The sequence below is a fragment of the Lepisosteus oculatus genome, chromosome 16, assembly GCF_040954835.1.
Source record: "Lepisosteus oculatus isolate fLepOcu1 chromosome 16, fLepOcu1.hap2, whole genome shotgun sequence".
In the NCBI taxonomy this organism is placed as follows: Eukaryota; Metazoa; Chordata; class Actinopteri; order Semionotiformes; family Lepisosteidae; genus Lepisosteus; species Lepisosteus oculatus.
The window spans coordinates 17,256,578-17,319,820 of record NC_090711.1 but is presented as its reverse complement, the minus strand read 5'-3'; the positions used below and the strand labels follow the sequence as shown (position 1 = coordinate 17,319,820).

The window sequence follows — 63,243 nt, the reverse complement described above, 5'->3', positions numbered from 1 at the left end:
GGAGAGTAACGGTCTTGCTATTGCATTAACGCCAGGCGCAGAAAAGAATAGTAATTGCAGTAAGCTGTGTTCTTTATCGTCAACTGCCATAACACCAGAAGAGTGCAACCTGGTGCGCAGGGGTAACACCACCAAGGGGGTGTAACTCAGTATCAGTGTTGTATTAAAGCCAGGACTGGAGACCTGGTACGTGTATTGCAGAAGACGCCTGTTTAGGTTACCTGATACACGTGGAAGGATTGTGGAAAGTAGCAAGATGGGTTGGTGTAAGAAAAAGTTAGTGGAAGTGTCTGACTGGGTGTCAGAAAGAAAAAAACTTGGTGAGTGTGAGGACAAGTTGAAAAATAAATATGAGTTGTCAGATGGTATATGGTCTGAACAGGAATGCAGGAAAGTGAATGAACAGTGGAGTAAGAATAAACAGACCGAAAATGGACCGGTGTTAGGGAAACATTTGAGGGTACGACAAAATACTATTGAGAAGACCGAATGGGATGAGACACAAAAGTCCCTCACTGAAAAGCTTAAAGCATTGGCGGAGAGAAATGAAATGCTTGTTCGTGACATAGTAGACAAAACGGTTAAGGAATATAAAGAAGAAATTGACAATTTAAAGAAAGAATTGGAGAAATGTCACAATTGTAGTGCAACCCCAAAATTATATCCAGATTTAAGACCCCTACAAGGGAAAAATTAGGATTAGGATAAATATCCTGATTGGCCATACCCAAATGGAGGGTCGGATTGAGACAATACCTGGTATCGCTCCTGGCCACCTCCTCATGGCAATTATATATTCGTAGGTAAACGACCGAAGGATTATAATCAACAGAAGGGTAAACAGCCTGGGGAAGAAGAGGAAGGGGGTGATGAAGCAGGAGGTACAATACCACGTCACAACCCTAAGCCTGAGGATAGACAGATGGGCAAAAGAAGTACCCCACCCGAAACCAGGCATGCAACAAACATGGAACGCCTTACAAGAGTTAAAGGATATGTACAGAATTAGTCCCATAGAAGCGGCCATGATTCTTAGAAGGGTGGGAATAAAATGGGCAGGCAAATCAAGAACATATTTTAGCAAAAAATGAGTGTGAGGGTGAGGGATGGCCAACAATGTGCCGGTGGCTAAAAGAGCATTATCCGCCTTAGACTGACTGGAAAAAGATCTCATCCTCTCAGCAGAAAGAGAGTGAGGATGTATCACTTTACTGAACGATTTGTCACTGTGTGGCTTGAGTGCTCAGGGTTAGTAACAAATGATAATGAGGTTTACTGTGATACTTCATCAGTGATAAAACAAATTTATTTGAGTGGGCTCGCGCCAGACATTGCCAAAACTATACAGTTGCATTCCCCAGACATAGCAGGGGACTATCAGTCCAGGTTTGACCATCTTATTAATGAAGCCCAGAAAGTAGAAAGGAATACAGAAACAGCCATTCAAAATGCGCGGGCGATACCGCATTATTTTCCGGTACGCTGTACGCAGTCTACCGCGAGTTACCGGTAAATACCGCTAGTTACCGTAAATTCTCCTATAATACGGCAAGCAAAATAATAGTATCCGGAATTTCCGCAAGGTGGAGCTAATAAAGCTCAACCTCTCATGTTTGAGCTGTCGCCACCAAAGTCTTTAACGAAGATATTACTAATAGTATTAATAATGAATGACCTTGGACAAGCTGTAAGTGTAAACTCAAAGTATTGCCCTGGTCCACATTCTTTTTTTCATTGACCCTCTCTGTAAAAGTAACACCACAGCATTTCGCAATTACGCATTTGTTTCCAATCATGCAAAGTACAGTAATTTTTGAGAATCGATTCACCATGCCTTCCACATGCTCATAAAAGAGATTGATTTAGGAACATAAACATATTACCGTATGCAAACTGTACTGTATACAGTATGTATATATATATATTTAATGTCTTAACTGTGCCCGTTTAAGTATTGAATATTTATATGGAATTTTACCACTGAAGGGAAATCTTAGTGCCTGAGCATAAAAAGAATAGGAGCATACTGCAACGCGTGTGAAGGCCATAAACGATATTAATTTTGGAACTTAAACATACAGTATATGGCTGGTCTCGGTACTTTAAAGAAAACATACACACCAGTATTCCATCTCTCCCTAAACATTTTAAGCATCGAAGTCTTCCTTTGTAGCCCACTGGTCTACGTGCCTGATTACCAACTCACGGGTTGTGTGTTCAAATCCAGCTGGTGCTGGACATTTCTTTGAAAAATAGAATAGCAATACTATGGACAATCAATTGACTTTTATATTTCAAAATATCACAACATGATCGATTCTAAGTCATTTTTGATAACAATGAATAGTCACCTTCTTCCCTTCTGACAACGGTCCCTGTGGAAGGATTAGATTGTAATCGTTTTTATTTTTCAAATACGTTTTAGAAAAGTGTAATCTATACCTGCCCAGACTGTACGCCTTCCTAAACCCCGCCTTGACCACTTTCACTCCTGTCCTGCTCTTCCCTGCGCACCCCAGCCGGGCGCTCTTCGGCCTCTGCCCGGGACGAATGTATATTTTGATATTTACACCCGGCGCGGCACAGAGGGAGCGTCTGCATTTATAACTTAGTTTTTCAAATTAGTCAAGCAATATGAAGCATCTCCTTTTACTTTTAAGTCCCTTAAATACATTGAGCACAGCTTTCTCACCACTTAAGATTACTTTTTGATACCATCCTTACACAAAGCAGAAACTTTCCGAGGACATACAGTACAAGTGGAAAGATTACAGATGTTAATCGTCTTTAATTTTGTTACGTTATACGTTTTAGGAACGTTTCATCTAAACAAACAACACAAAACTATTCTCGATTGTATTTCTGAATGTTATGTTACACCTACAGTAGTTCACTGCTTTAAATACATCGAATTAAGAAAGTTAGGTATAGCACTTTAGATCTTTTTTTCTGAACCAGGGAAAATCTGATCATGTTTCTCTATAACAATAATAAAAAACTTTATTTTACATATCACCTTTAAAAGTGGCATCTCAAAGCAATACAGTTAAAAGGGACCAAAGTAAATACCAGACAAACGCAAACGCGTTTTTAATAAAATGCTTTTATTCATTCAGCAGAGAGTGAGAGGGACATCCAGCAGAGAGAGACACACATACCGGTTTCCATTGACAAAAGTAATTGTTTTTTTTCAATTCCTCTTGTCTAACAGGAATGTTTTGTTTGTGGACAGACTGTTAGACTAGAGGAAAAGAGCGCCTCCTTCTACGAAGCATTTCGTTGATCCGATCACAAATTATTTTCCAGTCGCACAAAGTAAGGGTTGAGAATCTCCGATTCACCATGCTACTAATGGTTTCCCGGAGACGTGGTCCACCCCCAGTAAATTTCAAAAGTCACAAGATTTCGAAACACGAGGGCGGCGTAGCGGTCGGCTCTTGCTTTCCCGTCTGCAAGTACATCATCTCCTGAGTGATGGGTAACAGTTGGATAACTGGGAGAATTATTAGTCCCACTGGCGTTTGTGAATTCCGCTCTGTAAACGGTGCTTCCTGGGGGGAGATAGACGGCAGGGACAGCATCAACAAATTCCTGCGTGTTGGTGAGCGGAGAGGCCGGGATGGAGTGTCCTGAGGCGGTGTGTGCTCTGTGGGGAGCAGAGCTTCCGCCAGGCATTGCAACCTGCGGGGCGGGGAGAGGCACTTTTCGGGAGACAGCTGCTCAACTGTTTGACTGCTGGAACATACTGTCTCCTTCCTCTGCATTTTCAGGAGTGTCTCTAGCCTCCCAATCCTCCCCAGTAATGCGTCGTACTGCTCCTGCTGCTGCTGAAAAGTCTCCACACAGGTGCTGCTTCTACAGGTTGGCACCCTGGCCAGTGGCCGATTGCAGAGACCCACGGCCTGTGGCAAAATAACATAATTCATGTAAGAAATAAAGTCACACAGTAGTATTCATCAGTCGCGGAACAGACGTCAAAATAAACTTTTCTTTTTTTTCCATCTTACCGCTTTCTTTTTTACCGTCCTGGTGGTAGATTTCGAAGATCGTTTCGCCCATGCAGTGTTTTCTTGAAGGACAGGCTACGAAGACATAATTATAATTGAATTTAAAATTCAAAACGGCAATAATACCTTGTAATATGCGCTGTAATCACGTATTTCAGATGAAGTCTGCTGTATTTGCTTACCCTTCTCTCTTTGGAAGCTGGGGCGGCAGAAACACCCCGTCTCTTCCCGTAAAAGGTCTTGGTCTCCATACTGTACTGTGGTCGCTGTAGTGCAGGTTCGCAGTTTTTTTTGTGATGGGAGCCCACCCAATCCCTTGGTGTATTTATGCTATATTCACATGTACGGCTAGAATGTTCATTGTCTTCCAATGAAAGGCGGGTGCCTTTTGCCGAAGTCGGGGGAGATTAGAGGCTTGCCACACCCGGACTGTTAAACCAACGCATTATCACGTCAAAGTCCATTGAGGACCCGGGCGCAATAGTTGTTTTGTCCCTTGATTTACTGATCTGCATTAATTATGGAAATCGAGTTCCTGCTCTTTGCAGACGACCTGGTCCCGCTGTCGCCCACAGAACAGAGGCTGCGCCAGAACCTGGTACTGCTGGAGCAGCACTATCAGACCTGGGCGCCGACAGTCAATCTGGACAAGACCAGAGTTATGGTTTTCCAGAAAAAAAGCCAGACCTCAGGGAAACAGGTACAAATTCACACTTAACAACACATTAACACCTAACAACGGGAGCAGGGACGAATTAGGCCAGTACCCACTATTGTTAAACATACAGGAAAGAATATTAAAGTATTGGCTTTAATATTAGCCATACAGAACATTAAAGTGCCCCTTTTCCATTCAGCGGGTGCCTGAGCCGCTGTGTCCTATCTTCTGACAGTCGCCGTTGTGAATGTCTGTAGAGTGTATCTTATTTTTAGTACTATATTTTTGAATTATATTCCCTATTAACCAAACTCTAAGAGTATGTATCGGCTTGTCCCCTCCTCCCGCCCCTCTCTGTGTACAGTAGAGCCTCCTGTCCAGCCAGCACATGTCCACAAACATTCACAACAGCGACATATCATAAAACGTTTGCACATAGAGTTAAATTATTAGTTGTTTTTCAGCAAGTTAAAAAAAACACTTGAATTACTTATCCAGTCTCTCAAAATAAAGTTATTTTTCAAGCAATGCAACAAACGTCGGGCAATGTGTTTTTTTTTAATCCAACATTGACAGCCACATATTAAATCTTGTCAGTCAGCTCTTTTTTCTCTATTTGAATTGTGGCTTACACATCACACGACTTTAAAAGCTAGAAAGACAGGTTTCGATTCACATTAGCTGGCGAGCCTTGTTAATAAAAAAACAGACAATACACAGGGAGGGGGAGGTCAAGCGAGAGAGAGAGTTTTTTACCCTCTGTCTAAAAACCCAAATAACCCGGAGCAGAGACTCTGGGGGGGATCATTGCGTGGTACAGAGCGGAGCTCAGTCAATTCTTATGAAATGTGTTTTCTTTCTTCTTTTTTTCAGCATGGAATAAACCTGTTACTTGATTCGTATGGATGCCCGGTTCCGCCGGGAATTCAAAACATTTTTTATTTTTTTTAATCAGGTATCAAAGGGAATAGCAGTATAACCCTGTTCATGCACAAACAGTGGCATGTTACATTATTGATTTGGGTGTCTCCTCTTGCCAGAAAGCTCTAAATTGCATTTTGAGCGCGGTTTTTGACTTTTTTTAAATTGCATTATGAGCGTGGACAGCACATACAAGGGTTAATTGCTCAATGAACTGCGCCAAGAAATTTAAAATAGTCTTCTTTAGCTGTGATACAGTCTTTTAAATAGTCTTTGCTGTGTTCTTGAGGGTCCTTGTGATATTTCGAGCTCTGGTTGAATGATAAGTGTCGCAGTTTAAAGTGTCACAGTTTATTTATGGGTTGCAATTTAGAAAAAGTAAAAAATCGCACTCAAAATGCAATTAAGAGCTTTCTGGCAAGAGGAGACACCCAAATTAATAATGTAACATGCCACTGTTTGTGAATGAACAAAGTTATACTGAGATTTCCTTAGATACGCGATTAAAAAAAAACTAAAAAAAATGTTGAATCCCCGGCGGGACACATTCCATAAGAATCAGCGCTTTTACAGTATATATCACCTTTAAAGGTGGCTTCTCAAAACGCTTTACAGGATAAAAACAACAAGAACAGCAACAACAAGAATATTGTATTTCATTGCACTTTGAAAGCCAAGTAATAACTTAACTATATGTGCAAACGTTTCATATATCGCTGTTGTGAATGTCTGTGGAGTGTATCTTATTTGCCTTACGTCCTGGTTATCTCGCTCGCCCTCCCCCCCTCTCTCCCTCAATTCAATTCAATTCAAGGTGTTTTATTAGCATGACAGATAGATACAATCAGTGTTGGGTATTTACTTTGCTTTGAGATTCCACCTTTAAAGGTGATATATAAAATTTTAACTAAAAAAATCAATGAAATCGCTTTAACATGCTAATGCGTTGGTGTAACAGTCCGGGCATGGCAAGCTTCCAATGTCAACTCGACTCGATTGGAAGACAATGAATGTATTCTAGCCCTAAATGAATTAATAGCAAACATGGTTTACATAAAATACATTTTTCCAAGAAAGTTTATAATAATACGATCTATAGTTGAAATCTGAGCCTAAATATAAAGAAAAAGTATTTTCAGAGAGCAATCACGCTGTGTTTATGTAGAAAAAGCTATTAGGTTTATGAGCAATCTAATTACCTATTTGCTTAAAACGCTATATAAAATTAAGTTTATTTGAAGATGAATGATAAGTGTCGCAGCTTAAATAATTTTCGTAGTAGGGCTTGGACAGATTCCAAGTGCATTTTTGCAATTTACGTTGCATTGTCCAATGTGCTGCTGTAATACAGTTTAGAATACAGTAAGTCTAAACTGTATCAGCTTTATTTATGGGTTGCATTTTAGAAAAAGTCAAAAACCACACTCAAAATGCAATTTAGAGCTTTCTGGCAAGAGGAGACACCCAAATTAATAATGTAACATGCCACTGTTTGTGCATGAACAAAGTTATACTGCAATTTTCCTTAGATACGCGATTAAAAAAAATAAATTTTTTGAATCCCCGGTGGAACACATTGAATAAGAATCAGCGCTTTTATACAGTATATCACCTTTAAACACATATATTTAAACACGCGTTTACAATTTAAATCAAAACGCGATTCAAATCAATATAAATGTTTATTTTGTAACGCATAGGTGACAATTCATTGTTATTAAAAAGACTTAAATTCGATCATGTTGTGATATTTAGAAATATAAATTTGTTTGGTGCGAGTGAGGTTTTATTTAATCTCTGACAAAGGGAAACGTTTCATTTTTTCAAAGAAATGTTTGTTAAAAAATAAAATCATAGTTACATGGGATCCGATCACAGACCGTGTGACATAGGAGTCAGGAACCTAATCCACAGCGCCACCAGCACAGTCACATGCTGAGTGCTGAAAAAGCACTACAGAAACATTATCGACAGACAATGTACAGATTTGATAAAGCTATAAAATAATGTAATTAGGCACAGAACAAGTTTACAGCACAGTACAATAATAAATGCTGACCATGACTTTAGAAGCATAAATTACCTTACACTCAATTTAAACACAAGCTGTCTTTAGCCCTCTAAGCTGGTTCATACAGAAATGTAGAGAACCAGGCTCAGAACACACAGCTTCATTACCGAATACATATGCAGGACAAGTGGAGAAGACGTTTTACAGTGGATGGATTTTTAGAAACATCCCATCAGTGACATCACTGAAGTCAACTCCTAGGTAACTGTCGTGTGGATAGTTTCACAAGATTCAGACAAAGGTTTAAGCATCGCTTGTTCTAGATAAAACTGCAAAAAAAAAACAACAACCCATAATGTACTTCTTTGCTGCTCTGTTTGCCCAAATCAGATATTCACAACGTGAAATTAGAAAATAGTATTACGTAACCAAAATCCGCAATATGGAAACAGAACCTGTGTAATTGTTGACAGATGATGTACTCGTAACATTTTTACAAGACGAACTACAACATTTACGCCCTTGGCATACCGTTTCGCGCTTCTTATCAGTTGCTCAAAAGTCATTTGACCGTATGAAATGCATAATATAAACCTAGAAACATATACGTGAGCAGTATTTACGTAGTATCGGTGTCAAGACATACCTCTCAAATACTGTAAATCAAGTTAAAAATATCTCAAGACCGATTCTGGTCATAATGAAACCATGTTTCGTGTATGTTTTCTTTAAAGTACCGAGACCAGTCATATACTGTATGTTTATGTTCCAAAATTAATATCGTTTATGGCCTTCACATGCGTTGCAGTATGCTCCTATTCTTTTTATGCTCAGCTACTAAGATTTCCCTTCAGTGGTAAAATTCCATATGAATATTCAATATCTACAACGGGCACAGTAAAGACGTTTACAGTAAATCTTTCTACGACAGACCAACGGACCACGAGTGCCCCTGTCGGTCAACCAATCACGTACCGCTGTACCCCGCGTCATCTTGCGTCATCTTGCGTCAAAATGCGCGACGCGGTAGCCAATTACCTCCGGTACGTGTCTGCACCACGCACTTTTAATGGCTGCATCTGTGTTTTTGTACACAGGGTAGTGTATTAGCAATGCATTCTATACATAAGTTGCTATCAAACTGCTTAAGAAATACTGTCATGAGCATTTTGACTGTCACACATACAGAAATATGTGTGCCATTCTTGCTCTTTGTTTAGTAGCTTAACGGAGCTTGGATCCTCCACCCTCGCAGTCTTTCTGCACATCTGGAGAGACACACCAGTGCACTGACACAAGCAGGCCTGCAAATGAGCAACAGGCCACTGCACTAATTTCAACTGAAGTGAGTCCAGACCATAATGTACGAATCCAATTGTTTAGGTATGTGGATCCTATGTATATGAGGGAGAACGTAGATACTAAAGCAGGCATCCAATCCAAAACATTAGTCGGTTTGTGGTCAAAAAGCAAAAGGTAGTTCGAAATCCGAGAGATACTGAAATGTAAAGCAAGTCCGAGGTTGAAAGAAAGTTCAGAAGCCAAAAGAGGTATCGCTAGAGGGTTTCAAACAAGGCGAGGTAAGAGCTCTCTATGAGAGGAAACAATACTGAGCAGCGAGAAGCAGTGTGCTGCATGGCACACGGTAGAGCATGTGCTGATGGATTAACATGTGATTAAAATGCTGTTAGGGAATGAATGCTTTTGCTACACATTTCTGGAAGAAATTATCAAAAACATTTACTCAGAGCCAGAATGCTCCCCACACAGCAGCTATCAGTGGGGAGGAGAGCAGAGTGATGAAGCCAGTTCAGAGATAGGGGTTATTAGGAGACCATGATTGGTAAGGGCCAATGGGAAATTTGGCCAGGAGGGTCAGGACCTTGGTTTCACGTCTTATCCGAAGGACGGCGCCTGTTTACAGTATAGTGTCCCTGTCACTATACTGGGGCATTAGGACCCACATGGACTGCAGGGTGAGGGCCTCCTGTTGGCCCCACTAACACCTCTTCCAGCAGCAAACTTAGTTTTTCCCAGGAGGTCTCCCATCCAGGTATTTTCCTTTTTGTTTTTTTCCCCCATTTTCGCTAGCCTCACACCAGTGCCCAAGCCCCCTCAGATGGGTTATCAACTCTTTAAATGCTCCTATCTACCTTTCTTTTTATGATTCTTTCAGTGTACATTTCCTTTTTATATATTTTCCCGATGACTCATTGTATATATGGGCTGGATTTCCCACTAGAGTTACTAATGAACAATTCACCACTACCACAACATTATATAGCCCTCAGGAAATCAGAACTGACGGTTTTTAGGGTTACCTGGTACAGGCAAGACAATCCTGAGCTCAGCAACAGAGGAGGCAATATAATTGTACAGATCTCCAACACCAAGTAAATTAAATGGTCCATTTTATTGTTACAAATAATTAATTTTGAAACAATTATTTCGACTTACTAGAGTATTCATCATTTGTAAATAACATTACCTTACATAAGTAATGAATATTATCTTGAATTTTCGTGACTGGAATATATTAGAATGATTCCATAAATTATTGGGTGTGGACAGGTTATGTGAGGTGTTTAGAAAGTTCGAGACGTGGCTCGTGTTTATAAAGGGCGACCAACCGAGTTGAGAAGGGTGGATTAAATGGTCTTTAAGGACACTTTGCGTATGGACAGGATTTGTGTCTGGATTTGCTGTTTATCGAGTGATATTGAACTTTGCCACTTCTATCTATTTTGGTGGATATACAAATTTAAAGGAAAATCCTGGGAACAACATAAGCTACAGAAAAGTGATGGAAGTGCATTTATGGACAAGGACTCTTAGATAAGTGAACTTTTGTTTGTTCTTTTCACTTGTTATCAATCATTTTTTTGTTATTGTAAATCAACTTGTAATACAAAATAAAAAAAATGCTGACTGCTTTTATCTTTCTGTATCGTAACATTATGACTATTCTAATAAAAGTTTACAGGGAAGAATCCTGCAAACATAGATTAGTTTGAGTGCACATTCAGAAGAACCAAGGTGAATCACCTCAAACATCAAGGCTGATGCGTCAGATCCCAACTTTTAATAACCACATCTTATGTGTCACTTCCATAAATACAAGCAGTTATAAGCAACCAGAAGCTCTGTATTTAAAAAAAATACATCTTTACACTAAATTTTTGAAAGATTCTTCTGTGCTGTCGTGCTAAGACTGAACTAAACCAGTTGGTTTCATGGCCACCTTGATTTGGGTAACAGATTCTTTTGTTCCCAGGGTTAGAATCCAAACCAGGAATCAGAACACTTGAGGGAGAGATAGTTCACCTTATTTGTGTCACAAAGCTGTTTGTTTTACAAAAAGCTATTCCTTATCTAAGAGCTGTCTTTATTATTCATTTTCATATTTTAGAAACCCAGTCAAACATATTCCGTTCTCTACCACCTCCCGATTAAACTCATCTTATTTTTCTGTTCCTGCGTATCTTGTGCTTCATGGTTTTCCCGTGCTTGTTAGTGTGCTAGGCTTCTGCGAGCTCATGGATAGCTGTTCAGACTGCACAGCCTGAGCCTTTCAACAAAAACTGTGATAACAGGCTGGAATTTGAGAACTACAGTTCAGCTGATAAACCAGTTGATAGCATCTACCAGATGCTAGGGACTTCAATACATTTAGTAGTGTACATTTGTACATTTAGTACAGTGGAGTTTTATCTGCATGAATTCATTTAGGGCAGCATCTTTTTTAATGAATGTAAGATGAGCTTACGGTGAAGAAAACTAATTACAAACAAAAACCTTAAGAGAAAATTTTGAGAACACTGAAAAGGTGTAAGATTAGAAAACTGAATGATACAATGGAATACAGGATCTATACAACATAGTTTTACTTAGAGGCTTACAACATAAAATTACTGCAATTACACCCCCCACAATAAAATATATGCCATCAGTATCCAGCATAAAACTGAAGCACAAAGCTTAGAGGCGCACACACAAAAAAGCTTAGTTTGTTCCCATAACTTATATTTAAGCTATAGATAAGAATAAAAAAAATAACCAGATTAAACTAAGGGTCTGAGTAGTCTATGCAGGCAGAAATACTGAAAATCTGATGTTAGTCTGAAAAAGATATGGAAAAGCATTTGTAATATTCCTTTGAAAAAGTATACACAACCCTGTTTCAAGTCCTCTCTGCACTTGGGAGCCATCACTATTCAATATAGACCAAAATACCTTTATTGCATTTCTTTAAAAAAAATCAATGATTTTTACAACAATATTTTAAAATCTTTGAAATGCAGCTGATAGTAGAAATTATGATTTAACAAAAACAAAAACAAAATGCACATCTTTCCACAGAACTGAAAATATTTTCAATTACATTTTAATACATGTTGATGTATTATTCCCGAGTGAAATATTTTAATCAGTACCTGAAACAACTGATTAAAAACAACCCAAAAAAATCAAATTAAAGCCAACAGCCACGTGTTTAAATTGTTTTGATGTTACATCACTTTATATTTACTAAAACAGGAGCATTCCCACAGTATATAATTAAAAAATGACTATTAATTGTAAAAACATAAGTTTAATCAAATTAACTACATACAGATGCAGCCATTCAAAACAAGCAGCCAATACCGCATTATTTTGCGGTGCGCTTGACGCAGTCTACCGTGAGTTACCGAAAATTATCGTATCGTACCTCATGATACCGCGTGGTACCGCAAGTAAAATAATAGTATCCAGAATTTCCGCAAGGTGGAGCTAATAAAGCTCAACCTCTCATATTTGAGCTGTCACCATCAAAGTCTTTAACGATGATATTACTAATAGTATTAATAATGAATGACCTTGGACAAGCTGTAAGTGTAAACTCAAAGTATTGCCCTGGTCCACATTCTTCTTTTCATTGACCGTCTTTATAAAAGTAACACCACAGCATTTCGCAATCACGCATTTGTTTCCAATCATGCAAAGTACAGTAATTTTTGAGAATCTCTGATTCTCTGAGATTGATTTATAAACATATCTCTGAGATTGATTTATAAACATATAAATAACATAAACATAAACATATTAGTGTATGAAAACTGTACTGTATACAGTATGTATATGTATATTTAATGTCTTTACTGCCGTTTAAGTATTGAATATTTATATGGAATTTTACCACTGAAGGGAAATCTTAGTGGCTGAGCATAAAAAGAATAGGAGCATACTGTAACGCGTGTGAAGGCCATAAACGATATTAATTTTGGAACATAAACATACAGAATATGGCTGGTCTTGGTACTTTAAAGAAAAAATACACACCAGTATTCCATTTCTCCCTAAACATTTTAAGCATCGAAGTCTTTAATTAACATATGAAATAGCGTGTATAAAAAGTGGTAGTTTTAAGCTTTTCTGGTAATATAATATGGAATCGCGTATCTAAAGAAATTAATAACGATATCATTATATTCATATACTGCAACACAGTAGTACACGCTGTACAATGTCTGTTGATTCTGTATGTGTAGGGCTGTTTCACCACTCCTCATGTGACCTTGCCGGTGGTACTGTGGTCTATGTTCCTGAGTTGTAAACCAGAGGTTGTGTGTTCAAATCCAGCTGGTGCCGTGACTTTTCTTTTAACAAACATTTCTCTGAAAAAATAGAATATCAATAATATGGACAATTAATCAACAATAAATATAGAAAAGCACATATTAAATTTGGGAAATACTTTTAATATGTAAATAGTTCCCTGGTTCTGCACCCCTGCCCTGGGTGTTTCTCTCTCTCTCTCGCTCGTTCACTCGCTCGCCTCCCCCCCTATCTCTCTCAATTAAATTCAATTCAAGGTGCTTTATTAGCAGGGCTCGTCGTGTGTCTCTCTCTGGTCGGGGCGTGGGAGAGCTCGCTGGCATGTGGTGATGGAGAAGAAAATAAAGGCAGCTTTTAACTCTGCAGGTCACACACCAATACACACCAATACTCCATTTCTCCCTAAACATTTTAAGCACCAAAGTCTTTCATGTGGTTTTCATCACTCTCTGCAGGAGTGCTGGCTGTGACGAATTAAACTGGTTTCACAGGTATTTTCAAGTGGTCGAGTCTTCAGCGGGAGGGGGGAACAAGCTGCCCAGCCGTGTGGAATGCCACAGAACCCTAAACAGACAATACACCCTAGCTGAATATCTGACCAAGATATCCAGACACAGCTGTATGAGCTCCACCAGTAAAACTCAAAGTATTACGCTGGCCACATTTGCAACTGTCATTTTAAATGAAAAGACTTTATTTTTTCATCAACAAAAAGTAACACCCACCACAGCATTTCATTGATCTAACTAACAAGGATAGGACATTAGCTAGCCAATATGCTAAAGGAATAATTTACTTTTTTGTTTATTTCTTTAGCACATTTATTTGAACATTTCCAAAGATTGTACAAGCAGTGAAAAACTGTTCAATCCCTAGTTCGTCGGGCATTTTCTTTTACTATAACAGATATAAAAACTCCCTTGCTCTTAACAGAGCGTTTCATAATTTCTAACAACGAAAATAATTTAAACTTCCGGGATGTGCCTATATTAGTACACTGGGCAAACTTCAAATTCTTCCAGCACGGGGGTACCTTTAAAGTGGAGACGACGGCACCGAAATTTTTTGGCATGCATAAAAAACAGCAATTCTGTTTTTGAGCCCTAAATGAATTAATAGCAAACATGGTTTACATAAAAGACATTTTTCCAAGAAAGTTTAGCCTTTGTCACTAATGAAACCGCTAAATAAAGACATAAATATAGAAATCTTAAGATTTTTTTTCAATGTTGGTAGCAGGATGAACTGTCAGGTTGAGCTAAGTGTATATTTTGTCGCAGAGTTGCTGCAAGATATTAACAGTGAAAAAAAGGTATTTAGAAATGAGTTATTTCAAGAAGAAAATGTTCAGAATAATTGCAAATCTAGCAGGATAGAGAAAGCACAGAAAACAGGCAGTTATATTGATCAGATTAGTATGAAAAGCCATTTAGCAAAGAGGGAATGAGAAGAGTGACAAACTAGTATACTTTAGATCTTTTTTTCTGAACCAGGGAAAATCTGATCATGTTTCTCTATAACAATAAAAAAAACTTTATTTTATATATCACCTTTAAAAGTGGCATCTCAAAGCAATACAGTAGATGTAAAAACAGTTAAAAGGACCACAGATTACAAAGTAAATACATATAGAAAGACAAGGAGTTAGAGGTGCTACCAAAATTAGAAAATGAAGCAGATACAGACACTTAGTCTTCTGAAAAGAAAGGTTTTGAGGTTAGATTTAAATGCACTCAGGGTACGTGACTGATATCACTGGGGATACAAATCGAGAGCTCTGGGGTGCAGCTAGAGAAAGTCCTGTCACTCACAGAATGTAGATGTTCTTGAGGACAGCTAGAAGACCAGAGTCAGACGGACAAAGGTGGGGAGTAGACAGATAATAAGCCATATACAGTAGGTACTGAATGAGGATGAGGATTTTGAAGTTAACTCGAAACCTGATAGGAAGCCAGTGCAAGGACCTGTAGACAGGTGTAATACATTCCTGTTAGGATTTTCACTGTCATATTCTGAACATATTGAAGATTGCTCAGTGTGGATTTAATTTCCCCAGTGAACAGGATGTGCAAACCAGAAGAAACCAGCTGGATTTGAACTCACAACCTCTGGTTTACAAGTCTGGAATGTAGACAACAGTACTACCAGCAACATCAGTACTATGTACTAAGTAACAGCAACATGATGAGTGGTGAAACAGCCCTACGCATACAGAATCAACAGACATTGTACAGCGTGTACTACTGTGTTGCAGTATATGAATATAATTATATCGCTATATTTTATAATTATATATGCTATTTCACATGTTAGTTGAAGACTTTGATGCTTAAAATGTTTAGGGAGAAATGGAATACTGGTGTGTATTTGTTCTTTAAAGTACCGAGACCAGCCATATTCTGTATGTTTATATTCCAAAATTAATATTGTTTATGGCCTTCACACGCATTATGCTCCTATTCTTTTTATGCTCAGCTACTAAGATTTCCCTTCAGTGGTAAAATTCTATATAAATATTCAATACTAAAACGGGCACAGTAAAGACATTTAAATCTTTCTACGACCGACCAAAGCACCACAAGTGCCCCTGTCGGTTAACCAATCACGTACCGTGGTATTGCGCATCATCGCGTGTCACGATGCGCGAGGACGTAGCCCATTACCTGCAGTACGTGTCTGTTCCGCGCACTTTGAATGGCTGCATCTGTACCTATAAATTCTTACCATTAGTAACAGTAATACAGTTCAAGCCTGTATTTATTTCGACAAAGAATGAACAGCTCTGAAAAGTCCTTTAGTTCTTTCAGTATCGGTTCTGGAACCGGAAGTATATTATAAAATTTGTTTGTGTTTGAAAGCTGCAGTTTTTAAAGAAAAATGTTCACTTTGGATGTTAATGCTTTTAAAAACGTCTTTTAAAATCTCGTTTAACTGCAGGGTACTTTTTGAAAACGTGTTTTGCAAAAGAACTGTAAAAAAGACAACCATCACGTATTTAGAGAAGAGACAATTCATTTCTGAGGCAAGGAAAAACTTTCCACAAATAAAATTGAGAAACCTTCGAAAAAAATGTACAGTAATTGATTGGTTAACATTTAATTACCATGAAACAGAGCTTTTCCATTTGCTATTGACCTGTCCAGGAGGAACAGTTAGTAGGAAAATTGTGTAGATGCTTTTTGTAAGCAACTTGGCTGCCCAGTTATAGAGAGATCTGGACTCAGAGAAGAGGTATAGCCAAAGAGCTCAGACTGTGATCGAAAGCATTTTCTCCTTATGGCTATACTTTGTGGGATATATGTTGTACCTAAAAATACTCTTTTTATCATTTGTAACCTAGTGACCATGAGTAAAAACCTTTATTCTGTTTCAAAAGAAATTTCATTGTGCGTAACATTGAATTCTTCACATTCAATGTTGTTTACATTTACAATAAATTATATTTAGAAAAAGCATCTCTGTAAAGTCACATAAAGTGTATTACAAATCTGTTTTGCTTAGAATTTGGTATTCAGGAAACATACAGATTTCTTTCTGTTTTCCTGAATGGCAAATGTCACACCTTAAATCCTTTGAGTAAGCATCTTAGGAATGCTGTTGTGATGGAACCCTGATAAGCAGGATGTGCTGGTTCTCTGTAAAAACAAGGGACACAATAAACTGCATCTATTTTACAGTTTTCACATTTCGATGAAATCTTGTTGTCAAGATGTAGCAAAACAAATAGTCACAACTAAGTCCCCACATTGAAAGCAGGAAATAAAAAGAAGCAGCAACAAGGTATATTATTTAACTAATAATTGCCTTTTTAAGGATTTATAAAACTATTTCTATTGCATTGAGCAGACAGTAAACCTAGCAGCTCAGGCTCCTGAGTAACACACTAAGACTTCATGTCCTGAGTTTTTAATATGCCAGCAGCCATATCATCCTGCAGCTCACAACTGGCAACCCACTGAAGCTCAGCAGGTGTGAGTCTGGCCAGTACCTAACCCTAACCCTCAAAGAAAAAACAAGGTTTCAGCTGGAAGAGGTGTTAATGGGGGGTAGTAGGGGGCACTCACTCTGACAGGCACACTATACCGTAAAAAGGCATTCTTCAGATGAGACATAAAACCAAGGTCCTGACTGACTGTGGTCATTAAAAATCCCAGGGTGTTTCTGAAAACGAGCAGGGGTATTCTATAATCCCCATCTATTAATTGGCTTCATCACTCTGTTCTCATCCCCACTGAGAGCTAATGCGTGGTGAGCGTACTTGCACACTATAGCTGCCATTGCACCATCCAGGTGGAATATACCTACAGACAAAAACACTATACCTACTAAGGTCATCAGCAACAATGATTTTCTGGTTTAGAATGTACTGGAGGGAACACTTGTACATTTTCTCTCTTTCCGTTGAAACTATCTCACAACATTACCAATCATGTGAACCATTGCCATCTGTGTCCTGACTGTAAGTTCGAGAAGCCAGGCCAGTAAGCGGAGTGAGTCTGTATGTAACACAATTCTTCCCAAGTTTGTCTCTGCACCAGAAGAAAGTTTGTACCCTGTAAACCACTTGATCCTTGAAATGAATACAGTTGGACCATTGTCTTGACATCTTGAATATCAGAGCATACTCCAAGTGTGCATCCGAGTTGTCCCATCCTGTCTCAAGTTCAGCACCACCCTAACTTCCTTAAGGACCTGTCTTCAGCAGCCAGCTAAGTGAAGAACTCTCTACTATTTCAAATTCCTATGCCATCTGGGACCTACAGTAATTGCACCATTTTTTACAGACCTGTGCATCCTAGGCCTTACCAACCTCTGAATTCTGATGTCTGGGCCTTTGGCAGCAAGGTGAGATACAGCCCCCAGAAACCACTGTGCATGACCAGAGCTGACATGGGGAACTATTCCAAGAGCTTAAGAGTAGAGCAAGGGGTGGACTTCAAGCTTTTCTGGAGGAAGATGAGCAGGCTTGTTTGTAATCTTTCTTATGATTTTTGTCTTGTATATGAGATGAGGCCCTCTGTACAGCAACATTTTCAACAAATTAGGATATTGTAAATTGGGTTCATCGTGTCACATCTTGATTGATAGCCAAACTGTGGCTGTAGTGATGTTTTTCTTGTCTTAAAACAAAACAACCCACCTTCACCCTGTCTTTAAGAAGGTGGGCTATCATTCATTGTTTCTTATACTTGTTATACTTGGTATATTCTGTTCTGTTTTGTTCTGGAAGCGACACAAGCTTTCCTGAAAGAGCTGAACTTGTTCTGTTGAGTTTATGCAGCTGCATTTTGTCCAGGAGCCACTAGTTAAGACATTGAGTGCAGCTTGGCAAAGAGGACAGGTCATAGTGATCTAATAAAGTTGAATCCCCACCTGCTGATACTCATCTGTGTTAAGGCTTTAACAAATCATCTAGCTGTAAGTTTTATTATCTTAATACATTTTACATTCTTGAGAAAAATTAAAAAAAAAAAACATTAGACAGTAAAAGGTTTGTTTCTAGAAAAAATGTTTAGCAAACTTTCACAAGCTTTTCATTCATTGTGATAAAAATCACAAGAGTTCTAACTTTTGTTGTTAAAAGCACTCTTTCCTGTAAATGGCGCAAAACTGAAAGACATTCTTACCTGCTGGGATAAGACAACATGATGCCCTTAAGTGATTAAGTGTTGAAGTATGCAGGATGTAGGATAGGGTAAATACAGATGCAGCCATTCAAAACGGGCGAGGTATGCTGTGGTAAAACACGGTGGGCGTGTCGCATCACAAGGCGTAAGGCATTACAAACATGTATGGCGTACAGTATGTCAGTAACAAGAAGCTTAAAGTTTAAACTTTGTCACTAATGTAACCACTAAATAATGACATAAATATAGAAATCCCAACATTACAAACTGTATATGGCTGGTATTGGTAGTTTAAAGAAAAAATATACACCAGTATTCCACTTTCTTCCTAAACATTTTAAGCATCAAACTCTTACAGGTGGTTATTTCGGAAACGTTTTTAAGTGCTCCTTCTGAGCGTGTTACTGTTTACTGTTACTGACCATATTAAGTTAATATACTTTGTATTAAGTCAATATACTTTGTGAAAGGTCCTAATGTTTTAACCTTTTCTGCGAATATGCTCGTTATCGGAGTAAACAAAAGCATACTTTTAGAATCTGATAATTCTTATAATATTTTTTAATATGGAATTGCGTATCTAAAGAAATTATAACTATATTAATTTAAGGATCTAAATACTGTATATGTATTTATATAGCTGGTAGTATTACTGTATTCCACTTTTTTTGTAAACATGTTTTATTAACACCCGAATTATTAATAATATCTTTAGTGTCGCATTAACATTGGAATGTTCTTCCAAGTGTAAAAAGATGCGATACACAACATGACTTTTCTATAAATTTTCTGTTTACAGACCTTCCAAGATTATTATGAATAATGTCTTCCGTATTGCATTAAAATTGGAACCCTTTTCACAGGCATAAATCCACCTATTTTCTAACCGCTTTATCCAGGACAGGTAACAGTTTCACCCCTCCCCTTCCCTCTGCCTGTCTAATCTCTTTTTAACCCTTCTGTGCCCAAATCGCTTACAGCTTATAGCCCGAAAACTTACAGCTTACACAAATACTCAAACTACAGTATGGAAAAACGAGTGTTACAAAGTTGTGGTGCTCTAGCAGTGCTGTCCTGAGGCTAGCCTTACCTGTGAATACGCTCGTTATTGGAGTAAACAAAAGCATACTTTTAAAATTTGATTAAAAGGGAATATAATATGGAATCACGAATCTAAAGAAATTAATAACAATATTAATTTAACGATCTAAATATATGTATTTACAGATGCAGCCATTCAAGATGCGCGGTACAAACCCGCGATACGGTAAACTACCCACAAGCCACCGCGGGGCTCAGGAGGGCACCGCGGTAAGTGATTGGCTGGCCAAAATGACCGACAGGGGCACTCGTTGGTTGGTAGTGAAAAGATTTAATCATTTTATGTCTTTACTGTGCACATTTTAATCCTCTTAGTTTTGAATATTTATATGGAATTTTACCACTAAAGGGAAATTTTAGTAGCTGAGCATAAAAAGAAGAGGAGCATAACGCATCTGAAGGTCATACACGATATTAATTTAGGAACATAAACATTACTGTATGTACGTAAACTGTACTGTGTATGGCTGGTCTTGGTAGTTTAAAGAAAAAATACACACCAGTCTTCCATTTCTCCCTAAACATTTTAAGCATGAAGGTTTTATGAAACGGCACCCAAATATGTGATTGCCGTATAGAATGAATTTTAATTTAAAAAAATTATTTAACACGAAAATTAAGCTGTTTACATCTTCCGCCTGAGAACAGTCACCTGTTGCTACCCAACACAGAAACACAGCCACTAACTAGCAAAGAGAGGACATTAGCTAGCCAATATGATAAAGAAATAAATGATTATTTTGTTTATTTCTTTTGCACATTTATTTGAACATTTCCATCGATTGTACAAGCACTTGGAAACTGTCCAATCCCTATTTCATCAGGCATTTTCTTTTACGCTGCGGGCATTCTCCCGGTCTGGCACCGGTCTGTGTCTTCTAGGATATAATGCCAGCGAGCTCTTCTTTTATGTCCACTATAACAGACAATCTCCTTTGCTTTTAACCGAGCGTTTAATAATTTCCTAAAATGAAAATGATTTACTTTATTTCCCTCACGGGATCAATAAAAGTATCTATCATCTACATAAACTATCGGACAGAATTCTGGGGTCTCCCCATACCAGAGATTATGGTAGGGCTTCAAAATGGTGATTGGCTGACACCATCTGACACCCCTCTGATTGGAGAAAAAAGACGTGCTGGTTTGCTATACATACAGTACTGTACCAGGAAGAGGATTTCTTTCTATTCGAAACGTGTATTTTAAAAGTTTAAGAAGTAAAAACCTTACAGTGTACACAGATTTCTAAACTGATCAGGATCGTTATCTTTGTCTTATGCATAATAATGTTCACCTATCTGTTCAGCAAATTAATAATAAACTTTATTTTATATAGCGTTTTAAACGAATAAGTAATTTGATTGCTCATAAACCTAATCACTTATTCTACATAAACAGCGTAATTGCTCTCTGAAAATGCTTTTTCTTTTTATTTAGGCTCAGATTTCAACTATAGATCATATTATTATAAACTTTCTTGGAAAAATGTATTTTATGTAAACTATGTTTGCTATTAATTCATTTAGGGCTAGAATATGTTCATGGTCTCCCAATCAAGTCGAGTTGACATTGGAAGCTTGCCACGACCGGACTGTTACACCAACACATTAGCATGTTAAAGCGATTTCATTGAGGAGCCTAGCTTTCTTAACTAGTAAGTACTGTACTTCCTTGGTTTTGGAGGGGGGAGGTGTCTTTCGCTGGAAATCTCGTCCCCTTCTACTTTGAAAATACCTGTGAAATTCACACAGGTTAAATTCAAGTTGCTGCAGGAGACTATGTACATGACTGTGGGAATAATTGATCGCTTTCTTCAGGCTAATCCAGTTCCCAAAAAACAGCTGCAGCTTGTGGGTGTGACAGCAATGTTTCTTGCCTCAAAGTATGAAGAGATGTATCCTCCAGAGATCTCTGACTTTGCCTCTGTTACGGATTCCACCTACACCACAGCTCAGATCCGTAATATGGAGATGAAGATTCTGAAAGTGCTTAAGTTTACTTAACTTAATCAAAACATTATTTAAATCAATATAAATGTTTATATTGTAACGCCTAGTTGACTATTCATTGTTATTAAAATGACTTAAATTTGATCATGTTGTGATATTTAGAAATATACATTTGTTTGGTGCGAGTGAAGTTTTATTTAATCTCTGAGCCATACTGATTCTTCTGGAAGCCAGTTTCCGCTAGGGAGTAAAAAAAAAACACACTATGGTATTCTCTCCGATGCAGTGCAGTTAAAAACATATCTCTGATGCTGTTCCTAAATCAATATGGTTTATGACCAACAGACGCTTTATGCTCCTTTTCTTTTTTCCAGTGGATTGAACAGGGAGAGGCATTTCATGATGTACTTTTCACTCATGAAACAACAGTGGCTCTGGAACAGTTTTCAACCATGTCGTTTTATAAAAAGGGGAGATATGTATGCGTTACTGAAGCTAAAAGTTTAGCCTTTGTCACTAATGTAACCACTAAATAAAGACATATAGAAATCCCTACATTACAGACTGTATATGGCTGGTATTGGTAGTTCAAAGAAAAAATCCTCACCAGTATTCCACTTTCTCCCTAAACATTTTAAGCATCAGAGTCTTACCTGTGGTTATTTCGTTTGTACGTGCTTCTTCTGACCATGTTACTGTTTACTGTTACTGACCATATTAAGTTTAAGTCCCTGTGGGCACTTTTCCTGTCCGTGGGGGGTGGACCGTCTTTCATCAGAAGGTTAGTCTGTTCTACTCTGAGAATGTAGAGGGGGTGGAAAGTAATTCCGTGTCGCATTAACTAACCTCTTCAGTTTATTCCGCCAGACAGTACTGGGTTTAAATATATGTGTTTTTTGATTCACAATCAGACAAATGCAACATATTATTAGTTTTTAATAAAATGCTTTTATTCATTCAGCAGAGAGTGAGAGGGACATCCAGCAGAGAGAGACACACATACCGGTTTTCATTGACAAAAAGTAATTGTTTTTTACATTCCTCTTGTCTAACAGGAATGTTTTGTTTGTGGACAGACTGTTAGACTAGAGGAAAAGAGCGCCTCCTTCTACGAAGCATTAGGTTGATCCGATCACAAATTCTTTTCTAGTCGCACGAAGGTAGGGTTGAGAATCTCCGATTCACCATGCTACTAATGGTTTCCCGGAGATTGCAAGGCAAGGCACTTTTGCCTCTGGACCCCTCGAAACATAAATTGATATCTTTGTCTTCTAAGTATCTTAATAAACTTTCAGCATAGCTTTCTCCCCATTTAGATTTATTTTTCTTGGGATCTTGGGATCAAACGTGGAAAGATTAGATTGTAATCGTTTTTATTTTTTAAATACATTTTAGAAAAGTTTAATCTATACTAAAAAGCTGTACACCACCTGGTATAAAGATACATATTGTGATACTTTCGGGTTTGGATAGGACAGACGCAAGAACTCAGACTTGCATAGTTAAAGCTAGTTAAAGCCTTGATTTTATATATCACCTTTAAAAGTGGCATCTCAAAGCAAAGTAAATACCCAACACTGATTGTACCCATCTGTCATGCTAATAAAGCACCTTGAATTGAATTGAGAGAGAGAGATTTAAACTATGACACTTATCATTCAACCAGAGCTCGAAATATCACAAGGATCTCAAGAGCACAGCAAAGACTGTATTAAAAGTATACTAGTGTCAAACTAGTATACTTTAGATCTTTTTTTCTGAACCGGGGAAAATCTGATCATGTTTTTCTATAACAATAATAAAAAACATTATTTTACAAATCACCTTTATGTGATATCACCTTAAGGGCAGCACATACGCAGAAGGCATAATCGGCAAATTAGGAAAACAAAGAACAGGACAGGCGAGACGTTTATCCAGAGAGCGAGTGATCAGAAAAAGGAACAGCTGTTATGCCCAGGTTTTACGCTCTCTCTCTGCTGAATGAATAAAAGCATTTAATTAAAAACGCGTTTGTAATGAATACAGCGAAAATCCTAACAGGAACGTATTACACCTGTCTACAAGTCCTTGCACTGGCTTCCTATCAGGTTTCGAGTTAACTTCAAAATCCTCATCCTCATTCAGTACCTACTGTATATGGCTTATTATCTGTCTACTCCCCACCTTTGTCCGTCTGACTCTGGTCTTCTAGCTGTCCTCAAGAACATCTACATTCTATGAGTGACAGGACCTTCTCTAGCTGCACCCCAGAGCTCTCGATTTGTATCCCCACTGATATCAGTCACGTACCCTGAGTGCATTTAAATCTAACCTCAAAACCTTTCTTTTCAGAAGACTTAGTGTCTGTATCTGCTTCATTTTCTAATTTTGGTAGCACCTCTAACTCCTTGTCTTTCTATATGTATTTACTTTGTAATCTGTGGTCCTTTTAACTGTTTTTATGTCTACTGTATTGCTTTGAGATGCCACTTTTAAAGGTGATATGTAAAATAATGTTTTTTATTATTGTTATAGAGAAACATGATCAGATTTTCCCCGGTTCAGAAAAAAAGATCTAAAGTATACTAGTTTGTCACTCTTCTCATCCCCTCTTTGCTAAATGGCTTTTGAAAAGAGTCACATGAAGAGAGAGGTGAAACAGCCCTACACAGCCCTGTCGCAGTACATGGATATAATTATATCTTATTAATTTCTTTAGATACGCGATTCTTTTAATACAGTCTTTGCTGTGCTCTAGAGGATCCTTGTGACATTTCGAGCTCTGGTTGAATGATAAGTGTCGCAAATAATTTTCGCAGTTAGAAATTATGAAACGCTCTGTTAAAAGCAAGGGACTTTTTATGTCCGTTGCAGTAAAAGAAAATGCCTGACAAAGTAGGGCTTGGACAGATTCCAAGTGCATTTTTGCAATTTACGTTGCAAAAGACAATGTACAGCGTGTACTATTCTTGTGTTGCGGTACATAAATATAATTATATCGTTATTAATTTCTTTAGATACGCGATTCCATATTATATTCCCTTTTAATCAAATTCTAAAAGTATGCTTGTTGACTCCGGTATCACGTTAGTTGAAGACTTTGATGCTTAAAATGTTTAGGGAGAAATGGAATACTGGTGTGTATGTTTTCTTTAAAGTACCGAGACCAGCTATATACTGTATGTCTAAGTTCCAAAATTAATATCGTTTATGGCCTTCACACGCGTTACAGTATGCTCCTATTCTTTTTATGCTCAGGTACTAAGATTTCCCTTCAGTGGTAAAATTCCATATAAATATTCAATACTTAAACGGGCACAGTTAAGACATTAAATATGCATATACATACTGTATACAGTACAGTTTGCATACGGTAATATGTTTATGTTCCTAAATCAATCTCTTTTATGAGCATGTGAAAGGCATGGTGAATCGATTCTCAAAAATTACTGTACTTTGCATGATTGGAAACAAATGCGTGATTGCGAGATGCTGTGGTGATACTTTTACAAAGACGGTCAATGAAAAAAAGAATGTGGACCAGGGCAATACTTTGAGTTTACAGCTTGTCCAAGGTCATTCATTATTAATACTATAAGTAATATCTTCGTTAAAGACTTTGATGGCGACAGCTCAAACATGAGAGGTTGAGCTTTATTAGCTCCACCTTGTGGAAATTCCGGATACTATTATTTTAATTGCGGTATTATAGGAGAATATACGGTAACTCGCGGTAGACCACGTAAAGCGCACCGCAAAATAATGCGGTATCGCCCACGCATTTTGAATGGCTGCATCTGTATGTAGAACATAATTTCAAAAGAGCCAAAAGAGCACTCAGACATCCTTCCTATTAGTTAAGCTTTAAAATATTGTCCTGAAGTGTCTTTAAGAATCTAGGGCAACACCTGACAAGTGTCAACGTTTCCACCTTCAAAACAAAGGGATGTTTGCTGAGATGTAGGGGGTCCAGATTCAGTGATCAAAGCAATTGTACAGTATACCTTAGTTTACCTTAGATAAAGATGATTGTTGTAAATCAAGAGTCCAGAAACACAGCATAAAAACAAGCAGATACAAACAAGAAAAAAGAAAAACAAGATGAGACAGTATGAGACAGGAGAGGAAGATGGGTGGCAAGAGCTCCTTGTCCTTATCACCCAGAAAGACCAGATTGGAGTCTGGTTATTTGAACCTTGTTAAGAGAGCTTGCTATTCTGTTTTTGTTACAAAGACGTTGAACATTGATTTCCTGTGTGAAGAATCCCTTTGTTAAAAACAGGCTCTCCTGCTTATTGGGTGGATTTCTAGAATAGGGAGATAGGGAGATTCGTTTTGTAGCATCCAGGTGTGTAGAGAGACATTTAACTGCAGGTTGTATTATGTTTAGTTTAGAAGGCAGCTTTTCTTTTTTGGGGGGCCTTTGTAGGTGTTATATAAGAGTTATATACTTTGTAGCAGTATGGCCTTTTGTGTAGTTAGGACATTAGGGGTACCTTATTTGAAAATTTGATAATATTGTAACGTGTTGTATGTTTATGTTGTGTTTTGTTTAGTGTGAGTACTGTCATTGTTAATAAACAAATGTTTAACCCAGTGTCCCTCTTTTTCACCATAGCTGTGCCAGAAAACAAACTCATGTGCCTTTAACAATACCAACCTTAGGGTATATTCTTGGCAAAGTTATTTACAAGTTGGGAGTTATGATTATTGATTTATCCACTTGGTCAATTTCCGATATCCACTATTTTTGTAAGCCACTTATTTTATTCTTAAAGATCAGAGAAAAATAATCCAAAAGGTTTACTTGAAACAGAAACAGAGAGCTGTCTAGTTTGTCCAGTTCTCCAAACACAAAAGCACATTAAAAGGAACAGAGGCACAACAGAATAAAACAGATTGCTGACGCTTCAATCTTTTTATTTTTTACTTTGATTTTAAGATGACATGCTTATGCTTTTATGTAATGTTCTTTGTTTACATTTATTTTTGAATGTCTTTTTCTTTAAAGAAATTAAAATGTACGTAGTGTACTGTCATGTATAGTATGTAACATACTCGCTGCTTTTTATCTGTTCATGAGTTAAAAGCTCAAGGTGACAGTGTGATGGTGAGGAAGAGCATTAAGCACAGTTTGAGAGTGAAGGAGAAGCCTCCAGTTGTGGAAGAGATAGACAGAGTGGAACTTGAGACAGAGATAGTGGTGTTAGTGGAGTAGAATCTGGTGGTGGTAGTAGTAGTGGGGGAGTAGGGAGGAGTAGTTGATATTTCTGAGGTCCTGATGGAGTGCCTGCAGGTACCCACATTGCCTACAGCATCCACTGCAATAATTTCTACATCTGGGGAGCAACAGGTGGCACTGTAGGTGGCCACAGTGACGTTGATGCCCTCTGTGTCCAGTGATCGTGTGATACTGAGTGAGCCATTGCCCAGGCGGGAGTACACACTCTGGATTCCTGACCCTCTCCCGTCACTCAGGTTGGCTGAGAGTTCCCAGTTTTTTAGGCTGCAGTCCTCTGTACAGTTTGCTGTCACCCAAGTTATGTTGCAAACTGGCGGGCGGAAGTCTGTCACCTGAATGGGCAAAGGTGAAAAAACAATTATCTTTGCAAGACCTAACACGATACAAATCTCACTCATTTTGAAAATGAGTTGTGTGATTGTGCATGTTGTCACAATATTACTGTATATCTACTGTCCTTCATTATGGACATTATGGAAAATGCCTAATCAATGATCCTGAATCATGCTGATATTCAGTACAATTAAACACCAAATCTTTCAGATAGCAAAACTATCTGCAGATGGCACACTTGGTTTTTGGTGCAGCACAGCAATAGTCTTTCTGTTGAATTTTAAACTAAGACCAGACAAGCCTTATATATTTAATCTTTTAGGCTTACCTTACTGGCAACAGTGATACGCAGAACAATGTAGTTAAAATTGCCAGTGGATGAAGACGCCACCTCAACGGTGAGTGACACGTCTGTTCCAGATTCTGTGCCATTTGGTGCTACGAGTGTCACTGAGCCCTCAGCACTGCCCCCATTGGTCAGGTTTAGACTGGAAGACAACAATATAGAAAATTACTTATTGTCAGAGAGCAACTAAGACAGGTAGAAGTAAAACACCAGATCACTAAACCAGGAGATGTACTCTTTCTTGTTCCTACAGTGGAATGTATGTTCCTAAATTGCTAGAGCCTTATTAAGGGATACAGAGAATTGGGAAGGTCAATTTTAAAGTGAAGCATCCAGAAAGAAGAAAGGCTAAACAAACATGTTAGCATGGTATAAGAAATGATACCCAGGGTACTAAAAAGAGTGAAATACGGTGTGTATGACACAAAAACCGCAGAAAGTTTATCCACTAGTCAAAAATGAGGTAAAGGATTTCCCATTAATAAAAATGTTACCAGGGAACCTAGAGCACACACATACAGATGCAGCCATTCAAAATGAGCGGTAAAAACCCGCGGTACAGTAACCAACCCGCAGGGCACCGCGGTAAGTGATTGGCTGGCCAAAATGACCGACAGGGGCACTCGTGGTGCATTGGTTGGTAGTGAAAAGATTTAATCATTTAATGTCTTTACTGTGCACATTTCAATACGCTTAGTTTTGAATATTTATATGGAATTTTACCACTAAAGGGAAATTTTAGTAGCTGAGCATAAAAAGAAGAGGAGCATAACGCATCTGAAGGTCATAAACGATATTAATTTTGGAACATAAACATACAGTATATAGCTGGTCTTGGTACTTTGAAGAAAAAAATACACACCAGTATTCCATTTCTCCCTAAACATTTTAAGCTTCGAAGTCTTTAACTAACGTGATACCGGAGTCAACAAGCATACTTTTAGAATTTGATTAAAAGGGAATATAATATGGAATCGCGTATCTCAAGAAATTAATAACGATATAATTATATTCATGTTGCAAAAGAACTGCAACGGACATAAAAACTCCCTTGCTTTTAACAGAGCGGTCCATAATTTCTAACTACGAAAATGCCAGGTGAAAAGATTTGTAAACATATTTTGTTAAAGCAAGTCAGTTTTTTCCGCAACACATAAAAGACATTTTTCCAAGAAAGTTTAGCCTTTGTCACTAATGAAACCACTAAATAAAGACATAAATATAGAAATCTTAAGATTTTTTTTATTTAATGTTGGTAGCAGGATGAACTGTCAGAGTGTATATTTTGTTGCAGAGTTGCTGCAAGATGTTAACAGTGAAAAAGGTATTTAGAAATGAGTTATTTCAAGAAGAACATTTTCAGAATAATTGCAAATCTAGCAGGATAGAGAAAGCACAGAAAACTGGCAGTTAGATTGATCAGATTAGTATGAAAAGTCATTTAGCAAAGGGAATGAGAAGAGTGACAAACTAGTATACTTTAGATATTTTTTTCTGAACCAGGGAAAATCTGATTATGTTTCCCTATAACAATAATAAAAAACTTTATTTGATATATCACCATTAAAGGTGGCATTTGAAAGCAATACAGTAGATGTAAAAACAGATAAAAGGACCACAGATTACAAAGTAAAAGCATATAAGAAAGACAAGCAGTTAGAGGTGCTACCAAAATTAGAAAATGAAGCAGATACAGACACTAAGTCTTCTGAAAAGAAAGGTTCTGAGGTTAGATTTAAACTGGCCCTGGTGTGTGTGTGTTTGTGTCTGTCTGTCCTGTGATGGACTGGCGCTATGTCCAGGGTGTATTCTGCCTTGTGTCCGTCGCTTACTGGGATAGGCTCCAAATCCTCTGTACTGGATAAAGAGATTAGAAATGGATGGAAGTAAAGGCACTGAAGAAGCCCAGAAACCCACAATGAAATGGCAGCATCTCACTGAGAATAAAACATTTTATAGTGCTGGCTTAAGGAAACAGCCTTTCCACCTCTCTTGCACATCAGTATCCATACCTAGTTATTTAAACAAATTGCCTCTAATTATAAACATCTTAATATTCTGGCTCTGTGGATCCGCATCAGCTATGTTTGCCCATTCCTTCAATTCATGTGCATCCAACACACAGTTCAACGCTAGCAACTACACAAAATCTAAAATATGAGCTCTACTTGCCACTTACAATACCAACAGTACCAGCTAACTTTAGTAGTGACATTTTCATGGATCTTTTTAACAATAAAATTTACAACATCAGACTTCAGACACAATTAAACAGGCCTCAAAAAAGTCTGGTACAAACATTTTCAGCATGGAATATACCGTTACTTTAATGGTATAAACCTTAAATGGATTCATATTCTCAATAAGATTTGGTGCTCAGTAACATGACTTAGAAAATGACAGAAGACATACGTATCATGCTTATCCTTCTATTGTTCATAATCGTAAACTCCTTAAGGCAGTTACATTTTCTCTGTTCTGACCTGGAGTTACAGAGAAATTTAAATTCTAATAAAAAATTTGTAATGAGGAAAGTCATACCAATCACTCATACAGTACCAGGATTTGCAATTACAATACAAATACTTTCTTTCTGTATGTGTTTATTTTGCAGTTTGAGTCTATGGCATTCCTTTGGGGGTCTATACTCCAAGGCATGACTTTTTTATGTATAAACATCAGTATTTACTGCTATTAATTACTGTACGATTTATAGTTGAAATCTGAGCCTAGATATAAAGTTAGATATAAAGTTAAAATCTCGACAAAGCAATGTAGGAAATACAGAGAAAATAAATCCTTTCTGACATCTAAAATCAGTTTCGATCAAGTTCTCTAAAACGAACAAGAAAAAGAGGATTTTCGGAGGGCAATTACGCTGTGTTTATATAGAATAAATGATTTATGAGCAATCTAATTTCTTGTTCGTTTAAAACAGTGAAATGTCAGCTGCAAAAGATCGCACCAGAAACAGCACTCTCTCTGCCTGTCATAGACGTTCAGGAAAGGCTGAATGAAGTCATGTCAAGTACAATAATTTGGAGATCAATAATAACAGTTGACTCGAAATCTGATAGGTAACCAGTGCAAGGACTTGAAAACAGGTGTAATGCATCCCTGATAGGATTCTTGCTGTCATATTCTGAACATATTGAAGATTGCTCAGTGTGGATTTAATTTCCCCAGTGAACAGGATGTGCATTTATTAATTCTAGAAAAAAAGCCTTTCTTGATTTCTCTAGTTCTTAGTTTCTCTAGTTCCCTTTAAAATAAACTATTATTCCACAATGCAGAGTATTACATGGCCAGTATTTACACATGATATTTGTGATTTAAAGAAATTAACACAAGCAGCTTTTGGAGATTTAAGTGTTGGCTAAGTTATTGCAGGATAAAAGACTAGAGATGTTGGCAAGAAGAAGATAATTTGCGGAAAGCTGAGGAATACACTTATAACAAGAACACTTCCTAATGGGGTTAGGCATACTTTTGATGAAGATGATGAAGTTAACAGACTATATGTTTACATAGATACTGAAATAAGGGTTGTATTTTAGATTATGTGTAGTTGCTGGCATTGAACTGTGTGTTGGATGCACATGAATTGAAGGAATGGGCAAACATAGCTGATGCGGATCCACAGAGCCAGCATATTAAGATGTTTATAACTAGAGGCAATTTGTTTAAATAACTAGGTATGGATACTGATGTGCAAGAGAGGTGGAAAGGCTGTTTCCTTAAGCCAGCACTATAAAATGTTTTATTCTCAGTGAGATGCTGCCATTTCATAGTGGGTTTCTAACACTGTGTATGGTTCCATCCACACAGTGCCTTTACTTCCATTTCTAATCTCTTTATCCAGTACAGAGGATTTGGAGCCTATCCCAGTAAGCAACATACACAAGGCAGAATACACCCTGGACATAGCGCCAGTCCATCACAGGACAGACAGACACAAACACACACACACCAGGGCCAGTTTTCCCATAAACCAATTAACTTACCAGTATGTTTTGGAGTGCGAGAGGGAGTCATATCACACATATGGAGAAAAACCATGTAACCCAGAGAGAACATGTAAACCCCACACACACAGGATGGCAGGAATTGAACCTAGGACCCCAGTGCTGCAAGATAGCAATGCTAACCACTTTGCCACCATTATAAATGGATGGATATCTTAGTTATCTTTCTAGTTCACAGGTTTGCATGCATAATTTAATTTTGAAAGCCACTGAGACATCAGGTACTACTGCTGTATTTATGAAAAAGAAACAAAACAAAAAACATACTAACAACTGTGCCATCCTACTCCTTAGTTAATACATTTTATTATTCATAAACAGTTAACATTGTTAGCAAAATATTTTGAATTATATTTAACCCTATTTTTTCTTTAGTTTTGTATTTAACTTATTATATGATAGTCAGATTTAATGTATATTTGAACAATGGAAATATATTTTTACAAGATTTTACATTAAGCACTTAAAATTAATATGGTTAATAATAGTAAACTGTAACATGCTGTAACAAGATCGGTTAAACTGCGAAGAAAATGCTTTCAGAGAAAATGTTTCAGGTGTGAAGAACATAGATCTCCAATGCAATTTCAACCAAACCTGTTCCCACACACCCTGCCCCCACTACCATTAGAATATACACAAAGCACTCAAATCTTTCGAGCTAATGATCAGGTGACCCGAGAGAGAGCGAGAGAAACACCAAGGGGTGCGAAACTATTTACATGGAAAACGGGCGATCTCCCCAGACTGTCCGCCCGTTTCACTGTTACCGGATACCTCTTTATTTAGAACTCACTAACACTGATTTTTAGTTTAGAAGGATTCAAGTAGGGTTTTAGATGAAAGGCAGCGACCTTAATCAAGCCCAAATCATAATTGAACCCATTCAGAGCCTACATTACATTTTAGCGTTTCATTCTGAGCAGAAGACCCTCACACCTGAAGAAGGGGGAGGTGTTTTTCGCTAGAAATCTCGCCTGCTTCTACTTTACAACCGGAGTGCTGGCTATGACGAATTAAACCGGTTTTACAGGTTTCAATCACAGACCATGTGACATGGGAGTCAGGAAACTAACACACAGCGCCACCGGATTCGATAACGCTATAAAAACGCTATAAAATAATGTGACTTGGCACAGAACAAGTTTACAGCACAAAATCCGCAATATGGAAACAGAACCTGTGTAATTGTTGATAGATGATGTACTCGTAACATTTTTTCAAGACGAACTACAACATTTAAAAAATGACTTGTATGTACTTGATATCTCTAATCAATCCACGGGTCCCAGCACAAAACGAAACTAAAACGCATACCGTTTCGCGCTTCTTATTAGTTGCTCAAAAGTAATTTGACCGTATGAAATGCATAATATAAACCTAGAAACATATATGTGAGCAGTACTTAAGCACTGTAGTATCGTTGTTAAGACATACCTCTCAAATACTGTAAATCAAGTTAAAAATATCTCAAGACCGATTCTGGTCATAATGAAACCATGTTTCGTGTATGTTTTCTTTAAAGTACCGAGACCAGCCATATACTGTATGTTTATGTTCCAAAATTAATATCGTTTATGGCCATCACACGCGTTGCAGTATGCTCCTATTCTTTTTATGCTCAGCTACTAAGATTTCCCTTCAGTGGTAAAATTAGATATGAATATTCAATACTTAAACGGGCACAGTTAAGACATTAAATATACATATACATACTGTATATAGTACAGTTTGCATACGGTAATATGTTTATGTTCCTAAATCAATCTCTTTTATGAGCATGTGAAAGGCATGGTGAATCACTGTACTTTGCATGATTGGAAACAAATGCGTGATTGCGAAATGCTGTGGTGTTACTTTTACAAAGACTGTCAATGAAAAAAAGAATGTTGACCAGGGCAATACTTTGAGTTTACACTTACAGCTTGTCCAAGGTCATTCATTATTAATACTATTCGTAATATCTTCGTTAAAGACTTTGATGGCGACAGCTCAAAACATGAGAGGTTGAGCTTTATTAGCTCCACCTTGCGGAAATTCTGGATACTATTATTTTGCTTGCTGTATTATAGGAGAATTTACGGTAACTCGCAGTATTTACTGGTAACTCGCGGTAGACTGCGTACAGCATACCGCAAAATAATGCGGTATCGCCCGCGCATTTTGAATGGCTGCATCTGTATTGTCATTGAGTATGACATTATCAAAGAGCCATGACCAAAAGGTTTACTAAAAACTTTTAAAAAGAATGAGTAGTGTAGTGGATCGCATTAATTGTAAAAACAGATGGAAATGTATGGTATTGTACAGTTTTTGATTCAAAGGTTCATAACATTTCTAACATAACATAACATTTCTAAATTCTTAGATTACCTCCTGCTAATAATAGATTAATTAATAGATGAATTAATAGATGCTACAGCACCATGTTATCCTTTCAGTAATAAAAGTAATAAAAGGGCTCTCGGAGGTGTGAGTTGCAGTCAGAACCAAATGTTAAACAGCTTTTGTACTGTTTGTCACAAAGATGAGTAATATAGAGAAAACGGGGGAAAAAACTGTTCAATGTAGAAAACAACTCGGGGCACAAAAAAAGGAAATGTGTTTCCATTTGATCTCGAACAACATATTATAATCCTCAATAAAAACAGAGTGTTACGGATTCGGTAAGTGAAACCGAAACAAGTAATGAACCCACTTGCAGGAGCTGATAAAGCCTAGCCGTGATCCAAAGAAAACTAGTCGAAAAAACGAGCCGAGGCTCCAGGGGAAGCCAGAGATCCAAACAGGGAGTGAGCTACCGAAGCCAGACCGTAATAATAATAATAATAATAATAATAATAATAATAATAATAATAATAATAAACTTTATTTTATATAGTGCCTTTAAAGGTGGCTTCTCAAAGCGCTTTACAGGATGCCAATAACAATAAATAAGAAGAATCCAACAATAAATAAGAAGATTTCACAAGATAGGACACAATTATAATTACAGCAATACAACAATAACAATAGAGGAGACCGTGGAAGGTGGTATTAAGAAGAGCAGAGGGGTGAAGAATGGAACCAGTTAAGTAAAGGCTTTTCTGAAGAAGAAGGTTTTGAGTCTGGATTTTAAGGAGTTTAGAGAAGGTGACTCTCTAATGTCCTTGGGCAAAGAGTTCCAGAGCTTGGGGGCATAGCAGGAGAAGGCCCTGTCGCCCATACAATGTAGATGGGCTTGGGGGACAGTAAGGAGGGCAAAATTTGAAGAGCGGAGGTTGTGAGGTGGGGAGTAGGGCGATAAAGGTTCAGACAGGTATTGAGGTGCCAAGCCATGCAGAGCCTTATAGGTGAGCATGAGGATTTTAAAGTCTACGCGGAATTTGACCGGAAGCCAATGCAAGCACTCCAGGATAAGAGTAATGTGAACACTTGCACTAGATAGACCTGGTCAGGATTCTGGCTGCTGAATTTTGGACATACTGCAGCTTGTTCAGAGTAGATTTAGATACCCCAGGGAGTAGAGCATTGCAGTAGTCAATTTGAGAGAATACAAATATGTTGATCAGGTTTTCAGCCACAGTTAATGATAGCATAGGGCGTAGTCTTGCGATATTTCTAAAGTGAAAAAAAGCTTTTTTTCTGTTTTTACTGTTTTGACAGTATGCTGTACATGTGGGTCGAATGTTAGGCCAGAATCGAATATAACCCCAAGGTTTTTCAATTTTGATTGAAGCTCAAATACAGAGCCATCTGCAGACAGGGTTACAGGACTGGCTTTACGAAGTTGATGGGGGGTACCAATAAGCATGACTTCAGTCTTGTCACAGTTAAGATGAAGGAAGTTTTGAGTCATCCAAATTTTTATGTCAGAGATGCAATTAGATAGAATACGGTAATCCGAAAAACCGTAGTCGAAAGAGCTATCCGAGAGTCCAGGGGAAGCCAGTAATCCAAAACACTGATTGAGTACCGAAGCCAAGCCGTAATCCGAAAAAAACGAAGTCCGAAAACCAACTAAGTAACAAGAGGAAGAAGGCGTAGTGCAACTAAGAAGCTCGAAAGGAAAACCAATACTGAGTGGGGAGGTAGGGAAAGACTAGTGCTTAAATACAAGATGAGACAAATTGTCCACGTTGAAATCTGGGTATGGTTCGACGGTGCCAATCCGCCATGTTCTTCGGCTGAGCTGCTGTGTGAAGAAGGGCAGTTTTAGCCTTCCTCCAGAAGTCCTGCAGGTTAGTGATATATTCCTGAACAGATGGCACTTCCGTGTCAGGAGGGGAGTCTGGAAAGAGAGGAGGCTGATAACCTAAGGCACACTTGAAGGGAGACATGCCCGTAGATTAAGTATATAACAAATTGTGAGCATACTCTGCCCATGGAAGCAATGACACCCAGTTATCATGGGTGGATGAGATATATACCCGTAAGTAGGTTAGCAGTTCTTGATTCATGCGTTCAGTTTGACCATTGGCCTGAGGGTGGTAAAATGAAGTTAGCGAAACTGATGCTCCCAGAAAGCCTTCCAAAATCGGGAAACAAACTGGGGGCCCCTATCAGAAAAAATATCTTTAGGGATGCCGTGAAGGCGGAAGATATGCAGTACGAACAAGTCTGCTAGTTCCCTAGCCGAAGGCAAGGATGGTAGGGGAATAAAATGGGCGGATTTAGAGACGCGATCTACTACTACCATAACAGTTGTGTATCCTTGGCTTGGTGGAAGGTCTGTAATAAAATCAACTGAGAGGTGGGTCCAAGGACGGTCGGGGATAGGTAAGGGTTAAAGAGGGCTTGCCGCCCTCATCCAAGAAGACTTAATTCGGGAACAGATAGAGCAGGCCTGGACATACTCCTTGACATCTTTCACCATGGTAGGCCACCAGAAGTCTCTGGAGATTAAATCCAAGGTATGTCTCTATCCAGGGTGTCCGGCGGAACGGGAGTCATGTCCCCATTGTAAGACTGAAGATCTGACAGGGGTTGAGACAAATAACTTGTCCTGAGGGCACAGAGGAGGTACTGTTTTCCAGCCAAGGCGTGTCTATCAATAACTTCTATGTCCCATCTTACAGTACCCAGGAATTTGCCAGATGGGATGATGGGTTCAGGAAGCAGTTCAGCCCCGGGGCGTCATGGATTCGTGAGTGAGCATCAGCTTTGATGTTTTTAGAGCCTGGAGTGTAGGTGATAGGAAAATTGAATCTAGTTTACCTTGTGTAGGTCCTTTGCGAGTTAAAGAGATTATGGGAGCAACCACCGAGCTGAAATTTTGAATAAACCTCCTTTAAAAGTTAGCAAAGCCAAGGAACTGTTGTATGTTGTATGTCCCCGTTACCCGTGGTCACCATGGTAGGCACAGATAGTACCATCGAAAGTTGATATGGCAGACTGTCGAATGAGTCGTCGCCGCCACGGAGGACGTGCGATCGGCCCGAGGTTATCCAGAGTCACCAAAGCGGCCGGTGACTCTTTAAGGTTCTTGGGTGTGGGCCAATCAGTAATCGCGGAGACTTTACTTGAGTCCATTTCCACCCCTTCTGGAGAGAAGATGTAACCTAAAAAATGAATCCTGGAAGCACTGAAAGTGTGCTTCTCCAGTTTGACATACAGTTTATTCTTAATGAGCCAGGAGAGTACTTCTCTGACATGGAGAACATGATCCTGGAAGGTATTAGAAAAAATTAGAATGTCATCAAGGTATACCAAGACAAATCTTTGCAGCTTTGCTCTGCTTTGCAGCAGATCACAAAAAATATAATTAATAAAGGTCTGAAATACTGCTGGGGCATTAACCAAACCAAAAGGCATGACTAAATATTCGTAATGTCCACGGGTTGTCATGAATACTGTCTTCCACTTGTCCCCTTCCCGAATACGGATTAATTTATAGGCCCCTCGTAGATCCAGTTTGGTGAAGATCTTAGCCCCATGCACGGACTCAAGCGCTGCAGGAATTAGAGGCAAAGGGTACCGGTTCTTAATAGTGATTTCATTAAGGCCGCGATAATACAGAGACGAAGCCCACCATCCTTTTTTCCCACAAAAAAAAAAACTGGCACATGCAGGGGAAGTGGATGGACGTATAATTCCAGCCTTCAGCGAATCTTGTATATATACTTTCAGGGCCTCGGATTCAGTATTGGAGAGCGGAAATATACAACCTTTAGGAGGGATAGTTCCTGGCAAAAGTCGATGGCACAATCATAAGGTCGATGGGGTGGGAGAGCCAAAGCCTCCTGCTCATTAAAGGCTTCCTACAGATCAGAATATTGGGGGGTATAGTAGGAACACCAGAAGGGGGTGTTTCTGTGAATGCAACTCTTACAGGAAGACGGCAGCAACTACTTATACATCAGGGTCCCCAAGTAAATATTTCTCTGCAGGACCAAGAAATGTTAGGGTCATGCTGTTGGAGCCAAGGACCAGGGGATGTGCAAGGTCTCAAGGAGATAAAACCAGATATCTTCCATGTGTGTGGCGCCAATTTGCAATCTTACTAGTTCAGTTTGCCATCTTATTAATCCTGGAGATACTGGGGAACCATCTAAAGATTGTACACGAAGAGGGGGAGTCACCTGGGTCAAGGGTAAGTTCCAACTTTGAGCTATGGAGGCAGTTCCCCGCTGCCCCAGAGTAAAAAAAAAGCAAGAAGTGGCATCCGTTTATTGCCCCAAAACAGCGTGGAAAATCCTGAAAAAAAACTGAGAGGATCGAATTCTCTCCCTCACCTCAGGATCTTGAGTAGTAGGAAGGCGCCTCAAAGATGAGTGTAACACCGGGCAGTCAGCTTTAAAGTGTCCTAATTTTCCACAGTACATGCAGCGACCCTCTCGTCGGCGTCTCTCTCTTTCTTCTGGGGTTAACCGGGTGCGGGCAGTTTCCATAGGTTTTTCCAAGTCCAGGGTTCTGGTAGGTGGTGGCCAAAAAATCTCTAATATTCATGTCCAAGATCTTTCTCTACTCGTCTGACTAATTCTAACACCTGGGAAATTGCTTCTGCCCAACTGTGGCATAGATACCAGGTGATCCTTAATTTCTTCACATAATCCTTGCCGGAAAAGAAAAATCATAATCATCCCAGTGAGTCTCAGCCGCTGCTACTCGAAAGTCTATGGCATAATCCTGTGCAGACCTGTGGCCCTGGCGGATAGAAGAGAGGCGGAAGGCGGAGTCTTGTCCAGCCGAGGAACGACAAAAAAAAACCTTAAATCTCTCAAAAAAGAGATCGTAGTTCTGTACTTCAGGAGCCTCGCGATCTAATAGAGCAGTAGCCCATTGCAGAGCACGGCCATTTAACAAAGAAACTACAAAGGTTATCTTGTCCTGAGAAGAAAAAAAAGTTTCAGGATGGAGCCTGAAAACCAGTGCACACTGAGCTGAGAAGCCCCGACACTTCGTAGGGTTGCCGTCAAACCTGTCAGGTGGGGTAAGAGGAAGAGGTCGAGGGGCGGGTGTAAAAGCCGGCTGGGGCTGTGCCGAAACAGCTGCTTCAGCATTACTTTCACCACTACCGGTAGGCGGCATTGCCGACAGGTGCGCTGAAATCTGTAGGATGGAAGCCTGTAACTGGAGTAATGCTTGCCCGTGATGATCTAAAACCGAACGATTATCCTCTTGCTCCGCTGGGTCCATGTTATAGGGCTCAGTATTCTGTTACGGATTCGGTAAGTGAAACTGAAACCAAGTAATGAACCCACTTGCAGGAGCTGATAAAGTCTAGCCATGATCCAAAGAAAAATGGTAGTCGAAGGAACGAGCCGAGAGTCCAGGGGAAGCCAGAGATCCAAACAGGAAGTGAGTTACCGTAGCCAGACCGTAATCCAAAACCGAAGACGAAAGAGCTATCCGAGAGTCTAGGGGAAGCCTGAGATCCAGACAGGGAGTGAGCTACTGAAGCCAGACCGTAATCCAAAAAACCGTAGTCGAAAGAGCCATCCGAGAGTCCAGGGGAAGCCAGTAATCCAGAACAGGGAGTGAGTACCGAAGCCAAGCCATAATCTGAAAAAAACGAAGTCCGAAAACCAACAAAGTAACAAGAGGAAGAAGGCATAGCACAACTAAGAAGCTCAAAAGGAAAACCCAATACTGAGCGAGGAGGGAGGGAAAGACTAGTGCTTAAATACAAAATGAGACGGAGGTGTGGTGGTGAATAAGTACACTGATAGGTGGACTGATGAACTAAGACTACGCCTTCTTTTGCCTCTTCCGTTGCTGGGAGGGAGGGATCGTAACACAGAGGACATCATGTGTAATTGAAATGTACATGCATTTAAATGCATTTGTCCTGGACTTGTTTTACTTTCCAGAATGTGTTAAAGGAATGGTAATCAACTACTTCAGGGACTTATAAATGTGCTTTGCGCTACAGGATTATACAAGAGGCTGGCAGCAACTGGAAGTTTGAATAACAGTGGGATGTTCCTTCTCTCCAATTCTGTTCGTGGTGGCCTTTGAGATCATTAGGTGGCATAAGGCTAACATCATCGCAGAGGTTACCACTACCGACAGCCTGCATGGAAGACCTCACGAGCTCACTGAGGACAGCAGCATGCACAGCCAGATTGTTGAGGAGAATGGATGAGCTGATCACTTGGGCATGAGTGAAGTTTAAGCCAAGTAAGTCCAGATGCCTGTCAATCAGGAAGGGGATAAGGATGAGATCTCCATTTCGGTAGGCGGAGAGCGCATCCCCCTGATTGCAGAGCAACCCACCCAAGTCTTGGCAGATAATAAATATTAATGCTATTATATGGTCTACTATTATATAGATATTAATCCAGCAGAGATATCAGATTACTGGAAAGTACAAGGTGTGGTGCTACCAATTTATACTGTACCAAAGGATAATGTGAAGATCTGTGAGATTACCTCAACAATAATTGAAAAAATAGACATAAAAGCCAACATTTACAATTGAAAGTGGCTAAACCTCCCACAATGTCTCTCAGAGATGGGCCTCTTTGGGAGGAACTCTCTCTAGCTTCCTATAAAATCCATAAGTGTAGGCTATAACCAGGAGAAGAGCAGGCTAATCATGGAACTGAGAGAGTCCAGCAACCAGACACTCAGAGGTGTCAATGTCCAGGTGCATACTGGAAGAAGTTGGAGGGCACAAGATTAAATGCAGAAGACAGTGAACAGGCTGCAACACAGGGAGGTGGTTGGATCAATCCAAACAGGTCAAGCAGGACTAGGATGGAGACAGACTTCGCATGTGGTCCAAAGCCAACAAGAACGATTGGAAAGAGATGGTGGTCATGGAGGTCAGAAAGATGGAGAGGATAAAAGCAGTTTCACAAGGCCAACAGGGAAGCTGTACTAAGTGTGAGACTGTGGTGAACAGGAAAATCATCTGGAGGACATGTGGAAGGTCCCAGTAAACACACCTCAGTTATCTGATCAGGGCGACCTATGATATCCTGCCTTGCTCCAAGAAACCCCACCTACGGTACAGGATGGAGGATGCCTGCCATCTTTGTGACACCCCCAATAGAAACCTGCAGCATATTCTGATGGGCTGCAAGAATGCAAATCTGTAGCACGGCACTGTGCCCTGATATAGTGGTGTGGACAGAAGAGACCAAGACTGTACTCCTTGTAGAACTGACAGTCCTGTGAGAGGAGGGTAATAGACGCCGCATATGAGAGGAAGAGGCTGAGGTACTCTGAGCTCACAGCAGAATGCAGAGAAGGTGGCTGGAGACAACACTGGAGACCTGCCCTGTGGAAGTGGAATGCTGAAGCTTTAAAAGTACATCAATGTTACACCTCCTCGGGGATGTGGGAGTGGCAGTAAAGCACCTAGTGGAGGAGGTGGAAAAAGGAAGCTTCTAGCTATGGCTGAGGAGAAGAGATAGGACCTGGGGGCAAGAAAAAAACTAATTAGGGAGAGGCCAGCTGCAGGGGGTGACAGGGAGACATCCCTGTCACTGCCCCACCACTAGGAGATGTACCGCGGTAAGGGGGCGGAACATTGATGAATGGTGGTCCCCTGGCTAGCCTCTAAGCACTGTAGGAGGTGAGGCGGGCAAAAGCCACATAGCCACACCTGTATAGACGACAGATATTCAACTATTTTTCTGGCTGCTCTATTTATCTTCAGATAAAACTAAAGGAACTGAACACAGTATCCAAGCACAGTGAAACCACGATGACTTGCAATGGACTATATATTTAAGACATTCCCTACAAGGCCTAATTTTCTGTCAGGATTTTTGGTGAGCATTACACAATGAAGGGGGAGAAGAATCAGACTTATAGTGACAAGATGCTACCTGCACTCTACTATGAGGTTCTGGTCTTCACAGTTTTTTTGGACCATTTATCAAGACAGATATGCTCTAGGTCCTTCAGGCACTTTGTTTTCCATGGGTGGTTTGCCTTCTTGACTTTGAACAATAAATGGTTATAATAAATTGAATTGAGGTCTAAGGACTGAGGTAGCTAGTTAAGGATGTTAATTTACTCTGTTAGGTTAATCAGTTCTTTGATGTGGATAAATGTTTTTGATCATGATCATTTTACATTATCATGTGTAATTTTGCATTGTAACTAGCTGGTGTAAGATATTGGTTTACCTTCCGGAATCAGATGCATTACAGCATTTCAGTTAGTGGTGTGTCTTGTGTTGTACAGTGGTGCACTGACTACATTGAATTTTAAACTATTTTCTGTTAGTTTAGTGACTGTTATGCAGTGTATGCTGTTGTTATTGGACTGTGACATTCAGACACATTGTTTTGCTAACTAACCTTGCTAACAAAGAACAAAGACTTAACTAAGAACAAGCAATGTGGCAATTTCACTGTACTCCACTGTGTGGTGGCCATTTTCTCAGCATTATCTCAAGAAGGAAAAGGAGTCTTTCTGTGGGGCTCCGGCAGTGTTAATTCAGTCACCTGATTTAGTCATAATCTTAGCCAAGTCGACTAAAATGTCTTTTAGTCATAGCCACTTTCTAGTCATCCACTTTTACTTTAGTTGAATAATTTTGAATATAATTACTCTTACTTTCAGTCAACTGAAACAGAATTAGAATAATACAAATACAAGAAATAATTGCACAATAAAGGATTAATAACAATCTTATGCAGAGACACCCAGTGAGTCTGGCCTAATAAGAAAATCTCTTTTGGCACTGTTAATAATAATTATTTTTGTAATGTTATTTTTTAAAGTAACTTTTTTTTAAAGTTTCAAAGCAATATTATTAAAAATGTTTTCAGTAGACGCTCATACCAATATTGAATTTGCAACATCTATAGGGGAATTATTGCATGAGTAACTTAAAAATATCACCCTCAGGACAAGTAATATATACATTCTTTAACTCACTGGTATAATATTATTTATAACTAGCCCTTTTGATATAAAAAACTAGCAATGTGTAATACTTGTCTAAGTGCTGATGACATCATTCTAGTATCATGCTTACAAAATGAGAGCCCTGCACCTTCACTTCTCACATGCTTTTCTGAAAAAAATAAGACAGAATGACTCCATGAGCTGAAAAAATATTAGCGCTATGATAATATTTTCCTGGTAAGATTAACAACCAGCCACCTAAACAACTCACATGTAATTAAAGAACATTCTTTTCTGATGGCCATTACAGGTTGACTTTAATGGCATCACACAGCTGAAATGCAGTGTGCCCAGTGTGTTCGACCAACTCACATTTTAAAAGAGTAACTTACCTTTTATACATTAATCTCCAGCCAAGACAAAAACAGTAATTTGCTAATATGCAAACTGTAAAATAAAGTTTCTTCTTTAGTTTTCTGTTTAATTTGTTGACTAGCTACAATATTGAAAAAAAGTTTTTTCAATGCAAATGCCTCTGGGTGCTGCCATTCATACAGTGTATGACGCTTCAATTTTGTTGTAGTTTTCAACTCATAATGTAGCCAGGTTCAGTTTATCTTAGTAATGTTTTACAATAGCTTTTCCTGTTTTTTCCAGGATACGTTCAGCTGCCCCAGAGCAGGTCAAGAGTTGAAGATATGTTACTGTAGTTATGTAACCAGATATTACTCTTCGTGAGCATTTGTGAAAGTGAAAATCCTAAATTTTGTCAAACCCTGGTGATTGAACATGGTTCTTTTTGTTAAAATGTTACTAACCCTAAATGATAACTATCCAATGGAAAACATAGCTCAAATGGCCTCCTGCTGTTTGTAACTGTTTATATCTTCCTATTCTACCATGTGAAATGTCTTCATCTGGTAAAAAAAACTTCAAATTGTGTTTACTTTGTGTAGTTTTTTATTTTTTGTGTAACCCCCAGACACTAGCATCATGACATTAAGATGTAATTATGTAGTACTGTAGCTAAATTTTGACTTATATGGATGGAATTTATATTTAATGGTTAATAAAAAAAGTTTAATTAAACCACAGAAATGGTTTCACTTATTTTCTATTGTCACAAACTTATTAATAGTCCTTTCAATTTTTTACATTGGAGTAATAAAGACTTGTTTAATAAGAACCAGGTCTGCTCCATAGCTTGTAATCACAAAACCTACTTGGCTTTTATTTCATTATGTATCAACATCTCAATTTTTGCAACACAGAATAGCATTATTGTACCCTTTCAGATCACAAAAGCTAAGCCGGACAAGGTATGTGCTGGTACTGGAGTCAAACAAGGAAATCCAGTTTACTGCAGCAGTGCTTACAATACAGTAATGTGTCACATTTCCCTGTGGACAAGAAAATCCTTCACAAATAACCCCTGTTAAATTTATCTATGCAATTGGACTTTCTGGCCTCCCAAAGGTTTCTCCTTAATTCAACTGGTGAGGCAATTTCTCACTTTAGTCTTCCAGAATTACATTATAGTGGAGCTGCTGACTGAATATGAAATTGTCATACATGACCCAACTGACAGAGGAAATATGCTCCCTCTAATATGTAAAGTTTGGAAATGAATCAATACTAAATTAAGCTCTATTAAGTACCAAGACTTTTATTAACAATAATCCAGTGCTCCGGGGGTTGGGGCAATATTACTGATACATCTATTGCATAATTTATTTTAAACTATTTATGTCAGAAGAAAAGTAATATGACTTCTTATTTGTTTGTTTCTCTTCCTCTATTTTTTTTTTGTTGTACTCACTTGTCTGTGAATGCTTTGACGAATCCCTTGTCATCTCGTGCATTGATGGTGTATGTTTCTCCCATCCCATTGGTCGCTACAGTGAAGGGGATGATGAAATCTTTTCCAGGCTCCAGAGTTGTGTTGGCCTGAGCCTTTGAGGTGAACAATCTACGTTATTTCACCAGTGAATCACCCCACAAAGTAATACAATCATGCCAGCACTATAGTTACTCTCAACTGCTTAGGATATGTTTATTGCATGCTAAGGACATCAGACTTCTTTTCTCTTAATTTTAACCCTATGAGGTCACAGGAAACAAAAACATATAAAGAATGAAACTTAAAAGACAGTATCTGTATCTGTCCTGTTTAAATTAATTGTAAATAGACAAATTTCAGTTGAACATTTGTTTGCCCAACCTTACCCATCAAACTGCTGGTAAGAGTGTTTACTTGCCTTGACCTCAATGCTGGTGGATGTGAATTGAGTGTTGGATTGCCTCTGGAAGGGTGTGGATGAAGTATTGTCCACCCCAATCAGTAAGACACTGAACTGCCCTGCAGGTACACTGGGCACTGACACCAGATATTCTCTCCTGTCATTCCTGTCCAGTGGAGTAATACTGCCCCTCTGCACTCTTGAACCAGAAGCTGACACCAGAGAGACCTCTGAAACTCTCAGAGACTCAGAGCCCGTTACTGACACTAACAGAGTGGCATTCTTGCCTGTGGAAAAAAAAATGAGAAAGGCTGAGAGGTAGATTATAGGTGACTATTAGGATAATCACAAAATTACATACAGATATTGCACACATTTCCAGAAATCATAATTGAAAAATATCAATGTATTTGAATTATTTACATATCATAATAAATATAATGTTTTTCTGTTCATGCTAAACTCCATCTTCTACCTGGCAAGATTGCTATGCTGTGTGCTAAATTTAACCAAATTGAATTTAATACATGCAGTTTATACTACTAATACTACTGCAGTTGAATGAATGAAGCCCTAAATCCTGAAAAGCAGCAGTTTTAAGTTGGAGAATCTACTTGGAGATTAAAGTGGTCTGTTATGTCAATCTAAGAAACTGTTATGTTCTGCTAACGTAGGAAAAATATCAAAATATTTTTAGAAATGAAGATGAAAGAGAGAGTGACACAGGTAAACTTTGTGTCAATACAAAAAAAGAAACTTAATAGAACACCAAAGCAACCATCAGCATTTCACTTGTTATGTACCCATTTTCACCTGAAACAACTGACTTTCCTATCTTACCAACTTGGGGGCGCCCCTCGATCAATGCCAAGCCAGGGTGAGGTCCCTGAAAGAGCTGCACAAAGGAATACAGGAAACCGATGACACTCTGACCTGTGAACAGACACAGTCATCAGCCCAAATAAATTAGATGCAAAGTCTTCAATCGAATTATCAGGATCTGAAAACTTTCAAAAACCCTTCATTTGTTGGCGGTTATTGTAATAGAAATGTGCTAAATACAGCTTTCATGTTTTATATTTTGTGTTGTGAGGCTAAGCCAAGCTGGCGGAGATCTGCAGTCCGAGGAATCTGAAGCAGCTGACCATTTGCCCTCAATACTGATTGGGGCGAGATTCCCTCTGGGTCTCCTGAAGTTCACAATGAGTTCTTTTGTCTTGTTCATCCTTATTAGGGGCTCTACCTTGTTGTAACCGAAAGAATAAGGTTCTGGATCCCGAGATGAAGTTAAACAGATGAGTTTATTCCATGCAAGGAACAATAAAGCCGAAGTCTTGTTTCCCACAAGAAACAACAAAACCGGAATATTGTTCAAGGTGCTGCTACAAACTTCAGGTTTATATAGTCCTTCCTTGCTGCTTCGGACGTCATTCGTTATTATGGTAAAGGGGGGAGGTCACGTGTTTCACCAGTTAAACAGCCTTTTGGCCAAATGGTCAGGGATTAAGTCCCCAGGGGTTTTCCTAACTGGCATCTGGAATCCTTATCAGTTCTCACTTTCCTGCCATAAACTCCTGTTGCTTAGAAGTCTAATTTTCAGGCAGAACTGACTTAAGTTAACCCTTTTCACATCTTGTCTTACTTCAACCTTACTCCTTTATACAGAGTCAACATTGTGATCAGCTCCATAACTGTGGTGTCATCAGCTAACTTAATAATGTGGTTGCTGTTGTAAATGGCTGTACAATCATAGGTGAACAAGGAGTAATAATAATAATAATAATAATAATAATTGCTTACACTTATATAGCGCTTTTCTGGACACTCCACTCAAAGCACTTTACAGGTAACAGGGACTCTCCTCCACCACCAACGTGCAGCATCCACCTAGTGTACATTCTTGTACCTGTGGTGTACCCATCATGAACTCCAGTATCCAGTTGCAGGTGGAACTGCAAAAGCCCAGATTCCAGATTTTCAGGACCAGCTTGGAGGGAACAATTGTGTTGAAGGCTGAGCTGTAATCTATAAACAGCATCCTAATGTAGATGCCCTGCCTGTCTAAAAGTTCCAGTTCGCTAGGGCTCCAGCAGGAGCTTTGCCTGTGGCTGTGCTGTCTGGAGGATTCCAGTGGTTGAGAGAGAAGCTCAGCAGATGTCTCCTTGCCCAGTCCTGATGGTGCCTGGAAATCTGGTTCTGTCTTTTTCCAGACAGTGCTTCCCCTGAGGACTGTCTTCCAGGAGACCAGGTTGACAGTGCAAAAGTGGCCTGGTCTGTGGTCCCCTATTGGGAGTTTCCTGCCGGCCAGGGAGGTCAGACTCCTCGTTCCTGCAATGCCTTTTAGATGAAACACAGCTCTGGACTTTGGTGGCTCATTCCCATCCTGCACCTCCCCTTCCTGCTCTCCAGTCAGTCAATCTGCTTATTTGCACCCTGGCCAACTCCAGCAGGCTGTCCTCCATCCCACTATCCAAATCTGATGAGAGTAACACCCTGCAGCCAACTCCATCCCCAGACTCGAGGAGACAGTGTCACCTCAGGCTGGCTTGGTGCCACATTGTCTTGTGCCTGTGGTGTGTGCCGGAAGCCTAGCTATTGGGTCTGTAACACCTACATGTCCAGGGGCAGCACTAGTCATGACACCCAGAAATGGAACCAAGGGGCTCTGTAGCTGTAAGGCAGCAACGCTAACCACTGTGCTACCATACACACCTTACCTAGTTATAATTTTGAAGAACTTCGCAACACAAAATCATCTCTGTAAACAGTGTCACGAACAGTTCTTTCCAGGCCCTATGCAGACGACACAATGGGGAAAAAGTCATGCAGGAGAGGGTATGGAGACGGGGGCATGTCCAAGGGGTGCAGGTGTCCAGGGGTAGTGATTCCGGCGCAAACAATCCATGTAGAAGTCCAAACTGGTAATCCAAGACAGAAGCTAAAGTCCATGGCCAGGCAATCCATCCGGGGGAAAAAGAACGGGAACCGGGTTGGAACCGGCGGGGGGGATCAGCAACAGAGTTAAAACCATAATGCAGCAGACGCAGCAGGACCCGGGCTCTCACGAAACGGGATTTAATGAAGAGCCTCGAGTGACGTCTGCGTCTGGCATTTAAGGTGGAACTGAAGTGGGGCTGAAATAAGGAACAGGTGTGGGTAATGGGACAGAACGAGGAAGGGCTGGAGCGCCCTTAGGAGGAGGAGTAGCGATCGTGACAAACAGTCTCTAATCCTTAAAAGAGAGAATTCTTAAGAAATAAACCAAGAAGCCAAAGAAAATAATTACTATACAGAAATGTGTAGTGATGCCATGAAAACAATACCCAGCACTCTTACCTTGAAAAGTCATCTTCAACTTCTACAAATAATGCAAGTTGTATTATACACAACATCATATCCTTAATTCAAAAGATGTAAAACTGCATTCACGATCATACAAAACCACAAACTCCATTAATTCTAGCATTAATGAGAGACTGAGAGAGCTCACCTGTGACTTTGATGCTGCAAGGCCTTGAGGATGTGACATTGATCTCCCACAGTCCAGTCTGGTTCTCCAGGTACACAGTGTATAAATTCCCCACAGCATGCAGCCTGCCTAAAGGTCCTTCTATCACAGAACTGTTCTGAGATAAACCTGCAGGAGTCACATTACAATAAACACAACACTTGTTTTGAGTTGTACAGGACAGAGGAAAAGTGTGTCATTATAGAGATGAGATGTTATGTATTGTCTGCTGTACAGAACAGCAATAACATGTTGTTGTGCAGCAATAACAAGTTGTGAGGTCCTTTTGCTGATAAATGTTAGAGGTGAAGTATTTTGACTGTAGTAGAGGACTGACATCAGACATTATTGGTGGTGTTACCAGTGATTTGTTAATACGTAGAATAGAGTGTGTTACTCATTGTAACAGTTTTCAATGGAAAGACAAACTGTGTTGTAAAGGACAGAGGTGTTATTTGCTTGTTGTATTAGGATGGTGATAGTGTTTGTTCCCAGAGGACAGAAATGATTTTTATAAAGGAAATGTTGAATTCCTTTTTCTGTAAGAAATAAACAGTTTTATATTTTTCATTGCAGTTTCTGCTAACACCAAAAAAATGTTTAGTTTGAGCTTTTAAGTTTTGATTAAATGCCTGCTTAAATGTTTTTCCTAGATCATTTCTAAGTCACCAAAATAAGACACTGTTGGAAGGGGCCGATTCTTTTTGCAAGACACAATGTAGAAGAAGGAAACCTTAGCTCCTTTAAAAAATCAAACCATCTCTTTTTCTCACTCTTTCCCTGGTACCCCGGTCTCCCAGAAACTTGAATGTAGGTGGTGTGTTTCTGGCATGCACATACATTTGCAAAGGTTTGGGCACCCCTGGCCAAACTACAGATTTTGTTGATTTTCTAAGTGAAAAGAAGTAAACACAACCTCTGCAGCGAACAAAATAAAATTTGACATATTTTTGCAAATTGTAACGCACAGTTACTATTTGTTGAAATAAATTAGCTAAATTTAACAGATTGAAACAAATAAAACAGTAAATGTGGCATGTACAGGCATGTACAAAAGTTTGGGCACCCTATCAGTCAGTACTTAGTAACACCTCCTTTGGAGTTTGCATTAACTCCTTTGCACTTAGAAAACCAACAAAACATGTTATCTGGCCAGGGATGTCCAAATTTTTGCATACAACTGTATCATTATCAGGCTTGGAACAAACACACTGTCTGAATATAAGGATACGATAGAGTCTGCTAGATCCAGAAACTTCTGTCACATCATTGACAATAACCATAATAACCCAGCCAAACTGCCCCACCACATTACCCGCCTCATTGCAACTTTGCAACATATTTTTTTGTTTATGTTTAGTATCCAGAAAGGCACTATATACAGTAAGTGTATTTATTCTTTTCCTTATTTTTCTTATTATGTATTGCCTTTTGTATAGGTTAGAGGTGATGTGTTGCCTTTTAAACAGGGCAGAGATGAAATGCTATTTTTCCTTACCTGCAGGGCTGTGCAGTTTGAAGTTGAGGAAGCTCCCTGTGATGTAGAGAGTGAGGTTACTGACCGAGGGGTCAACATAGAATGAAAATATTTCCTCTGTTTTTCCTGGGTCAGTCACAGACTGGAACAGTGTCACCTAGAATCAGAGATCAATAAATGTTTAAGTGGATGAATACCATAAAATGAAAATGACCAAAATGTGATATCAATTATGAAGTTTAACCATTTCACTAGAAAGCAGAAACATCTCAGCAGACGTATAATTTGTACTTACATTAAAGTAAACAAGCAAGGAAAGCTTTGTTTATCTTTATTACAGCTAATCAGTGTGACATAGCTCTAGACACATAAAACTTAAAAAAGTAATAAAAATGACTGTCCTTAGCAGTAACCACTTGCACTACTTACAGTATATGTGTGGACTTTGATTCTCACCAGTGTCTGCTTGCACTTGTTGTCTTTTTTTGTTTTCCACTTCTGCCCTCTGAATCTGCACTCTAATTCCCCTAGCAAAACTAGCTCTCTGCTCCACACAGGCAACAGGCACTCTACTCAATTCCCTAATATTCACATATTCCCCAGTATATCAGAGGAATGAATGTACTAAATATCTGCATTTGTTCTTGAGACTGATTTTATGTTTCCACATCCTATTGCTTTTCCAATTATTCTCTTCATGTGCAACACATTTCTATAATAGGACAGTCACAATAACATTGATCTTGACACCATGTAAGAATGTAAGGTGAGAAAAATCTGAAAGGGCTCTCTATTGGATCTCACTGGCAATAATCACTAGTCCAAAAAATCAGCACAGAGATTAAATATCCCTGTAGATAAACTTTCTAAAGACAAAAATAATCTATTAATTAAATGCACCATTATAAAGCAGACAAAAATAAACAAACTCTTTTTTTATCACAAATTTACTTTCAGCACACACAATGGCATTCAGTAATAATAGATATAGGTATGTATAGGTATATAGAAAGAGAAAAATATTGTTAGAGCTTTGACTGAGAAGTTTCTCTTAGATTTAAGATAAATTGTAACACTTGTCAAAGTAAACACTTCTATTTTCAAAGCAGAGAGGATGTTTGTTGAAATGTGGAGGTCCCTTGTTAAGAAACCAACATACCTAAGGATACCTAGGTAAGCTTTGGATTGATGATTGTCAACAAGCAGTACAGAAACACACCATATAAGATCACATTAAGAGCACAGGGCGAACAATGAAAAGAAAGAAGAAGCAGGAAAGAAGAGAGAGAGAAGAATGGAGTCTAGAGGCGCTGGAACTTGTACCAGACGAGAGCCCCTACTTCACGATCATCCAAACAAAACCTGACTGGAGCTATCTCAACCTTGCTAGAGAGAGCTTGCTGTTCTGTGTTGTTAGGGAACTTGGGTTCCTGGGTAAAAATATCTCTGTTAGAGATGTCTTTCCTGCTGAAGGTGTTTATTTTAGAAAAGGGAGATAGGATCCCATTTGTTTTGCTGCACCCAGATTTGTGGCACAGAGATTTAACTGCAGGTTGTATTGCATTTACTGTACTAAAAAGACAGCTTATCTCTTATGTGGCCTCTGTAGGCATTAAGAGTTTCATGCTTAGTAGACATATGGGGTTTTTCTGGGTGATCGGAATGTTAGGCCTCTGAAATGCTTTATCTGTAAATACTGTACATAGAGTAACTTGTGTGCTGTATGTTTTGTTGTGTGTAGTGTAGTTTGTGTCTTGTCATTAAAATAAGCATTTGTTTAACCAAGTGTGTCTGGATTATTCCTCTTTTCACCAAAGCTGTGCCAGAAATAAAGAATTCATGTGCCTCTAATTATACCAGCCGGGTATATTCTGTAGAAACCACTTACAAGTTGGGGGTTATGGATAATTATTGTACTTATTGACTAAGCTGCTCGGTTAATTCCTGATTTCACAATTTGTGGAACCCCCATTTGTAATTATCTTGCCAGTGCAACCTCTGATAAACTGAGATGCAACACTGAAAGCATGTTTTACCAGAGCAGCACTGGAGGAAATGATGGCAGAGGCCTCCGACAGTTGACCTTTGCTGACGCGTACTGCCTGCCCCCCTGATGTCTGTGCCAGGTCCTGGTACAGCAGGGCTGCATCTTGAGAGAGTCGACCTGCAATCAGCTGCCCGTGTTCCTGACTACTGCTGCTCCACCGTCGCCGCCGAGACAGGCCGGCTGTGAGCAAGAAGCTGACCTGGAGGTACAAACAGAGAGATGGTTAAAAAAGCAGAGAAAGTGCTTTAGCTGGAGTGTCCAGAAAAAGAGTTATATAAATGAAAGTTATTTTTATTAGTAGTAGTATTAATATTGATAATAATTAACAATAATATCATTAAATAATAATAATAATAATAATAATAATAATAATAATAATAATAATAATAATAATAATATGTTCAAGTAGGTAGCTGCAAATCTCAGTATTCAGATCCAGACTGAAAACCTATTACTTCAGCCTAGCCTACTCACACCTTACATCATGGCTGCTGGTGCTGCTGTACATACCACTGTGTGTCTCTACAGTATGTTTGCCCACCAGGTAGATACATCTGTTTTGACCAAACCATCCAATTCTCCTCCCCACATGTCTGGATGGCGCCCGGGCTGGGCACCATCTGAGTTGGATGTTGCATTACTGCCATTGATCCAAGAGAGGCATTGTGGATATGGCTATCGTTTAGGAGGATTTGCTGGTCTACAGAGAACTGCATGGAGTACTGGCACACAGAAGGACATAATGGACTTAATACTCATTTAGTACTTTTTTTAATTGTATAATCTTAGCATGTCCAGAGTGCTTGGGCAGCCAGTTGACCCTAAAGGTTTCTTTTCTCCTTACTGAAGAGTTTTTGGTTCCTCTCCTCTGATGTCTTCTGGCTTTTTCTCTTCCTGAATTGTACTGTTATGTACTGTCACACAGCTTTGTTAAGGGCCTTGGGGCAACCTTGATGTGAAAGGCGCTATATAAAATACATTGAATTCCATTGAACAGTTAAAGGTTTATTCCATGCTGAAAGGAAGTGAACAGAGACACAGTGGAGCAGGTATGACAGGTATGAGAGAGAGAGGGAATTAATGAATTAATGAGCAGTTAATGAAGCAGGGGAGAACAAAAGACAGGGTAGTTGAGAGGAGGTGGGAAGCAGGAGAGAAGGAGTGTTCCTGGCAGAACTGTGAAGTCAAAACCTGCTGATGAATAGAAAGGATTAGAAGGAGACAAATCTGTTCTTAAGGCAAGGAGGGAGGTGTGATAATACAGGATCATTTTGGTTTCAGATGTCTTTCTGGAAAGATGTCGTGCAGATGTGTGGATGTACTTCTGTACAGATGTTGTCATTATCATTCCTAAAGGCTAATGTCTGAAATCTAGCCTAATGCAATCACATATATATCTGCAAAGGACTTCTGTTTCTCTTAATCAGGACACACATTTAGAACTACTGACCACAGATTTGGTGCTCTCAATCAGTGCAATGATGGTGCTCTTCAGGTAGGAGTCCTTCGCTGAGGCATCAGTGAACACATAGATCTCCGAGGAAGGGGGGGCACTGGTGAGGGCCAGCTGAAAACCGTACACAGGCAGAATAAATCAATAAAATCAATCAATAAAAAAATCAGTAAGGTTACAAAGAAACACATTTGCACTTAAATGCAAGGTTATGAACAGTATGAAGCATCACAGACTTCTTCAGAATCAACAGTAAAACATGAACCAGTGGACAGTAGAGGAAACTAAACTAAGGAAATGCAAGTTTCACAATTTTACACAAAGGGTTGTGGGAGTATGGAACAAGCTGCTCCGCCACGTTGTTGAAGCTCATACACCTTTTATCAAAAAATGATTCCAGGTCTGTTGCTCTCATTTACAGTAAAATCCATTTGAATATCACTAGATGGCGGATCTCCGTTTTCTGTATATTCAGACAATGCTTTTGCTTGCTGTTGTTTCTGGAAAATGACATTAATCTCCATATGCTTATGATATTTGAATGATTGTCTACATTTCCCCCAGTAAATCATATAGAGTGTCATTATGGGCCAACCCATGTGTCTGAACAAAGTGCAATATCAGTCTGGTGCTGTTAGATAGACCTGACTTGAGTAACATGCCTTTCTGACCACACACTCATCTTTTATTATTTTATTATTCCTGGGTGCCCACAGAAAAGTCACCATTCTCACTGGATTGTGAATGTGATTTCCACATTCTAAACATCGCTAAGTCCTACAGGGGGTTGAAGTGCACACCAGTGAAAGCATGATTAAATTATGTGTCCTACTTCAGAGTACTTTTCTGTATAGGAACAAGTAATAGGTTTATTCCATGCTGAAAAAAAGGAGAAAGAAAACACAACCTTTCGGCCATGGAGACTTCTTCAGGTGTGAGCACCTGAACTACTTTTCTGTATGAAATCTATGTTACAACTTATTCAAACATATATCTGAGATTCAGACTAGCAGTGACTGGGTCCTTGAACCACTCAGTGTCACACTTGTGATAAGCCTAGTTGTCACAAACACTCATTCATTCTTTCACCAAGTGATATCTAATTGGCGGATGGCTACTATCTTCCTTCAGAGAACCTGGGTTACAAGAATAATGAAATGCAGGTACATACACAGATTCAAAATGTCAATGTAAAAGCAATTTATAAAATATGCTGTTATTTACTACATGTAGTTATGTTCTGCAGCACTTTTGAGCTTACCCCTTATGAACCACACTTTAAATCCAATCGCACACAAGTCTCCTCATATTGTCCTGTAGATCTGGAGTTCGTATGTTACTAAGATGCCACATGTGTCTATAGGGGTCTGGATAATTGTTCAACAAGGAGTCAAGGCGTGGAACGAAAGAAGAATATGACAGAGGTTCAAAATTGTTGATTGGTGGTTCAAAAAAATTGGATGTATGTGATACTCAGTTTGACATACCGTACTGCATCTGTGATGAGAAAAGGGCTGTGCGCCTTCAAGCTTTGTTTTTACTGTACCTTCATGGGCTTTCTGACTGGGAGATAACATGCTGATTTTAGCTGACTCTGTGAGGACTTATATATATATAGTCACCTGAAGGGCAGACAGACACATCTCTGGCTCATCACCTCCTCCACTGGCAGTGAGAGCATTGATCTTCTTTTTAAAAACTTCTGGGTCCTTTGTCCTTGTCACTGGTCCAAAATCTATACACACAATAGAAAATTAACGTGTCAAGCAGTATTTTCTAAAAGGCTCCAGAGTAGTCTACGCCAGTTTTAATTCTAGCCAAGTTAAAATTAAAATGCAAACATACAAATGCATTAAGAAAGGAATATATCTACTCTTCAAAAATGTAGTGCTGAATACTACATAGAGAATTTAATTCAACACTTTTAGTATAGTCATCTGAATTTGCAGGTATAAGGGCTGTAGGGCATCAGATGTACAGTAAATTAATGGGTGAATGGCTGGGTCCAGATAATATATTGAGGCATCTATATCTTCGATGGAGCCTACTTCTAATGTTAAATCCTAGTTCTGACTGTCCAGTCACAAAATACCAATGCACTCGTAAGAACAACATAATCAAATCACATGCGGCTCGTGTTTAAGGAACTAAAGATAATTTCTGTCATAAGTGTCAGGTGTACCTGCATTGTTTCATTAGAAGTACAGCACAATGTTGCAAAGGCTGTCTTGCAGTGGAAGACTAAATGAGACGAACTCTTGAGAAGGGTCAAGACTGTGACTATGTGCGAGAGAGGTTTTCTGTTTGCACCTGAGACAGCTGTCTTTATGCAACCAAAGCCTGTGACTTTTCACACCTGTGTGTTTTATCAGAGAGACATAAAACAGATTGCGGGATGCCAAATGGAATGGTCCTGTCCTATTTTGTTTGTTTGAAAGACTTCTGTGAGTTTCCTGTGCCTTTTGTGTTCCTTTGATATGTTCAAGTCTCGCCTACATTTAATGTATAAAAGGAAAAGTGGAACTTCAGTTGAGCGAGCATATTAAATGGGTGCCTTTCTCCGTGCTGTGCTCCCCTTCAGCTGATCGAATAAAAGATCACTGACAATCTCCTAACCCGAGTGAAGACTGAATTTTCTTCAAGAATGTTATTGTTGTCTGAATGTGGAGGAGAGACTTAAGATTATCGCTTTAAATTATGTAGGTGTATAAGTTTCCTATTATTCATATTAATATAGTATGAGGAGGTAATGAGGTACTCATTGAATGAAGCAGGGACCTCAGGGATAGGATTCCTTTAATTTAAATTTTCCATCAGAAAAGATTTTACCCAGGGCTATCAGTACCATATATCCAGAGTTTGTAATTCTGAATTTTGAGGGACATTGTCAGCACATGTAGGTGCTGATTTCCAAGTCCTTCTCTTTTGTGTTTTAGACCACAATAAGGTGATCACTGTGGTCATGGCTAATCACCAGCAGCCATGTCACCCTGCAATTCTCATTCTCAGGTCATACAGTAGCTGATATTTTTTTATAACGTTCATTTGAGAGTTGTAATACTTAATAATTATTTGATGTATATTGGTATTCATAGTTTTAGTGATTGTATTTGATAATTGTTTAACATATTTGATTAAATACATAAAACATGAGTCCTGCATTTATGTATCAGTATATTATCATACATTACCCACCAGGATCATTAAAGGGCACCAGAATATAAGCAGAGGGTTCATTGGAGGTTCCACGTTTTGTGTCTATAATGGAGAAGGATCTTCTCTTAGCCTCTTCTATGTCATCAAACATACTACCTGTAGTGTCAATGACAAAACAGAGCACAGAAGGACGAGAAATTCCCATGAACCTGGAAGACAGAAGAACAGTTATGTGTGAGAACGATTTGGAATGAAAAGTGAGAGTAGGGGTTTAGAAAGTGAAATACAGAACTGCACTTCAATGGCCAAAATGACATAGCACTGACCATGAGTGAGCGAACACTCTAAAAGTCCACTGAGATATACTGAATGATCACACTGAATGACTGGCACTCTGACACGTGTTAAAAATAATAAATTTCAAAATTGTTCATACCGTAGAAACTCATCATCTCCAGCTGCATTGCGGAGGTCCTGAAGCTGTTCCATCGTAGCTGTGGTGGCTATTTGTGCAGCTATTTCATGCAGAGAGCCATGATTTGAACTGTAAGTATCCTTACTGATACCTCCACGGGGAATATCATCACTAGTGAAATCAGACAACCCACCATGACTACACTTCCCTAGAGTTGGAGAGATAGAGAGTAGAAAAGTGAGAAAGAGGGGAACACACAGGGAGAGAGAATAAACCATAGTATAAAGTATATATGTACAGTTTAGGTTTGTGATAAGAGCAGTAACAGGAAAAACAGTCAGCACTCAGGAGAAGGCTTGACAATTCCAGTAGGAGAAAATGTTAATTGTTTGCTAAAGTCTGTACACGGTTTTGTTACTGATAGCAGTTAAAAGCCCTGAACGTTTTATCATTGCTGTCTGTTACCTTCCATGTAGATCTCAAGTCGTAGTGATGATCACATTTTAAAAGATTGCATTTAGAGCCCAGAGACATTGTACTGAACAATTGCAGACTGCCATTCACATTTAACCTCTAAACTAATCTTTCAATAATGCTTACGCTGTTTTGTAATTAACTTTTCATGTTTCTGAAATAATGTTTCCATTGCACTGGACATGATAACATTGCTAGCAATTTGTATTCAGGCTCAGCAAAGACATACAAACCATCATTCATTGCCATCATTAGCCAGCAGCCATATCACCCAGCAACTCATAACTGGCAGCCCCGTTAAGCTCAGCAGGTGTGAGCCTGTCAATACCTGAATGGGAGACTTCTGGGAAAAACTAAGGTTGCTGCTGGAAGAGGTGTTAGTGGGAACACTATACTGTAAAAAAGCTCTGTCCTTCGGATGAGCCGTTAAATATGAACTGGCTTCATCACTCTGCTCTCCTCCCTTCTGATAGCTGATGTGTGGTGAGTGTTCTGGTGCACTATGGCTGCACTATTGCATCATCCAGGTGGGGCTGCACACTATTGGTGGTGGAGGGGATCCCCATGACCTGGATGTCACACCCCCTGCTAATCCTCCACACAGACGGTCTCGCCCCAATCAAGCACCATCTGGAGGCAATCCCTGCAAATGCCGCCGATCTATCACTTCATCCCATCAGAGTGCCTCACTTGTTAACAAACCCTCCACTTCCAAACATACTAAAGCCTTCTCCATTTCACTGATCGTTGCTCAATATTTCAGGTGGGTAGCTGCGTCAACATGCGTTGGCTGCAAAGGAACAAGTAATAGGTTTATTCCACGCTGAAAAGAGAAGAAAGACACCTGAAGAAGGCTCCAGAGCTGAAACGTTGTGTTTTCTCTCTTCTCTTTTCTGCAGGAATAAACCTTTACTTGTTCCTTTGCTCAGTATTGTTAGCTTCTTGGAACCCCTGACCTCGCATTGGTAACTCTTGCTTTTGGATACTCGAACCCAGAACTCACCTTTGATCCTGATCTCGTCTAGCATTTTGTATTTCTCTGCCTTCTCCTCCTGGATTATCTTTGGTATTGAACCAGCATTTACCTTAAATCTCTCCCTACTCAGCTCCACAACTCCGCATAGATTCATCATTGAATCTACAACGCGCAGCGTTACACTGGAAAGCGCTTTGAGTGGAGTGTCCAGAAAAGCGCTATGTAAGTGTAAGCAATTATTATCATTATTATTATCATTATTATTATTAACAACCTTATAAGCACTACAAATTATCATTTTTTACTCTTGTCACAATTGATTTGTGTATACAAAAAATAAAAATAATAAACCTTAATTTAAACTGTGATGTGTTTTTTGATGAGCGAAGCAGTGGCACAGTGCTTAGTATTGCTGCCTCAGTGTCAAGGCCCGGGACTCAATTCCTGTGGTGCGGTCTGTGTGGAATTTGTACGCTCTTCTCGTGTTCAAGTGAGTTTCCTCTTGGTGCTCCGGTTTCCTCCCACAGTCCAAAGCCGTATTAGTAGGTTAAAATATTGACCCTGTGGTTGTGTCCTGTGATGGACGGGTGTCCCCTCCAGGGTGTATCCCGCCTTGTGCTCACTGATTGCCAGAAAAGACTCTGGCTCCCCTGCAACCCTGAATTGGATGAAGTGGTTCAAAAATGGGTGGATGGATGTTTATTGACGAGCAATAAATACAATTAGTCATTCATACATAGTAATTTGTATGAGCTGAAAGGCAATTTCTTTACTTATCAAGATGAAAGAAATACTTGAGGAAAATGAAGACTGAAATCTTAACAGAAATAAATGTCCTCTAAAATTAACAAATAATATGAAATATATAGTTGTAGTTTAATTTAGTTTATTATAACAGGTGTAACTGGTTTACAATACCTGTTGGCTTTGATGCCCAAGGCCTGAGATCAAAATACCCTGATGTGAGCTTCCTTCCTTGTAATATACTTTCCAGGGTGTTGTCCGGACATGTCCCCTCAGCACAGTCACTGCATGTTGGCTCACCTTTAGCTGAAGGAAAAGACAAGTTTTGCAAGTAGTGCTGATGGGTGGAACAGCCAGATGACAGTCACAGACACTCAGAGAAACTGACACAGACCTGACATGTGAACCTTTGAGATATTAAGTAGAGAAAGAACTAAATATTAATACACCAGAATAGCTCCAAAATGTATGTACAGTAAAGCACAAGAGTATAAAATACATTTTGCTGTTTATAAAATAATCTTCTTCTATGTCTTCACGCTTTGACTCCTATTACCTGTTTCCTTTGGGGAAATATAGTGAAAACCCTGATATAGAAGGGTTTAAGGTGTAAATAAACATAATGCTGAAATTACATAGTGAATTCTTTAGACAATATATGATGACTGGCTGTCATGCAGGAAATCCTTAAATGTGACATATTTGTAAGCACGTTTAAAGTTCAGGTGGTGATAGTACTATATAGAGTTTTCTGTGACTCCTAAGAGTAAAATATTACATGACAAGCACGAGGGTGGAATAGAGACACAGTGGTTCTCACTGCTGCCTCACAGTGCTAGGGCCCCCGATTCCAGATCTGGAGTGCTATCTACAAGGAGCTTGTTTGTTACCGTGTCCATGTCGGTTTCCTCTGGGTGATCCTGTTAATTGATTTCTGGGCAAATTTGCCCTGGGTGTCAGTGTGTGTGTGTCTGCCCTGTGATGGACCTAGGCTGCACCCTGCCTTAGGCCCATTGTTTGCAGTGATAGGCTCAAGCTGCCACACAACTCTGAACAGGAAAAAGAATGGATGGATAACAGGCATGAAGAAATCAATGTCTTGGCTAATGAACTGTGCCTCATGGAACTGATTATATTCAGCTCCATCTTTTAAGGAGAGGTGCAAACTACACTCTGTACACATAATCCTTCGCTGAGAACAAATTGTAATTTGCATCTTCGATCTCTCCATGCATCTTACACTATTATTGCACAATAAACAAAACTGTGAAATGATGTGGCAGTGCAAGTGCCAGACAGAAAAGGTTAAATAATGTTCCATCCCATATAAAATGCGATTGTTTCAGCTTCCTCTACTGATGACCGAAGCTGTCAAGATAGGAAGACTCAAAGTCTCCAGAGGAGAACCCAAGAGCAGGTGAGGCAAGCAGAATAGCTGGCATGGCGAACAAGTAAACAGACAAATGCAATCCAAAGATATAGTTGAAATAAAAAGCAAGCATGGCCACAGCCAAAAAATCCACGGTATAAAGCACGTAGACTATAAAGGAGTCGAGAATTAGGAATGGAATCTCTTCCCATCTCATACTCAGAACAAGCTCTAAGACTGAGCTCTGAGTAAAGCAAAGTCCTATCTTAAATAGTCTGTTCCCAATGAGATACTGTAGGTATGGTCATTATTCGTGCACAGGTGGGACATTGCTGCTGCCATAACAAGTATATAGATGAACCAGATGATTGACATGTCTTGTCGAGATTGTGTTCTGGAAACTGGGAGGTTCTGCAGTGTGCTGATGCAGGAGAAATGAAGATTAGTCGTCACTCTTTGTGTCAGCACAGAACAACAGACAGAAGCTCACATGCAATATTTTCGAGAGAGGCACTGGATTGGATCAAGTTGGAAAAAGGAGTCTTGTAGCCCAGCTCGATCCAATTACTGTGGCTGTAGAAATCCTAGGAAATACAAACATACATGTTGGGAAGAGAATGATAATAAAGAAACATGAAACAGGATTGTGTCAATGCTAAGGGAGCAACTGTTGTTTAAATATGTACCATATAATAACCTTTATAACATTTAATGAGAAGGTATGTCTAAAATTCCTTTGTTTTATCAAAAACACCCTTCTTCTGGAGGTGATATATTTATAGCAACCTGACAAACACCCAGACAGACTATTGGCTTTACGTGCTTAGAGATGCTATTTTTTTTAGGTTTTTTTTTTATTCCTGGATTTCTGTTGTATCCCATCTTTGGAATAATGTAATAATTATAATCACAAAAATATTATTTTCTTGCTTTTGTCAAGTTTGTTTTACTCTTAATTCTTGTAATTTAAAGGTATGGTCTGTTTGGATTCTGATGTTCTGATCCAATGATGCATACTGTAGATTTCAGATGCTATAGTTTCCATTCTATTAATTGAATAGTCCCCAGGAACAAGGAATCATAAAATCTCTGCAATAAAACAGTTTCATACATTTTACATATTGGGAAGCAAGTTAAATATTCTGATAATTCTCATAGTTTATTGATATGGATGTGGAGGCTACAGTAGGTAGAGATGACTGACAAATAAGGTGTATGATTGGAAAGATTGCTATCCTGCTTTTATCAACAATAAAAACCTCATAGACACATAGTATCTTTACTTTTAACCAGGCACGATGAAATGTTTTACTCACCTGCAGGGTGTGAAAGATTTGCCCCAGTCTCTTTCTTGCTGTATAGAAGTTCTGCTGCCTAATGTTGCCTTTCACACTGGCTATCCCATCAGTAATGAGCTTTTTCCCCTTCAGAAAGGACTCATTGTCAAAATGATACTCCTCATTCAATACGTGCCTCAGATCCACCCAGGCATTGCTTAAAACAATGGATTGGATAGCTTCCTCAAATGTTTCTGAAGACACCTTCTCACCCATCGTGTCATAGTGTGCCTGGATCACTTGCTGTGGGGTGAGATTGTCATCAATCTGCATTTGCAAAAAACAAAGAATATGGTTTGTATATAATTAGTATATATGTATTGATATATGCACACAAGAATATATTTGTGATTTGTGTATATAATGCTACTACTAGTGTATAATAATTCACTATTATAATTTTTAGTACAGATCCACTCATTCAGAAATGCTTGCAGGATATTGCAGTACATTGCAGTGCCTGCACTGCGGGTTACCACTACTTTGTAAAACCACCAGGTGGAGCAGTGAAAGCATAGCGTGGCCTAGAAGTATATGGGCTGTTCCTAGAAGTATCTGGGCTGTTGCCAGAAAACACCTGGTTTCAAATCCCGGTCAATGCTGTGGGACAATCTTTTCCCAATTATAGAATTTAAGTTGTGTAGTATAGTGAGTAGACATCACGAGACAACAGAACGAGAGACTAGAAGGCGGGAATATATGGTGTAAGGGCATGATCTGTGTAGTTAATAAAATAGTTAAAATAATTTAAAAACGGCTCTTTATTATGATACACAACATTTATGGCGACGAGAGATGAGTGCTTGACGAACTCAAAGCGAGCAGAACACTGCAGATTTTAGTTCTCTTGCTGGTAGAAACGAACTCTTGAATATTCGGACTGTTCGTTTAGCTTGCGCCATGGAAGATATGGCCGCCACGCCGAGAAGCTTTGCTTATGCCCAGCTTTCTCCACCGT

At 39.1% G+C, this 63,243-nt stretch overlaps 1 protein-coding gene across 1 annotated transcript; it reads right to left on the bottom strand.

The window, feature by feature from the left end:
* Positions 1-26,753: 26,753 nt before the first annotated feature.
* On the bottom strand, positions 26,754-62,547 carry LOC102690981 (von Willebrand factor A domain-containing protein 7-like). Its single transcript, XM_069179484.1, has 15 exons — positions 62,265-62,547; positions 61,439-61,532; positions 59,754-59,885; positions 57,407-57,593; positions 57,010-57,179; positions 55,437-55,549; positions 53,812-53,928; positions 52,351-52,560; positions 50,336-50,471; positions 48,820-48,966; positions 46,170-46,262; positions 45,348-45,616; positions 44,909-45,042; positions 27,758-27,917; positions 26,754-27,428 (listed from the first exon to the last, which is right to left on the bottom strand). The coding sequence occupies exons 1-15, from the start codon at positions 62,499-62,501 to the stop codon at positions 26,946-26,948; spliced, it is 2,682 nt and encodes an 893-aa protein (XP_069035585.1). The 5' UTR covers positions 62,502-62,547; the 3' UTR covers positions 26,754-26,945.
* Positions 62,548-63,243: the final 696 nt, after the last annotated feature.

What these genes read in the sequence shown, in the direction of transcription:
- LOC102690981 (XM_069179484.1), bottom strand. Translation starts at nt 62,501, where the DNA reads ATGGGTGAGAAGGTGTCTTCAGAAACATTTGAGGAAGCTATCCAATCC. An exon ending in CAAACTGCACAGCCCTGCAG is followed by an intron (nt 48,967 to 50,335) that starts GTAAGGAAAAAT and finishes TGACTCCTGCAG; the next exon opens with GTTTATCTCAGAACAGTTCT. An exon ending in GTCAAAGCATTCACAGACAA is followed by an intron (nt 27,918 to 44,908) that starts GTGAGTACAACA and finishes GTTGTCTTCCAG; the next exon opens with TCTAAACCTGACCAATGGGG.